Genomic DNA, 72,089 nt, shown 5'->3' with positions numbered 1-72,089 from the left:
AGGCACATGTATTTTGGTCCAACTGTCACTTGCAGCTGAACTCAATCCTAACCCTTTGAGTACAGCGATCCTGCTTGGTCTGCAGAAAATGCATTCCATATCAGATGGGAGGCCTGAGGCCCCTGAGAGCACCAAGCCTGTGTGTCCAGTGCTTTCTTACATACTTATATGCAGACTCATGAAAAAGTTTAATTTTAAGTTAAATACAGTAAGTGATCAATAACACTAATCAACTAGGGCAATGGTGGTGAACCTATGACACGTGTGCCACATCTGGCTATCTGCCATCATTGAGAGCTCTAAGAGGTTCACTGTCACAGAACAAGAGTAATATAACATGCTGTGCTGAAGTTGGGAAATGTGTGTGCACAGCACTCGCTCTTCTCATGGTGAGATGATACAAGGAACGTGAAGAAGCAAGGTGCAGGATGTGAGCAGCAAGATGTAGCGTTAGGTGACTGTCGGTGCTTCTGGAACACAAACATCTCTACCCACAGTCAGTTGTCACCAAGGTGGTTCCAAGGGGCTGACAGGCAACCGTGTCCCTAGGGTAGACAAAGGCATGGGTTCAGGTGCTGGCAGGACAGAGGAAGACACGTGATATTTCATCATGTGATGTAGAACAATGTACAATTAAAACCTGTAAATTCTTCATTTCTGGAATTTTCCATCTAATGTGTTCAGGCTGTGGTTCGCTGCAGGCAGTTAAAACCACAGGTAATGAGACCCTGAAGGAGAGCAGAGTCCTCTAAGTCGCACCCCAACCTTGGAGAAACATAGCAGGCATCACCCTGAGGAATTGGAAAACCCATCAGTGGCCTCAGTTTCAGCATGGAAATCTACCATGGAGTGTGGGTATGGGGCAAAGTGTAGTTTTTGTTATAACACTGGTAAAGCTGGTGTCATTTAGGTAGAAAGCCTAAAACCAGTATTCTGACAAATCCAAGAGGAGACTGTGAAACATCTTGAAGGAAAAGCATTGAAATCCATTGACTTGCCAGGTGTGGTGGTGCACGCCCATAATCCCTGCACTCCGGAGGCTGAGGCAGGAGGATCACAGGGAGTTCAAGGCCACCCTGGGCTACAAAGTGAGTTCAAGGCCAGCCTGAACTGCATAGTGAAACTCTGTCTCAAAAAAAAAAATCTCGTGACTGACTAGGTATGACTACTAGGAAGAGGTAAGTTGGGTACCAAGGGCATGGAAAGTGTCCATGAAAAGGCCCAGTGTTTTAGGTTGGTGTTCTGGAATATAAAGTAGCAAAACCATCCATAAAAATAGGGAAGCCAAAAGATGTGAATAGATGGAAGGAAAGAGAAAGCAGTATATAAGGAGAGTTACACAATTTAACTTCAAATGACCTTTAGGGAATCCTAGGAATTTCTAGAGGGTATGCTGGCAGTGGATGCAGGGGGTTATGGGAAGGGCCAGTGTCAAACACAGAAGGGGAAAATAGACAAAGGATGGTTAATGGGCAGGAGAGTACAGTTGGATAGGAGCACAGGGTAACTAGGGTTGACAATGATTAACTATAGAAAAGATAGTGAAGTTTCCTGACACACATAAAAATGATAGATGTTGAACTGATGGATATATGAATACTTAATCTGATCATTATGCATACATTTCAAAATATCACATTGTGCTTCATAAATATGTATAGTTACTACCACTCAGTGTTTTGTTTTGTTTCATTTTGTTTTGTTTTGTTTTGTTTTAGTGGGGAGGATATTGAGACAGCATCTTGCTTATGTAGCTCAGGCTGGGTTTGAACTCACTGTGTATCCATGTCTGGTCTTGAACTCATGGGGATCCTCCTGCCTCAGCCTCTGGAGTGCTGGGATTACAGGTGTGTGCCACCATGCCCAGGTCATCAATTTTCAAAAGTTTTAAGAAGATACATCCAACGAATACTCAGACTAAAAGGTGATTATGTTATTGCAGATGAGAACAGTAAGGAAAAAACCATATACAATACAAAGTTAAAACACAGCCAAAGAGATCCAGATGAAGTGAGATGCTGCAATGACATTAGAAAAGCCCCCATCTTTACACAAAACAACATGGCATTCTGACATGACTGTTGCTAGCCCTGGATGGTTAACACCACTTTGGTTTTCATCTGTATTAGGTTCCTCTGTTTACCAGGGCTAATGATATTGACACAGACTGTGAGGCTAAATCAGGTATTATCAAAGCTCTTCATTGTTGTGTGAACCATTTGTGCCCAATGCTACAAAACAAGGATAACTGACAAGAGCACATTGGGTAAATTCTGCCATGTATTAGTAAGGCTGCCTCATGCCAAGGGAGCACACCTGTAATTCCAGCACTCAGGAGGCTGAGGCAGGAGGATCACTGTGAGTCTGAAGCCAGCCTAAGCTGTATAGAGAGACCCTGTTTCAAAAAGCAAGAAAAACAACAGAAACAAAACCAAATAAAAAACCAAGGGAAGTACTGCAGAAAACACAATAGTTTTAGACATATGTCACACCCTCCACAGACTGAGCCCCAGGAAGAGCCAGATAAGAGGTATGGCTGTCACAGGTTTTATTAGAGCTCAGAACAGAGGCATGGGCTCCTCAGTCCTCTTGTGTGGATAGAAGTGGCTCAGAGGTGAGTCTACAGGTTTTGCCACATATTTAGACTTTCTCTGTGTGTGTGTGTGTGTGTGTGTGTGTGTGTGTGTTGGGGAAGGGGAAGGAGTTAGAAGTCATTTGTTCGCGCAGTGTAAGCAAGTGAAAGCTGATTATAGCTGTCTGTATGTCAGAAAATTGTCTTTTGAGATTTTGTAACTGAATGAGTTTCTTTGGTTTCCTACAGGACTCTCCCTGGGACTCGGGATTGTCAAGGGCCAGGTACGGGTGAGGGAATGATGCTGCACGCGGAAGTCGGTAGGGGCTCTCAGACCGAGGAGTGAGTGAGCAGCTCTAAGGTATCGGAGCCGTGACATTAAATGAGGTCAAGTGCTCTAGAATATTTCTGAATGTTTATTTACAGCATTCTCTGAGTCCTCTGTGGGCTTGCACCTCCCACTCCTTTCCCCCTTAAGACAAAATAGAGACTTGGGGAACATCCACGCAGATGAAAACCAGGTGCAGGCCCTCCAAGCTCTTTTCATAGCTTTGTGCTTTCGAATGAAACTTGTCTGTGAACACAACTTCATCAGCTTATGTCTATAGTATCCGTGATTTTCTGTCTCATGTAAATTCCAACTTGACAAATTTTAAGGAGTCAATGTCGTTCTATCTAGATGGACACTTTTCATTGTCCTCTGGTGTCCTGCTTTGTGAAGTAGTCATTAATTTCTTCAGTAAGCCTTCTCACCTGTTGAGTATCAGCAGGAAGCAGGGTGGACCTCTTCCTCCAATACTGGCCCAACAGCTACCGGTGACAGCTCTCTGCCCATCTATCATATTTCACCACAGGATAGGGAAATTTACATGCCAAGTGTCTTAGTTACTTTCTTACTGCTGAGACACAATACCAGACACCAACGAATGTGAGGAGGAAAGGTTTGTTTTGGCTCACAGTTTGTAGAGCTTTCAGTCTGTAGTCAGCTGGCTCCAAGACAGGGTGGCATGGCACAGGGACCTGGCAGAGGCAAAACAATCCAGGGTATGGCTGGACTGTGAGTCATCACTGAGGAGGAGGAAGGCCACGCCCACAGTGACCCCCCTCTTCCCACCAGTCTTCACCTCTCAACGGCACACTCAGCTGTAAGCCCATTGGTGGACTGACCCAGTATCTCACACCCATGGTCCACTATCACACACCTGTGGCCCAGTATTTCACACCTATAGTCCAGATCACATACTCCTGGTCCATTATCTTATACCTGTGGTCCACTACCACACACCTGTGGTCTAGTATCTCACACCTGTGATCCAGTGTCTCACACCTGTGGCCTAGTATCTCACACCTGTGGTCCGGTATCACACCAATGGTCAGTCACCTCCCAAAAGCCCCCACCCATCAGCACATGAGGCCTTGGAACATCTAGATATAAACCATAAAATTGGGTATCTGTTTAATTTTTTTATTTCCTGTTGTAAAGTTAAACCATTCTCAAACATTAAATAAGTAATATTGTCCCCAAACTAAGTTAAACCTTCAGGAATTTTACAAAACCTCTGGGAAAAGGGAAAAACCAGGCACATCAGTGCTAGTGTGTCTTTTAATGTAGAAATACTTGTTTTACATCATTAATTTTTTAATGTAGTCAAACTTTACTAAGTAGCAGAAAAGCCTTGTTCAAATTAATGTATATTATGAATGGTAGAGCACTTTAAGATAAGTATATACTATAAAAAATATACAAATGTACAGCAAATGCATACACTTTTACATATGAAGACCTAAAACTCCAAATGGTTGCTCACCAGTGTCACCAAAACAAATACTAGGAGATTTAAAAAGTAGTAAAAAAAGGATTATAGCCAAGCCTGGTGGCACACACTTGTGATCCTAGCCCTTGAGGCAGGAGGATCTCATGACTTTGAGACCCATCTGGGCTACATAGTGAGTTTAAGGCCAGCCTGGACTACATAGCAAGACCCTGTCTTAAAAAGGGGGAGGGGTAGGTAAATGAAAACTAATTAAAATTATTACGGTGAGAAGAAGGGTAGAGAAGATGAGTTGAAAACAAAGATTATTTCTTTCTTTCATTTTGGCTTTATTTGAGACAGGGTCTGACTATGTAGTTCAGGCTGACCTTGAACTCACTGTGTAGCCCAGGCTGTCCTTGAACTTGTGGCAGTTCTCTTGCCTCAGCCTCCCAAATGTTGGGTCTACAGGCATTCATTACCACTCCTGGCAAGAAGCAAAGTTTTTTTTAATAGTTTTACCTTGGAATGTTGTAAATTTTTATAAAATTAAAAAATTAATCATCAATCTGTAATATTGGAAGCAAACTGGATAACTCACTGGAAATTAAATTGATGATGCCCTATTTTAACAGAGAAGAAAGTTATTCCACATAAATTTAAAAACAGCATTACTCTCAATATCCAAAGAACATACTATAAAGACAGAAGCAAAAGAATGATGATTATAGCTGTGAGTCAAACATTGAGTTTAGGGAAAGAGCTCAAACCGAAGGGAGTAAAGAGCAAAGCAGAGAGGGTGGGGGATGATTGAACGGTAGGAAGAGTGAAGGAGACAGAAAATGAGATTCACCGGACACCTGTGGAGGCCCCCAGCACCCGCTCATTACTGTCAGATATTAAAAGTGAAGAAATGAAATTGTACTTTCTCTCTATGTAACAGACTGTTTCAGACTGTATTGAACTAACTGACAAAGAAAAATTCTTCTAAGGAATTCTACCTAACAAATACAGAAGAAATAATAAAATAGGGAAAAGTATCCATCTTTAGACTTTCAAGTAAATCATTTGAAGGTCATCAATCTATTATGAAATCATTAGGTGAAGAGTTGTTGGGGCATTTACAACACGGAAAAACAGCTCTCAGTAGGGACCAGGCTTAACATCTCTAAGTGAAAAAACATCACAAGGCAAGGAAAGCTTGTGCCGCACAGCCCACCTGCCAGGCAGTCTTGACAAACAAAGCGAACTGTGTCTACCTGAGCCTTTAACTGACCTCTTCACTGGCAGTAAAGAGACTGCCCAGAGACCACAGCAGTTGTCTGGGGCAGCATGGGATAGCGACCTGGTTTTCTCAGTGAGGCACAGTCTAGGGCAGGGGACAGGGAGAATTCAGTGGATGGTGAGGCACGCCTGGACGTGGGTGGTGAAGAATCTCTCCCCTTTGTTGGTTAGCTTTTAGACAACAAAAAATTTGAGGAGCTTGGGTATTGCCTAACATGCACAAGGCCCTCAGTTCAATTTCCTGCACCACAAAATAAATCAATAAAAAATTGAGTATGGATTTAGCATTCAGTAATATGAAAGGACTACTGTTAATGGTATTAGATAAAATAATAGTATGTGCTCATATAAGAAAATTTCCATTACTTGTTCTTGGTTTTGTTGTTGTTTTTTCTTGCTATGTAATTCAGGCTGGCCTTGAATTCACTATGTAGCCCAAGTTAGTCTCAAACTCACTGGGATCCTCCTGCCTTAGCTCCCAGAGTGCTGGGATTACAGGTGTGTGACACCGTGTCCAGCCTCTTTTACTGTTTTTAAAAGTAGACATGCTAAAATATTTAAGGATAAGATGAAATTATTTCTGGAGTTTGCTTTACTACATTCCAACAAAAAATGATTTTTAAAAAATTTGTTAAAATTTTATTTATTTATTTATTTGTGGTGCTAGGATAAAACAGCACTGCATGCTAGGCAAGTACTGTACCACTGAGCCACATCCCCGCCTCCCAGGAGAATTTTTCCAGATGAGGAAAGATAAACAGTATGGCACATTACTGATGATTGTTGAAGTTGTGTATGGTACTTATGACTGAAAATTTTCAGGAAAAGTTCAAAATGAAAAAAGGTGATGAAACAGCACTAGACACTGTCACAATGCACTGAAGAAAAACAGCCAGTTCTGCAATGGAATCGTGCAGGCTGCCCTTGCTTGGGACCGGTCTATTTGGATCAGGGTTTACCCTTATTTATTTAAAAAAAGGACAACCCAGTATCTGATTTCAACCAACCAGGCTGGCATCTCAGTAAAGAATACTTTGTTTGAGATCGTGCTTAGCTATTTGTAGTAGCTAAATTTATCCGTATAAACGATTCTGTTGTCATTTTGTTTTCTTTGGTTATGGTATAGCAGTACAAGAGGGCTGCACTGGCAGTCACAAGTACCAGTGCACCACCCAGGTAAGAGTCAGTGATAACCCGATGTGGCCGCTAAGGCTAACTGGGACGCGGCCCAACGTGTCAGCAGAGTAACCTGGACATGCAAGCGATCTGGGCAACCTTGCTCCGCTGCAGCCTGGTGCTTCTGCCTTGAAGTCGGCCAGCCACAGATGGCAGTCTCCGGAATTGAGCAAAAACACATCTTCCCTTCTGTGAGTTGTCAGCTATTTGGTCCCAGAGCTGCAAAGCTGATCCATGCAGAAGTCAAAAAAAGTAGGGAAACCAAGTCTAGACAGCTTGGATCCCATGCTGGTGCAGCTGGCCTGGGAGGCCTGGCTCTCATTAACCTCTATGACTTTAGGCTTGTCCTGAACAATATGGAATTGTGTGAGGGCCTTTTCAACTGTAATGCATAAAAATTACTAATATGAAGTATGTATTCTGGCAATATTTCATATGACCAATTTACATTTCATAAAAATGAAAAATTATACACTGACTTTTTTCAATAAATCAAATTATTAAATGCACTAAAACTTTCCACTAAAAAATAGCAGAGTAAAGAAGTAATTTCATAATGCAGAAAATTATCGCAGTTTTGCTGGCTTATGGCTTCTTTTTAACATATTGAGTTTGTTTCTGTTTGTTTTTAATTTCAGCACCTAATGTCATTTTGCCTCTTTAAAACCATATAGGTAAATTGAGTATCACACTGAGAAAGAACAGGCAACATTGGCTGTGACTTGGATTGCTTTGAGTAATGTATAATGCAATTTGCAGTCAATACTCCGTGTTGTTATGCACTTGAACTCGGCTTTTCATGAAATTGTTTGAGGCACTTAGACATCTTGCATTAATGAACAGTGGTTCTTACAGCATAATTGAGTCATGAAGATGGAACTGAAGAAACAACCTTTTCCCCTATCCTCTCTTTAGAAAAAGAGGTCACATGAAAGACTGGGTGTCTCTGTAAAGATATTTATTTAAGTCATGACTGAAGGGCTACATGATGCTTTGAAACCACAAGCTAGTTTTCCTCTAATAAACAGCAACAAGAAACACACTGTATCATCTCTAACATGTTTCACCAGCAGGAGGGTGGGGTCAGCTCCACAAGCAGCTTGTTGACACTGCTGTGACACTAGGTGTGTAAAGTGGTGCGGGAGTGCAGTGCAGCAATACCATTCACCTTCTTGCTGGGGCAGGAGGCAGAGACAGGAGGAGGAGGGCTGGGTTTCCACCAGCTCCTTCAGCTGCACCCCAGTGACCCAAAGGCTGCCATCAGCCTCCCAAGAGCACCCCTTTGAGAGCAAGACTGCACTAGGCTTCTGGAGATATTCCGAATCTGTGTCAGCAGGTCTTCTTTGGTGAAATGGTGCAGAAGAGGGTGGAGCCCTTCACCACCAGGCTGTTCAGCCACCTCTCCTCACTGCGCACTGTTCTTGATTATCTTCCCCTTGATTAGTCTTTTTTCATTTAAATGTTAATTAATTAAATTTGAAAAGGTTAAACTTTTACATCCTTCAACACTTTTTTGGTCTGTGTCCCCCCCCCACCCCCACCCCGTACCGGGAATCGAACTCATGACCTTGCACTTGCCAGGCAGGCACTGTGCCGCTGAGCTAAATCCCCATACATCCTTCAACACTTAATGGATTTCTAAAAAGTGGTATACTGTGTAGTGAAAATTCTTTCACTTGTGGCCTCAGTTACCCAGAAAGAAGTGTTTTCCCATAGTTTCCTCAAACACCTGCTTTTCTCATGGTTTCCACCATCTGAAATGTCCTTCAAACATCCAATTTTGCCCCTTGCTTCCTCAAAACAAACCTCAATGCTCTTCTTTAGTGACCTTTCCCACAGTACAAATTTGATCCCTTATTTCTCTTATTCTGCATAAGTGAGTATGTTTTGTACTCTGCCGTCTTTAATATCCTTAAAATGGCTAATGTTTCTAAATTATTTTCATAATTCCTCATCAGTTTTGGGTTTCTGAATAGCATTTAGGTCTCTTGAAATTAAAAAGAATAATGCATATATCCTTTGCTCTCCATAGAATAGTCTAGACCTATGCAAATAGTTGGTGCCTAATGCTTTCTCCATCTGCACAAAACTTTCCCTGGTGTGACTGTAATCAGCACTTTGGGGAATGTCTGTGCAGTAGTTCCTGAGATGACTGGCATGTGGGCCAGCAAATCAAGAGGGTGGACCTGCCATGATTGTGGGTGGCACCATCCAATAGGCTTGCAGCCTGTATGGAATGAGGGAGAGGAGGAGGCTGGCTTGCTAGTGAAAAGCTCCACTGTGCTCAGGCTGGTGTGTTTCTGCTGCTGCTACCTGTGGACCTCGGTCTCAGTCTCTTCAGCTTTCCAATGCCAACTTACTCCAGCAGCTCTCTAGGGAGCTTCCAGATTTCAACCTTCTACTGGTGCTGCAGCTGTGATCCCTCAGCAAAGTGTGATCATTGCCAGGTATATGAGTTACATCCTGTCTAGAGGAATAGAGTTGATGGAATGATACGCATATCATGCAAATACACTAATAATCAACATTTACTGTTCATTAGAGTCACTGGGGAGACTATGAAATTCAGAATCTCCAGGGGGAGAGATCTACGTATAAGTACTTCTTAAAATCCACTGGAAAATAAAATGAAATCCACTAGATCGGTGGTCCCTATCCTTTTGGAGCAGTTTCATAGAAGACAATTTTTCCACAGACCAGGAGAAGGAAGGAAAGTACTGGAATAACTTAAACACATTACGTTTATTATGCACTTTATGTCTATTAATATTACATTGTAATATATAATGAAATAATTATCAAACTCACCATTACACAGAACCTGTGGGAGTCTTGACCCTGCTTTTCTGCAGCTAGATGGTCCTGTCTGGAGTGATAGGAGATGGTGATACTGGAATGTCTTGCTGGTGTCCAGCCTACCCTGTACTCTTGTTTTGGTTACTGTTACCCGCTTCATAAAGATAGAGTGTTGGAAGTGGGAGCAGCTTTTCAGTGCTCTCGTGACAGTGTCAGGGTATCACTGCCTTGACTTTAATCCTGAACATATGGAGATGTGACATCGTCTCGACATACTCCTGAGGCAGCCGTCATCGTTCGTGATCTCAAGCGGCCTATCCTCCTCTAACACAGACAACGGTCTGTTAACCTGATGTATTCTCAGCTGACTCACAGATCTGTTTCTTTCCAGTTCAGGGTTCTATTGTGGTAGGAAAGTAATGCTAATGCTCTTTGGAAGGCTGAGATAGGTGATCTTGAGCCAGCTGTGAGAAAGAAGGCTATGACAGTCTTTCAAAATTTCTCTTATTTTCCCACACATTTCCATGTAAAGCATACTACATAGAGCTATCTTTGGATAGTAGATGGTCAAAAACTTTTATTATAATAAGTATTTTTATAATAACTAAGTAGTAGAAAAGACTACAACTTGTAAATGAAAGTCATTTTACTTATAAAGTGAAAAGGGATGAGTAATAATATGGCAAGCTTAATAAACCTCCATCACATCTCTTTTCTCTCCCTGAGAGTCTTCTCTACACCACAGCTACTGCCACTCTACAATGTCCTCCATCTCTGGCCAGCATCAGTTCTCCTGGCCTCCAGCCTGTCCCCCAAGCACACCCCAGCTTCCTGGCTCCTGTCTTCCCAATCCGCCTGTCATGAGAAGGAACAGATCATGCTGATGAATGTCCACACCACCTCCTGTGTTAAGAGGAGGATGGGTTTCCCTTAGCAGGGAAGTCTTCAAACACAGACCAAACTCCTCAAGAAAAAGCCATTGAAAACACTCTGGGTGCTGGAGTGGAACTCGTTGATGCAGAGCACTTGTCTAGCGGGCATGAGGCTTTGGGTTCCATCCTCAGAATCACACACGCATGTATGCATGCGCACATGCACACACACACACACACAATCGGTCTCACATATATTTTTATCTAAGAATCTGGAATAACACATATTTAGGAATTCAGTATACTTTGGGAGCAGGGATTCCCAAAAATACCTGAAGCAAGATCACCTTTATTACCAACTTAACTTCTCTTAGCATTGACATATATACTATATTAGACTCACATCTGTAAGATTTTAATATACTATATTAAAATAATAAGCTACTATATTCTAATAATTCTGTTAGAATTTTAAAAATTCTGACAGAATGAAATTTGACTGATAGACTCTTTCCAATGATTCTCATACACTTAATAATTCTATTAATAACCCTGGGTTGTATTTGTTAGGTTGTAATAAAGCTGCAAGATACACTGTATGCTGTTTTACTAGGGCAGGAAATAAAACAAGCCAATGTCAATGCCTTGATGAGTAGCTGGTTTCTACTATTAGCCTACTACTGCATCTTGGCTTTGTCTTCACAATCTCACAGGGGTTTAGGGTAGAAGCACTATCTTCTCTCAGGATTACAGGCTATATCACCTGACAAACTGCAAAGTAGCCAAGCAAGTAAGATACACATTCTTAGCTCCTCAAGGAAGGAACATCAGGAATGCTATATATGTATGTGATGACTTCAAACAAACCAGCCCTAGGATTCTTGCTTCCCATACTATCTTCCTAAATATTTACATAAAAGTTAAATTTTTGAATAAAATGTTTATCTCCCCTACATAGACAAAATATGTTTATTTAAAATGGCAAAACTTTTAAATGTGAAGAACTATGTTATTTTTATATAGCTGCAAATTAGAAAATGGAAAGGATGATTAATCTGGGGGCTAAGAATATAGCTCAGTAAAAAAGTGTTTGCTTAGCATGTGAGAGATTCTGGGCTCAATCCTTAGCACCACAAAATAAATGAATTTTTTAAATTGTCTTTTACAAAGATGATTAATTTTCATTATGATTGATACAGCTGGCATTCTTAGTGGACCAGTAATTTTTAGGTGGTGTAAAGAGATATGGAATTAATTATTATTATATACTTATTCTGTAAGAATTGTTTTTCTTACTTTGATTGTAGAAAAAAAATCACTAATTATGTTATGATCAGTTAATTTGTGACATATTATGTCTAATGACATTTACAGATTCATTAAAACTTTTAGATAGTTTTAAAATTAATTTTAATTGCCCAGAATTTCACTTTGATAAGGCAGTAACATCTGGAGTTTTTAATAAAATTCTAAAAGCAATACCCTGAATTAGTAGCAAATTTTAAATTTTTCTTATCATAATCATGCATTATAATGGGTGATTATTGTTATCAACCATATTGCAATTCATATTGTCATGTGTTAGTCAGTGTTCATAGCTGTGACAAAGTACCTGAAAATAGCAATGTAAAGGAGGAAAGAGTCATCTGAAATCATGGTTCCAGAGGCTGCAGTTCATAGCTGCTGATGCTATTGTCCTAGGCTGTGTCAAGGCAGAAGCATGGTAAGCCAACACCATGGAGGGAAACTGCCTGCCTTTTGGTGCAAGGAGTCAGGGCCAGGAGGATGGGAGGACAAGATTGACCCCAAGGCTCTCCTGCCCTCTCCCTTCAGCTCAGCCCCATCCTGTGTGTTTCTGTGACTCTCAATCATGTCATCAATCTGGGCACAATCAGTGGGTGAATCCCCAGGTGAAATCAAGGTATAGCCTCCTTCCAGAGGCCCCACCTCTGAGCATGAGTCTTATAGGGGATGATTTACATCCAAACCCTGCCAAGTCACTTGAAATAGCATAGAGATCAACTGCACACTTGGCTGATGTTCCATCTAGGTTCGTACTCAACTGTAATAGGAATGAAATGATACTGAGAATTGTTCCTCAGCCACTGTGTTTGAGTGTAGGGGTCATCATGCTAATTTGTTTCTAGAACCACAAATGGAACCCGCAGGAGCCATCAGTTTATACAACACAAACAGAATCTGTCTCTGAACAATCAAATACCTCATGTTCTGAACGGGTGGCTTGCAGCAGTCAACAAATAGTCTTGTCTTCAAGGAACTTACATGTAAGATGGTGTGAGGTATAAAGAATGTCATTCTACTCAGGGTGTCAGGTCCCGAGAACGAGGTGCCCACGGATGAAAAGAAAAAGTAAGAGAGACAAGAAAAACAAGAGAGGCAAAAGTCTGAGATCAGGGGGTTTACAGCCCCTTGAACTGCAGCCCGGATTACCAATCTCAATCACCTTTTATTGAGTGAGAACCAAGAGCATAGCCAGTACAAATGGGTGGATACTAAATGTTTTAGCAAGGATAATTAAAGGATTATACTTCTCCACATATAATCCAACACATGCCTGTAATACCACTCAAGAGGCTGAGACAGGAGGATTGTAAACTCAAGGCTAATCTGGGCTGTATAATGAAGCCTTAACTTAAGAAACTCTAACAAATAATAAACAAATCACTGTGTCCTCAATGCATTCTAATCAAAGAATGTTGTTCTCCACAAAAGAAGTAGTGAGTAAATTGCAGAGAATACACAAGGATAAAACCAGTGAAGAAAATGAGATAGGACAGGGGAAGGGGCAGTTGAAAGGGAAAAATCGGAGAGGTCCTTATCAAGAAGATGACACTACAATCATGAAAGGAATATGAATTTTTAGAAATGTTCTAAAATTTTTTTAAAAAATAATCTCAAACATGCAGAGATATAACCAGTCTGTACAATAAACAATCCACTTTTTTTCCCCCCCTAAACCATTAGATAGTAAGTGGCTAACCCACTACCATCACCTCCAAAGACTTTGGGGCATATTCTTTACACATAAAGACCTTCCCCCACCTAAGCCAAGTATAACCACACAAATCAGGAAATTATCATGTGCGCATTATCACCATCACACCCACATCGAGTCCACAGACTGCATCCAGGTCTCTCCATCTGTGCCAGTAAAGCCCACTGTTGCCAAGGGCCCAGCTCAGAATCATGGGCTGTGTTTAGTTCTGCCTTTCTCACCTCCTCAACTTGGAAATCACCCTCCGCCTTCACTTGAGCTCCATGGCTTTGACACCTGTTTAAGACCACAGGTCTCTAACCTTGTCTTTCAGTTGGCTTCCTCAGGATTATGTTCAGGCTGTGTGCCTTTGCAGGAACATCCCAGCGTGTCCTTCCTGTCTGTCAAGAGGCTTCCATCTCAATCTGTCACTGTTGCTTGACTGACGGTGCTAACCTGGTCACTGAATGGAGCCAGAGTCTGCTGGTTTCTTCCTGGAGAAGGTCTTCTTTTCTTCTTGTAACTGATAAGTGTTCTGTGGAGAAGTATTTTGCAGCTTTCTCCCTCATCCTAGTTTTCATCAAACTTTCTCTTTATTTGTATAAATTAAACTCACGATATCCTATTTTGCTCATTGCATCTTACTTCTTTACTGGTTTTACTCTCTGCCATGCCTTGGGGTGTCCTGGTTCAGTCACAGGAGCCCTACAGGCTGACACCTGTGTGTGTTAATGTGTCCCTGTAGTTCTGGGCACGTCTTGCTTTGGACACAAGATATTCCGGGCTCCTCTAGTACCGTGTTGATTCCTGAAGGCAGCTATTTCTTTAAAGAGAGCTTGTGCTTTCTAATGGAAGTGGATGTTTAAGGGGTGCTCTGGTGCTCTGGCGTTCCTGTGACAGGTGGGATGGTCACTGCTCCAAGAGGGAGGCTCTTGCAGATGTGTGCACACTGACAAACACACATGTATAAGCATACATGCACACATTTACAACTGCACTGCTTTTCATGTGTACCTGTAAGGAGTGAGACCTTTGAGTTACACACATCCCATTCCACGATCAATCTGCTGCTGCCCTCCCGATATGGGAGACCCCTCTCCTCCTCCAGCCTGAGATTCTGCATCCCTCACTGTGGGCATCTGCTCCTCAGGTTCATGTGCCTGCTCTGTGTGTGCAAGCTCTGTACAAGCTTGACCTTGCCTCACAGGGTTATGTGAGTGCCACTGAAGGAACTTGCTTCTTCTTGTGAGGTGTGGTTTATAACAGGACACTGATGTATGACTTCATGCACTTTAATTCTCGAAAAAGCACGGTAGGAGTCAGTGAGGATGTGTGTCCTGCAGAGGGTAGATTTTATGTCTTGCTTCCCTTGGATTTCGCTGAGTCCCATGCCCTGAATTCCTTGGCTGTGGCCTTTGGGGTGGGACCCTGGGGAGGTGATTAAGACCCAGTGAGGTCACCAGGGGCAGCCCCAGGATGGCGCTGGTGGCTCTGTCAGAACAGGTGGAGTCTCAGACTGTGCACCTGCTCTGTATCACCCTTCAGTGCCCTGTGTCACCATTCAAAGTCCTAGATGCAGCTCAGTGATCCTGGCATCCCAGCCTCTGGAACTGTGAACTGTGTAAACCTCTGTTTTCATCAATGTCCCAGCGTTGGGTATTTTGTTATAATAGAAAATGGACTATGATGATTATCTTTGAGCCACTGGTAATCCCTTGGTAAAGGAAAGGTTTCTTTGGGTTCTCGGTTCAAGAGGCTCTGGTCTAAGTGGGTACACATCCCACTCTGCAGGAGCTCCCTTCTCTCTGTGGGAGACGGCTCACCCCACAGAACTGGGGAGCAGGGACAGAGGAGCAGCGGGCCCCCTATCCCTTGAGGGCTAGCCTCCAGGACAACTTCCTCCCCTAGACCCTGCCTCCAAAGGGTGCCACCGCCTCCTAATGACACTTGGGTGGGCAGTACCTCCAATTTGAGGACCCTGGGGATAGTTCAGAGTCAAACTAGAGCACATCTCAAGACAGCGCCCCTTGCTCTTGTAATGAACAGAATGACTCTCTACTCTCATGGGTTCTTGGGCTCTGGGACTCATAGAGATTCTTCCTCTATGGTGGCATGCGCCACCATATCTGGCTTGTCCTAGATTCTTTTCCTGAACAAAGATTTGGACAAAGTAAGTGCAAAAGGTACGAGGTTTTACATTTATTAAAGGTGGGAAAGAAACATGCTCTACAGAGAGTGTGGGCCAATTAAAAGTAGGAAAAGAAGTGTGCACTCTTGAGGGTGAGAACAGAGTGCTGCGAAAGGGAGCGCAGGTGGCCAAGAGCTCAAAGGCAGCCATCTTTGGTGTCCCTCACCCCTCAGGCTGAGGTCAGATCCAGGCTGTCTCATCAGAAGCCTGCTGGAGCTCTCTGGAGAAGAGCTGAAGATCACACTGTCTGATTGGTCCCAGGTTCAGGACTTGGGCACGTGTCCTGGATCTCTGTGATTGATGAGTCATATCCATTTGCACAGCTGGCCAGCCATGCCCTAATCTCCTGTTTCACTATGACTGAGTTAAATTTCTTTACTCATTTAAAATTTTGAGTCAGGGTCTTGCCAAGCAGCCCAGGCTGGCCTCAGCTTGTGAGTGTTCTGCCTGGGTCTGACTTGGCATCCCCTCTGCTAATCCTGCTTACTTTACTGTGGCCTCCTAGGACAGGCCCTGACACCAGCCATGCTGTGGGGCTCTGCACCCAGGCTCTGTCCACTCCACTGTCCCTGGAAGGATCAGCAAGTGGTGCCCACTTCTGTCCTCTGCTATCACTGGAGGGGTTGGCGAATGGTGCCCACCTTGGTCCGGTGGCCTATGATGCCAGAGGAAGAGCCACTGTGGCTGTGGTCTCGGAGTCAGCAGGAAGGCCAGTGGGGCCTGAAGGAGTGGAGCTCATGGACATGCAGAGGTGCTGCTTGCCAGCAGACCTGCACCAGCAGCTGTCCCTTTGGCGGGGACAGAGGTCTTTCCTCCTAGCAGACCCAGAACTGGTTTCTGTGAAGCCACTGCTTGTTTTGTGACCAGGTTTGCTAGGTTGCAGTCTGCAACTGTGTCCAGGCTCCAGAGGCAGAGCTGAGCAGCAGTCACAGGCAGGTAGCCCAGAAAGCCTGATAGGCACCGCTGGGCCTTTGCAGACAGCTTCTGCTGCCTCTGGTTAGTGACAGATCTCATACCTCACCCGCTGAAAAACTTGAATCTGGCATGACAGATACAACACATTTTTCTGAATTATGTATTATTCACAGTAATTTTTGGAGCCAAGTGCTCTTTATGTAGTCCAGGTGGGCCTTGTACTCAGAATCCTCCTGCCTCAGCCTCCCAAGACCTGGGATTTCAAGACTTACCACTACTCACTCCAGCATGTTTACAATATGTTTTAAGGACGTTAAAATGACAGTAACATGTTGAGTGATTATTTTATTGTTATCCTTCTAAAAACACCACTTAGAGGGGCTGGGGATTTAGCTCAGTGGCACAGAGCCTGCCTGGCAAGCGCAATGTTGTGAGTTCAGTTCCAGGTGCTAGAACCGCCCCCCCCCAAAAAAAACCCCTAAAAACACCACTTAGAGATATTTCTGCAAGATGCAAATGAGAAGAAATATACTTCAATGCGAAGACAGAGCCTGGAGCCAAGGGCAGTGCACAGGTTTCAGAAGCTGAGCAATAGGTGGCTCAGATCATAGGGAGGAGCAGCAGGTGGCAGAGGGTCTCAGGCTTTGTATTACAGTTGCTAGGCAACAGCAGAGTGGGTGGGACATGGCCCCTCATCTGAGGTGACTGTGCTGCTGACCAGGGGCCATGTCTGACCAGTGGTGGAGAGAGAGCCCGATTTGTGACTGACAGATGACACAGGTGTGAGAAGCCCTGGCAGGTGTGGCTTTGTTCTTCTTCCTTTTCCTCTGTGGGTATAGTTTGCCCGAATACACCGACTTGAGGCCACGCCGGTGTGGTGCATGGGTGTGCAGCTGGGGCTGGGGCCACGCACCTCCTGGTGTGACACGTGGTCCTGCTCTGCGCCTGCCCCCCAACTCTTCCTGTGCAGAGCAGAACTCAGCTGTTAGAATGTGGAAGTTTTTGTAACCTTCCCGGTCCTTTTCAATTCTTCGAATGCTACAAAATAGCAATTCTTAACCTGCTTGGTCTATTCAATTCCTCATGAATTCTGAGACTCTACCTAATTATGAAAAATGTTACATGAATTAGCATCTATGTTTACATGGAGAATTTAATTTTTAATTATCGGAAAAGATCTCCATTTTCTTTATGCTTAACAATTGTCTTTCTATTTTTTGTTTCAGTAATAAATTATTTAAATTCAAGTGATTTTTTTAAAAGAAAAAATATTTTAAAACTAACGCTACATTGAATCTCAAAACCGTTGCCCTGGAGTGGGGGCCTGACATCTAACACCCTGGTACCAGAAGAAGATGACATTGTGTGTATGTGCTAATGTGCATGCATATGTGTGAAACTGAAGGTCACACACAGGGCCTTGTGCTCACTAGGTACTTCTGCCACTGAGCGGAACATTCAGCCCTTGAATATAACTTTTTGACTTTAAAAAGAACTATAATAATGTATGCTCCATGAAATTTACCATTTTATTCATTTTTAAGTTTACAGTCTGTTAAGTGTGACTGCAGTCCCCCTACCCACCTTTTCTTCTTCCCACAGGGAGCCCCTAACCTGAGTCCCGGCTCAAGAGACCCAGCAGACCCAGACTATGCTTTTCTCCCTGTACTGGGGCCATTTCTCCTCCCACAGGGGTTGTCCATGTAGTGCAGGTTCCAGAATTTCATTTCCCTTTTAGGCTGAATGACAGCCCCTTCCATTCAAGTCCCCATGGAGAAGTCATGTTCTTGTCCTGGGCTGTATTTTTTATTAGTATGTCTGAGGCTCATTTTAAAGGTTTAAGCTAAAATCTTGACTTTTTTTTTTTTACAAGAACTGATGGTTGAGCCATGTTTTATGCATCCTATTTTCCTATAATGGTTTTTGCACATTTAAGTGTAAGATTTTCATCGATTCCGTGTAGATTTTGTCCTGTCCAATATGACAGAGACAGATACAGAAACTGCTTTTGGTTCCTGTGACTGTCGGTCATGATTTTTGCCTGGCCTGGCCTGAGTGACCCCTGGAGGTGGCTAGGGCACGCCCTGCATGCCTCACGGTGTGTCTCAGGGTCACTGGTATGAGCTCTTGGCCACGTCTGGTCCCCGCCCCTTCCTTCCTGGCTCTTCCCCTTCTCCCTGCATCCTGGCCAGCAATGAGAGGAGCAGCTGTCTGCCAGTGGCCCTTCTGCCTGGAACCTGCCCTCATGGACTGAAGCCACTTTAAATTGTGCGTCAGACATTCTGTCCCAACCCACAATCCGCCAGCCTAAAGGCATCCGGTCTTGTTTCTTTGTGTGTAACTACTGGAGGGCTGGGTGGGTTTTATATGGTACTTCAAGTCCTTTTGGGTTGAAGGCCAGTGTGATGGGCCCCAGCCATGCCATCTTGTATGTTGGCTTTGGGTTTGAGACATTCCTCCTGGGGTCCTATATTCAGCTGTGGCCACATAAGGACTCTATTCTCCCTCTGGTCCTGTGTGTCCCTGTCTTTCTTTCCTGGACACCAGCAAGCCATCTTCCTCTCGGGTCTGCAGACTTGCGCAGGTCCACCCTGCTGTGCCAGGCCTGAGGTGAGATGGGACAGGAGGGTACTGTGCCCACTGTATCTGTAGTAACAGCATGTGGCTTACTCACCTGTAGCGAGGTTGTGGGTGCTTCCTGTAAGCATTCAGTTCCTAATGGATAACTTTTTTTACCCTAGAGCTGGGGATCAAACCTGGGCTTTGTGGGTGCTGGGAAGTGCTCTGTACTTGAGCTACAGCCCCGCTCAGGACTTATGTTTGGATTTGTGGTGGTTCCTCTCTCTTTGGACTCACAATAGCTAGTCTGGTCAGTGTGACCCATCTGGTTTTTGGTCTTGGACAGGTGTCTGTGTTGTACCCGGAAGGGAACATAAGGAAACCACAGGAGCATTGTTGGCTGGCTCAAGAGAGCCCATAGTTGTAAGGGTGCTTAGATCCTGGTTGGTCAAAAATGTTGTAAACCGGGCATTACAGTACACATTTATAATCCCACACTCAGGAGGCTGGGGCAGGAGGCTTGCACATTTGAGATCATCCTGGACTACATAGTAGATCCTGTCTTTAAAACCAAAAGAACAAACAAACAAAACAAATTGACAATAGTAGTTGGTAATTTTCAAGTGATTTTTATTTTCTCCTCTGGAGAGTGTTCTTTGAAAGACTACTACTTGAGAGTCACAAAACAAGTATTCTGTTTCTCCTCTTGGCCTGAAATATTGAGAGCTATTGAAGGAAAATAGCTGATTCTCTCTTCACAAGCCTGAGAAGAGCTGGCTGGGATGGGAACAGAGAAGGAGATAGTGAAGAGAAATAACTGCCAAAGCCAAAATTTGTGCCTGAAAGTTCCAACTGTTAATCCTCTGGGCTGGTTATGCAATTATATAGTTTCTTTCAACAAACTCTTTACTTAGTTTTTCCTCAAACATAGTTTAAGAAGAGTTCCTGGATGAAAATAATAATTTATTGTTTTTGTATTTGTTATAGCTTGTATCTAGATGTTCCCCAAAGATTCCTACGGTCATAGGTGGGGCTTTTCAGAGGTGGCTGGATCTAGAGTGTGTGATACTAGGATCAAGGGTGTGTGATTACTAAATCAAGTCCACTGATTGGTTTGGCACCACCCTAAACCTGGTAGCCTACATACAGTATACAAGGGGCAGAAAGATGTTGTTAAGGCCCCTTGCTTGCTTTTGGTGTCTTCTGCCTGCCATGAACTGTTTCTCCTCTGCGATGCCCCTCTGCCATGGGCCACTCTGCCTTGGGGCCAGTGGAGTATGGACTGAAACATCCGATAACTGAGAGCCAAATAAACTTTTCCTTCTTTAACTTTGGGTGTCAGGTATTTTGTCTCAGGAATGAGAAAAGTAACTAAGACAATATTTTCTAGAATTGGAGCAGGTAAACAGGGCTAGCCACAAATATATCAGAGGAAGTAGACATGACTCACTTTCCCCTTGTGACTTCCTACTTTGCCAGGAGGCTCCTGGGCCAGCGGCTGAAACCCTGAGAATTCCAGCCTGTGTCCAGACCAGCGTCCAGGTTCTCAGCCCCTGTCCTAAGCTTGTAGGCACTGCCTGTCCTGTCCTCAGCTCATCTTCCTTCTGGAAATGCCTATGTCCAGGTTTATCCTGTTGAGAGGCAGGGCTGTGACGAAGGGGGGCTGTCTTAAGACCTCATCCACACTTCACTGTAAGGCCACCTATGCTGTGAGGGGACTGGGGCTTCGACCAAGGAATTCAGGAGAGAGCAGCAAAACCAGTGCTGGGGATCTCAGTACAGTGTGAGTTTGGGGAGGAGGCTGGAGGCCTCGCAGACTGGGCTGGTATCTTTTTGAGAAGAGTGCCCAGAGCGGCACCAGGAGTTCGGTGCCCAAGCAGCAGCAGGCCAAGCAGATCCAGAGACCGGGAGGACAAAGCACATTAAATTAGTTCCCTACCAGGGCTTAGCAAAGGATTATTGACCAGATGGGGAGGGGCTGAGAGTCCAAGTCCCCTTTCGCAAGTTCCTTCCTTATATGGCTGATGATGATGGAAAAATGACCGGCTTCTGAAGTCGGATTGTTTTAGGACTTCTTCATACTGATTAAAACAGTATGAAGTTTTTCATACTTCATACTGATTAAAAGTTTTTGAGCTGGGCATGGCTGTGCACACCTCTCATCCCATGGAGGCTGAGGCAGGATGATCTCTGGGAGTTCAAGGCCAGCCTGGGCTACAGAGTGAGACTTTGTCTCAAAAAACAAAACAAAACAAAATGAAGAAAGCAGACTTGTTTTGGAAATTTGGCTGTTAGTTCTCTAATCCCGATCTCTCAGAAGTAGATAAACAGTTCAGTGCAGTTTAGAAAGTCAGCATGAGAAACCCCATTTGATTTTTTTTTAAATTAATCTTATTGGCACATTTGTTTGTAGGGAATTTGTACCTCTACATAATATATCTGGATTCTACCCTATTTCATTCTTAGCCTGGACTGTGAGGCCGACGGCGGTCTCTTGTGGTTCTTATTTAACAGTTTACAATCTCGGGTTATGATATTTGTATGGATGACTTGCAGACATGATCTAATTAGATATAAACAGAATTTGGTACGTGTTCTCTATATGGCTTTTTTTAAATTTAAAAAAACACATCTTTGCCCAGCACGATGACACACAATTATAATCTTAGCTACTTGGGGGCTGAGGCAGGAGGGTTGCAAGTTCAAGCCCAGGCTGGGCAATTTAGCAAGAATTGGTCTTACAAGTGAAATTTTATTTATTTATTTATTTTTGTCTTTTCTTCCGGATCCAGGAATTGAACTCATGACCTTGCGCTTGCCAGGAAGGAGCTTTGCCGCTGAGCTAAATCCCCAGCCCCACAAGTGAAATTTTAAAAAGGGCTGTCGATAAAGGTTGGTGGTAGAATGCTTGCTCAGAGTGCACAGGGCCTGCCTGGGCTCAGTCTCCAGTACCATAGAAAAGAAAGTGAAAAAAGAAAGAAAAAGAAAAATTCACCAATCCTATCTAGGTGGTAAAGCTTATTCTGCTAACAATTTGGCAATATTATAAGGGAAGATCTTACTAAATTTTCTGAATTTTTCCTTTCTTCTTCCTTCTTCTCCCCCTTACCCTCTTCTCCTCCTCCTCTTTCTTTTTCTCCTTCTTTTTCTTCTTCCTGGCCCTAGGCATTGCACTCAGGGCCTAGCACAGGGTAGGAAAATACTTCCCAACTAAGCTATACTCCAAGCCTTTTTAATTTTTTTTTTTTTTCTAATACTAAGAATTGAACCTTCATCAGTACAAGGCCATTGTACTGAGCTATATCCCAGCCCCTTTATTTTAAATTTTAAGACAGGGTCTCGCTAAGTTGCTACATTGTCTAGCCTGGGCTCAAACTTGCAAAATCCTCTTACTTCAGCCTCCCAGAGTGCTGGGATTACAGGCATTGCCAACACTCCTAGCTTAAAGTTTTATTTTGAGACTGGGTCTCCAGAAATTGCCTAGACTGGCCTTGCACTTGTGATCCTCCTGCTTCAGCTTTCTGAGAATTGGGATGACCAGGTACGCTGCATTTTTAAAGCATCTGTGTATAAAGCAAGATGCAGTAAACAAATAAACTGGAGTCAGACAATTTTTATGGAGCCATTAGCAATCCATCCACCTTATCCACCTCGCAGGACTCAAAAGCAGTTGTGTAAACTGTGTCAGGATTGTCAAGTCCTAGATATTTTTATCATATAATAGGTTTATTAGGTTCCTACATCATTCTATCTGGAATTTGGCAAATTATACATTTTTCACAAACTTAACAAGTTGCACTTATATTTCTACACTACCAGGTGTGATAAGAAATATGATGAATGTGTAAATGTAACAAATTTTAATTACAAGTGGCCATGAATCCTTCCCTTGCTTCCAATATACTCATCCTATCTTTCTTGCCACTTTTAAAAGCAGCTGTGATGTCTTTACTTGTGCTGTTCTGGCTGCCTTGATGTCCTAAATTGACTCAAAATGTTTCCCTTTCATGGTTATTTTGACTGCGGAAGAGCCAAGAGTTGCACGGTGCCAGATCTGGTGACTAAGGTGGATAAGGACGCAGGGTCATGTTTTTACAAGCTGCCTTTCTGATGATGGTTCTTGGCAGCAGCATTCACCAGATTTTTTACCACACTTCATAAAGGCACTCAGGGAAGAGGACTCCAGAGCTGCTTCAGAAAGTGGCAAGAATGATGCGATGAGTATGTTCAAAACAAAGGGACGATTGTGAGGGGGGTTAAGGGCCATGCGTCCTTTACTGTAATAAGTATTTTAAATGTAAACACTAAGATATATTCTACCCCTTGCTCTCTACCCCAGGAAGTCAGGAAGAGCACACTCTGCTCTGCTCAGCATCTGGGGCCTTGTTGCCCAGCTCCTGCAGAAAAGGTTGCTGCAGGTTTTGTGTCCAGACACCAAGTGTGAAGGAGCACAGTGGCCACAGGATGGCAGCACGTTAAAGAATGAAGGATCGCGCACTTGCTGTCCTCGGATTTTGAGAAATCTCTGTGAACGGAGAAGAAAACCTCCAATGGAAGCTCTGTGTCTCTCACTGGAGTCCAGAAGAGGGCAATGGAGGTAAGTAGCCGGTTCCAGACCTCAGGGATGGTGAGGAGTAAAAGCTGGGGCTCTGTGTCCTTAGATTTCAAACCAGCACCAGACATGATTCCTCCTCCTAACCAGTGTGTGGGAACATGTGGGGATTTTTCGAGGACTACAATGCCAAATGATAATTTATGCATGGCACCTAGTATCCATATGTAGCAGTGACACAATATACTTTGGGAAGCTTTGCCTACTGTATAAAAACCTCTCAGTTATGTACATGTGGGGGGTGTGTGTGTGTGGTACTGAAGACTGAAACCAGGGTGCTCTACTACTGAGTTACATCCCCAGTCCTTTTTAGTTTTTATTTTGAGACAGGGACCACTGTGTTGCTCAGACTGGCCTCAAACTTGTGATATTCCTGCTTCAGTCTCTCAGGTAGTGTGTTTATTTGTATTGACTGATTGATTGTGGTACCACTGAGTTCTTTCCCCAGTGCCCATGATTCGAATCTTTGGATGAATCATCAAAACACTGCAGTGATTAATTTCAGCACCCTCTTTGCCTTGTCATCTATGACTGGGGCTAGTTTCCGTTATCAAACAAGTGAGTCAATGTTTGTTGAAGACCTGCACTTGCATGACTGCCCTGGTTGAAGTGAGGGGAAGCAGAGGACCTGTTCCCAAGTGCAGAGGGCCCATCCCCAGCTGTAGGCTAGTGCTGCAGTCTGTGCCTGGGGTGCCCTAAAAGGCAAGATCCTAGTGTTACAGGCAGCTGAGTTAGAGAGAAATATTATAGGCAGTCAGACAGGGCCAGGTCCTCGAAGGAGCCAATATGAAAGGCAAGATAACATACCTGTGGGCCAGACCTCAAGACAAAGGACTAAACAAACATACCATCTTACCTCCCAAGGGATGGACATCTGGGATTGAAGAGTCTCTGACCCAGCCCCTTACAGGAAAAGGCCCTGTTCTGTATTCATGCCTGCTTGCTACATGACGTGCTTCCCCATTTGATCTCAATTTAATCACTTCTACCTGAACAATTCTTATTGGCTGACCATAGTTTTGTCCATTTTCCCCTATCTTGGGACCTCCTCACCTCGTGTTTTTGCTCTATAAAAGTCCTCAGGAAAGACAGATTTGAGGGGTAACACACTTGGGCCCCCCCTTCTGTCCCTGTCTTAGACAAAAACTTTCTTTCCCTCAATAAATATATTCTTCTCTTAACCTCTGTTGTTCCTAAAATTCATTCTTTGATTTTAGAGAACACGAACTCATCCCAGATATCATTCAGGTTGGGATTTTTCTTTTCCTGTATCACTAGGTCCTGTGTTATTACAGACAGCTAAGTAAGGTAGAAATATTATAGGCAGTCAGATAGGGCTAGGCACTTGAAGGAGTCAGTGCGGAAGAGAGAACACATTACAACTGTGCCTGGAGGCGCATTCGTTGAAGGCCAGGCTTCAAGACAAAAATGGAATGACCACACCTACATACTTCCCTGAGGGATAAACAGTATACTATAATTGATATGACCTGGTCCAACAAAGTCTAGATAGGCATCAATCAGTCAATCTGGTGGGTGACCAGGACATCCTGACCCATCTCTTCCAAAAAAATGTCCTTGTTCTTTCCATGTACACTTGCTTTGTGACTTGCTTCCCCATTGGGGAAGTGGCTAGACTTTTAGTCTTATTGGTTGATCATAGTTTTGTCCCACATTGTACCCATCTTGTGATTTTGTACTTACCTTTTGCTCTACAAAACTTCCTTTGAGAAGTGAGCTCACTGGCAGCCCATTTTCTGGATCCCCTCCTGTCTCTCTGAGGAGCTCTTTCTCCCTCAATTAAGTTTTCCTACTCTGAACCTCCACTGTTCTTTAGAATACATTCTTCAGTTTTGGGGAACATGAACGTGGCACATCTGACATCTCACAGGTTGGGGGTTAAAATACTCCTGTGTCATTTGGAGGTCCTGTATCACACTGTCTTCACTGTTCCTGTCCTGAGGCCAGGCTGTGCTTGTAACCCTTTTGGCAATGTCACATCTGCCCCTGCCCTCGCCATGGCTCCCCCAGGTCCCCAGGAGTCATGGCGTCCCATTTGGGTGAGTGCCCTTACCATGTTACACACATGTCACATGCATTTTATTACCTGATACCTAGTTGTACCCCATGTGTGCCTGTGTGTGAAGTTTTAAAAATATGTACTAAGTGTATATACTTATTTTGCTTCTCACCAGGAATCTATCTTAGGGGCAGAATGCCTGCCTGGCAAGCACAAGGTCGTGAGTTCGATTCCCAGTACCAAAAAAAAACCAAAAAGCAAAAAGCAAACAAACAAAAACAACTTATTTTGCTTCTCATTTTCTTTGGTGTTCATTTTCTTCCAATTCATCTTTTTATCCTATGCTTTGTTTTTGCTTCCAAAATGTTTCCTTTTTATGATACTTTGACTTTGGAATTCACCCAGAGAAGGTGCTGGGGCCCCTCCCACGCTGAACTGCTCCTGGGCACAGCCTGAGGGTTTCCTGGTCACCACAGGTTTCTCTGCAGGTGAAGTGGTTTCACTGACTGGATTCATTGAGACACAATGAGAAATGAATCTGGGTGTTTCCACATAAAGTGAGCTAACAAGGCAGCTGTTTTGAGGGAAAGGACCTTTTTTGTCTTTAGCTTCCCTTGTGTGGGTCTGGTATCTCCTTTCCTGGTGCTTATCTGTAAATGGCAGCTGCTTTGCCTCAGGCACAAATGCAGAAGAGAAGCTGAAACAGCCTGCAGGGAAAGGGAAAGGATAAGCAGAAGACAGGGCCTGACAGCCAGAAGGCCCTACGGGTGGGGGGTGCCCAGGAAAGCAGCCAGGGGTACCCGGAGCAGGAGCAGGGCTTGCTGGGGACCCTGGTCAGGGCCAGTGAGGTCCCCACTCAGGACACAAGAGCCGGCCCAACTTGGGGACAGTGCCATCTCCCACAAGGCTCCAAGGGAGGGGCTATACAGGGAGGGCTCCCCTTTCCTGGAGAACCTGTGAAGAAACGCGGAGGCCAGGTGAGAACACATGCAAATCCCACCAATCTCGCACATACACACACATTCTGACTTCCTGAGCTGGCCAGCCATTGTATTTAAAAGCAAACCTTAAAGTCAAGAAACAGTTGCTTGTGAAGGTGCACACGTGACCTCCACTGTCATTGGGAAGCTGAGTCCCACCACTTGGAGGACCTGGCCACTCACTTCCCTGGGCCTCAGCTCTTTATGACCTGATAAAGAATTCGGTCAGGACAGGGTGTGCAGAAGTCCAGGTGGAGTTCACTGTAGAGTGGATACAGGGAGGGTTACGCCTTCTAGTGAGATAGCGGGTGTGAGTTTGGGTGACTTTTTATGCACCCAGCAGTTACTTGTGGGGTCCAGTAGCCCTGTGATTAGGGAGCTTGTCGGTATTTTGCTCAGAAGTTACTTAGGAATTGCACAGTGTCCTCCGTCCTTTTTAGAGGGTCATATTCCCCAAGGGGTTTCATCACGTAAGGAACGCACAGAAGAAATCCAAGAGAGACAAGTGCTCCGTTTAAACCCCGGCCTGCCCAAGGCAAGAGTCCTTGCCTGGTGTCCTTGGGCTGCTGGTGGTGGCAGCCAGGAATATCATGGGCCTGTCTGGAGTTTGACAGCCAGGTGGCCAGGTGACCAGGTGTCAGGAAGGCTGTGCACAATGTGTGACCTCAGGGTGTCCCTCTGCTTGATGGGCTCACCCCAGCCCTGAGACCTAATAAATGATTGTAAATCCGGGTCTTTTTTCTTTCCTCAACTGGCAATGAACTCTGCTTTAGACCCCCCCCCCACATGTCCCTCCCTTGGGTGCCAACATCTACAGGTACCCACCCTTCCAGTGCCACCAGCAACTTGGGGAGTGGAGGCAGGAGGAGGGAAATTCGAGCCAGCTGGAGCAATGTAGTGGCTTAGAGAGACCCTTTCTCAAAATAAAAAAAAATAATTAAAGAGCTGGGGATGTAGCTCAGTGTGAAGGCCTGAGTTCAATCTCCAGTACTTTAAAAAAAATGTTCAGAAACAAAAAACTCATTAAAATTTAGCCTATTTAATTATTAATACCAGACAATTATCTTCCCATTTTTTAGCTGACTGGGAGAAGTCACATAAACAGACTGATATTTAAACTTGACTGGAAAGTCAGAGGACTATCTTTTGGAGAATTAGTAGTAGTTTGATATTGAACAGGTAAAGCTTTTCCTAAAACTTGCAGTTCTGTGTGAAAGGAAGAGAAATGCGATCATGCTCTTTTTAATCTCCTCTGCCGCGAGACAAGAATAGAGAATACTTCCTTGTTATTTGTTTTTTTTTTCTTTTTATTTTGTTGGTACATTTTATATATACATAATGATCACATTCATCATAGGGAGTTTGTACCTGTACATGATATATCTTGCTTCTTTTTTCTTCATACCCTTCTGCTCCCATCAGCCCCTCTTCCCTACTTTATTTACAAGAGCATTGTTTCCATTTTTTCTTCTATTCTTTTTTTTGTCCCTTCTTTTCTTCATTTGTTTATTTTGAGACAAGGTCTCTCTATGGAGTTCAGGCTGGCCTTGATATAGCTCAGGCTGGACTTGAACTCACAGGGATCTTCCTGCCTCAGCCTCTGAGTGCTGGGATTAGAGGTGTGTGCAGGGTCTAAATACAGATACAGGTCAGGGATGCATGGGGTGAAGACAGTGACTCACCCCGCAGGTGGACGTGCTTGCTCCTCCTCTGCTCAGACCCGTCGAAGGCCCTGTGAAGATCTGGGTTCTGGGACTGTCATCCTCATCTTGCCACCTGAACACCTTGCTCTCTGTATTTCTCTTCTTTTAGCTGATGGCTAAGGACTCAGAACACCTGGTCTCCCCCCAAATGAAGCCACACACATGACCACATGCACATGCATGCACACACCAGAAACCAAAGGAACCGGGGAGGATCCATGTCTGCCTGTTCATGGGAAGCCCAAGGGCAGAGCCTGCATCCATGGAGTGCTTTGGGGCAGAGGCTGCCTTGCAGCTGCTCAACAAGCAGTACTGGTGTCTACGTGAAAGTTATGGGATCACAGGTTCAGCCTCACAACAATTCTTGCATTCCTCCGATGTGGTAAGAGAGGCACAGCGAACACAATCCACAAATTGTGCGGTACTGGGAAAGCTCCCTATAGCTCCTGACCCTACCTGCTCGGTCCTTCTCATCAGAGGCAGCAAATGCAATCCTGTGTTACTGCTATCTTGTGGATTCTTCTAGAGACAGGACTCAAAGCATCTGAACTTTTCCTGTCTCTCTTAAGAGACTCCAATTTCTGTTGATTTAAAACAGCAAAATGGGAAAATACCAAGCAGGGGGATAGCTGGGTTGAATGGGACCTCTAGGCCTAGTTTTCGGAGGAATCTCCAAACTGATTTCCACAGTGGTTTCACCAGTCTGCATTCCCACCAGCAGTGGAGAAGGGTTCCTATTTCTCCACAGCCTCACCAGCATTTGTTATTGGTTGATTTCTTTTTTTTTTTTTTTTGGTTTTTCTCCGGTACCGGGAACCGAACTCACGACCTTGCGCTTGCCAGGCAGGCGCTTTGCCACTGAGCTAAATCCCCAGCCCTGGTTGATTTCTTAATGCTAGCCATTCTTACTGGGGTAAGGTGGAATCTCAGTGTTGTTTTAATTTGCATTTCTTGAATGACTAATGATGTTGAACATTTTCTCATATATTTATTTGCCATTTGTATCTCCTTGCCTGAGAAGTGTGTATTCATCTCCGCTGTCCATTTTTGGATTGGGTCTTTGAATTTGGAGGGGCTGAAATTTTTTAATTCTTTATATGTTCTAGATAGAAGGCTTTTGTCTGAAGGACAATCAGCTAAAATTTTTTCCAAGTTTGTGGGTTTTCTTTTTACTTTGCTGGTGATTTCTTTAGATGTGCAGAAACATCATATCACAGTGATGTATGTGCACCCATGTTCATAACAGCACAATTTGTAATTACTAAAATGTGGAAGCAACCCAAATGTCCATCCACTGAGGATTGGATAAGAAAATTGTGGTACTTTTATATAATGGAATATTACTCAGCTGTAAAGAAAGATAAACTCGAGGCTTTTATAGGCAAATGGTCACAACTAGAGGCCATACTCATAAGCGAAATAAATCAAACATACATGTGCAAGCACCGCATTGTTTCTCTAGTGTAAAGACTGAAAGAGTTAATTTAATCTAGGAGATATGATAGACATTGAGAATTGATAGGAAAGCACTCATAGGTAAAGGATAACTGGGATATGGGAAAAGAGAAGGGAAAGAAGGAGAAAGTTTGTATATATGTATATACAGGATAGTTAACACGGGTGTTCTACTGTCCTGTATTTCCTTGCTGAAAGAAACTGTCAGTGAGGCATTGGTTGATTAGCTTTGTATGTCTACATGTGTTTTCATGAGAAACTACATTGAAGATATCAATATGTAATACAATAAGCATTGTTCATTCCCTACCACTCTGTTTGTAACTCTGTAATGTCTGTACTGATCCTATGCTATTTTGTAAAATGTTGTCGGTCTGTTAGTATTTTCCTCCTTTAATTTCTAAAATAAAAAAAAATTTTTAAAAAAGAAGAAAAAAAAAAAAAAACAGCAAAATGGAACTCTGGACCTAGCTCATATCTGAAAATGCCTTCCTCCTGCAGTACAAAGAGTTGTGGACATGCTGGACCCCTGGGATGGCCAGAGCTCCCCTGCCAAGGGTGCTTCCTCTCCAGAAGGTGCCCAGCCTTTCTTCACCGCCTGGTAATTACAGCTGAATGCCAATAAATGGTAAGACAAGTGTGATTTCCTTTTATAGGCTGAAGGATATGGATGGCCCTGAATGTGAAGGGAAACTAATTTGGTTTTGTTTTTACGGCCAGAGTTTCTTATCTGCGTTGGGTGAATTACCACCAGCTTCACGGAAAAGCTGATAAGAAGGACAGGAAGAAGGGATGCTTCACTGTGCTGGGCAGTGTCCCAAGTAAACTTATATGACTAGGTCATGTTGATACAGGGGAAAGAAACTCCCAACCTGAAAGATATCTGGGATGAGTTCATGTTCTCTAAGGTTGAAGAATGAACTTTAGGAACAACAGAGGTTAAGAGAAGAATATATTTATTGAGGGACAGAAGGGGTCCCAAGTGGATTGCCAAGGACCCTGCCCTTCCTAGGGATTTTATAGAACAAATCCACGAGGTGAGGCGGGTCCAAGGTGGGGGAAAAGTGGGAAATCACAAGGTGAACATGAGATGGGACAAAACTATGGTCAGCCAATAAGATTACAAGTATAATTGTTCAGGTAAAATTGATTAAATTGGGATCAAATTGGTAAATGAGTCACGTAGCTAGTGGGCATAAATACAGTACAGGGGCTTTTCCTGTAGGGGGTTAGGTCAGTGGCTCTTCCTGGCTTTTCAAGGTGATTGCTTGAAATATCAATCCTTGATGTCCATCGCTACGGAGGTATATGGCTACATTTATTTAACCTTTTGTCTTGAGGTCTGCTCCACAATGGAGGTGCCTATCTCCCCTACACTCACAAGGTATCTTGTCTTCCATACTGGCTCCTTTGAGGGCCTAGTCCTATCTGACCATCTATAATATTTCTGTCTAACTCAGTTGCCTACAACAATCTTTATAAAATGCCATCTGTTAGTAACCCAACAGTAGATCTTTTGAGTTCTAGGAATTCATGCTCCCTGCTGGGAATGGGATACTACATCAGCATGACTGTAACAATCTTTCCATGATTACTGTGAAAGACAGAAACACCCAGGTTGGTCCATGCAGCCCTGTAGGTGGATTGTGGTGCTGAGGAGCTGTGGGCAGCCAGCAGCTCCACTGAATTTGGTGGAGCAGTGCAACGATGATAGCATTCCGGGTAGGGAGGCCACAGCCCGGAAGGCGCTGACTGTGCAGCTGGGTCTAAATTGTTAACATTAGTGTGTCCCTCAGGAAGGTCCTGTGTCCGGCCACATTTGATATGTGTTTGCCTAGGTCAGCTGTTGGAGAGTTGTGGTTGTTTTCAAATTAAACTTGAGTTTCTGAAGACAAAGCAGTCAGTAATTCTGCTACTTTTTAAATAAATTTTTTTTTCGAATTTATGTGCACACATAGCATAAAAGACCAGCACTTCACAAGGCTGGTCATTGAAAATAATCATCCCTTTCCCTTCTCTGTCCTGATTGTTAACAGCTTTTGACTCTTCTTAGTCCTTTCTGTCAGAGTTCACAGCCACATTCCTCAATCCCTGCGCTCAGTGCTGTTTTCTCCTTATAGACCACTGAGAAATTCCTGTTAAGGGCCCTGAAATATAGTTCTTTCCTCTCTTCCCATTACAGCGCAGCTTTGCTTTGGCTAAATCAGTCTTCAGTTTTCCTCGCTCTGACCCCTGAAATATTACAGATGACCTAGGTGTTGGAGCCTGGTTATCATTTATAATTGCATCTTTGGGATGCTTTCCTCCCTTCTCCACATGCCCAGGCTCTGTCAGCTGCATTTCCTGTCTTGCTGGACTCCAGTCCTGTGGGCATTGTGAGGAAGCTGCTCGCCCTGCTCAGCCTGGACTCTGGCCATTTGGCACCCCTCCCCCCACTTCCAAGACCATTGGCTTAGAAGTGCCCTCCCCTTCCTCCTGGCTGGTATCCTTCATTCTCCTTAATCACCATGCTCCGGGCCTGGCCCACACAAGCTGGGCTCACACCCAGGCTCCACCACCATACTCAGTTTAAGCTCACCCTTGGTCCTGGGTTTGAAATGCTGTGCTCTTCGTTACAGTAATAATTAATTTCTTTACGGTATAGAAATTCACAAGTGAGGGGTAACCAAGTCACTCGAAATAGAAGAGAAGCAGCACCTTGTCACGATCAGTTTCCTTTGTAAGCATCACAGTGAATATTGAAGAAAGCTTTCTAATTCTTTAAAATACAGCATTTATATGTGTATATATATATATGTATATATATATATATATATATTTCAGAAAGACAGTTTAGCCTATAAACCTGCAACATATTTCGTATTTACTTATAGGTAGACTTCCACCTTCTTTTTCTTTAAATCAAGGTAGGGTCTTGCTATGTAATTCAGGCTGGTCTCCAACTCACTGTGTAGCCCAGGCTGGCCTTGAACTCATGGCGATCCTCTCTCTCAGCTCCTGAGTGCAGGGATTGCAGGCGTGCACTACCACTCCTGGCTGACTCACTTTCTATAGTTCCACTTGTTTTCTGTGCAAAAGAAGTTTACAGTAAAGCCACACTTTGTAGGTGGCTGTTTGAAGATTGCTCTTGGGTTTATTAAAGGGAGTTTCTCTTGTGATACAGTAGCTGCCTTTCAGGAAAGGCTTCCTTTCACATCAAGTTCAAAATTTCTGAATTAGTCTGGTTTTCTCGTATTTGAAGTGTGTAAGAATACTTTTTTGTTGTTGTTGTTCATTTTTCTTACTGAGTAGCTGCTACTGTTTTGCAGAATTTTGGAAGGCAGCTATGCTCACCACTATACCACGAACGCAGGGTGTTTTGCAGAATTTTGAAAAATATTTAAAAATGACGTGCTTTCTCAGAAAGGAGCTCCACTATGGACCTTATTTCTTTTATTCCCCCTTAATGACATGACAGTCCGTCAGTCCAATAAGAGGGTAGATTTTAAGATCTGGGGTTTCAGCAATAGCGCATATACTAGAGGCCCTGGGTTCAACCCCGCAGCACTGAAAAACATAGATGTGTCCATGTGTGTGCACGCATGTGTGTGTGTGTGCTTTCTCTTGGTGTATTGCTTGGGCCCTGTATTCTCTCTTCTCATTATAAGTCTATCTTCACCCTCAGGTCACGTTTACCCATTAGACACCACCCAGGTGGTGAGCTAATTTGTGTTTGCACCAAGCACAGGTGAATGGCTTCTCCCGGTTGTTTACACCCCTCCTCCCACTGTGCTCAGAGAGACCTGTCAGTGCCTGCGTTGGAGGGGTTAAGGGGGACTGTGGGCTGGGAGGACGCAGGGACCCTGCGATGGCAGAGCCATGGGACTGTCACAACTAGAGGATGAGGGTCAGGGCCAGGCCTGGAGGGGCTGTTTGGAGGCCACAGTGGCATAAAGGGTCCTCGAGTGTCAGAGCGAGGGGGATGGAGACTGTGCATGCGCGCCCCTTGCGGCCACTGCTGGAACTTGCGTATTTGAGGGCTCAGGTTGTCACCAGCAGCCTCCTCCCCTGCTAGCTTGCCCTCGAGGGCTGGGGAAGGAGTTTGCCCCTGGAGAAGGAGTTCACCGAGTCTTTGCTTTTCCTTCCTCCTCAACAACCTAGAGCAGCTCTAAGTTCAAACCGGCTTTTGGTAAAATGCAAATGTCATTTCCCCATTCAGAAATAAAGTAATTCTGAAACTCTTTTAAAAACTCTCCTCTGGGGCCAGGGATATAGCTCAGTGGCATAGGTGCCTGCCTGGCAAGCGCAAGGTCCTGAGTTTGATTCCTGGTATCTAAAAAACAAAACAAAAGAAAACAAAAAACCAAAAGACTCTCCTCTGATTTGTTAAGTAATATCAACTGCAGGAGTTTTTTATGGTGGGAACTGGCATTTGGAGTTATGATTTTGTCAACTGTTACCTTATATGATAGCAATCACCATGGCCTGTTCGGAACTGGCTTTCTTCTGCCTCTGAGTCGAGGTGACTGGACACACCTCTGAGCACAGGCTTTGGGGTGTCCTGGCTGGGTTGTCCCAGGGTGGAACGCTGGCCTGGTGTGCACAAAGCTGGGGGAAGAAGACTGTGCCCAGTGGAACCACAGTGGAGCCCAGGAGAGCGAGTGTGGACCCCAAGTGGTTGTAGACCCCAAGCGAGCGAGTGTGGACCCCAAGTGGTTGCTCTGACCCAAACCTGTCCAGTCTGTCCAGTCTGTCCACCACATCTGCCTTCATGTATCCGAGCTCACTGCTCTCCTTGATCCTCCCTGGGCCTCACTGGGCAGAGGGGCCAGAGATCTCTGGTCCTTGGGATGTTTGGCAAAGGGCCTTGGGGCAGGTGTGTGACCCAACATAGGGAAAGTTGTGGACAGGCAAGGGAAATTAAAGGGCCTCAGTGAGGTTCCTGGTAAATAAAGAGTTAAACCCCTGCTAGAGAGACAGTAGCTAAGAAAAACAGAGCTGGTAAGTCCGCCTGGTTCACTTCTTGCCAAGCCTCCATCTCTCCTCCCTCATCTCCTATTAAGCACAAAAGAAGGAAGCAGGGAGGCCAGGGAGATAGTTCAGTGGCACAGCTCCTGCCTGGAAAGCATGAGGTTGTGAGTTTGATACCCGGCACCAAAAAAAAACAAAAAACAGAAAGAAAGAAGCGGGGGCTATGTTACAAAAAAAACCCTCACACCTATAAATACTCAAACACCTATACATAAGCACACACATATACATTATTCTCACCATTTTAGCACGCTAAAATGCACATGCATCCTTCTCACTAATTCAGCCTGGAATGTAGCTCTGCTGTAAATCTCACACAAGCCCCTGGACAGCACAAGAGACCACAGAAGTGCTTATGCAAGAATGTACATGTGGGCAGTGGAAGGTCAGTGGCTACATCAGGGGTCTCAAGCCCAAAATAGCCCATTGAGTTATAGCGACTCTCAAGGGGAGAGCCCCTTTCTGGCCACCTAATGAAAGGGGCTGAGAACAAGGAACCCTGAGTTCCAGCTCTAGGGACCCTACCTTACTCCAACAAGTTAGCTATCTAGCTCCTTATTTTCTCTCCTTTTCCCAGTAAAATGATTTTGTCTCCCCATTTCTTTTCCCTTTCCAATTGAGTGGTTTTGTTTCTCCTTCTGAACTTGTATTTCTAATTCTTTTATTGATGTAGGATTTTTTTACAGACCCTAGATAAAAATCTACCCTCAGGAGACATAACAGCAGGACCCAGTATGCCTTTCTGAGTCGCTAGTGTGGCCGAGAAACACTTCATCCTCACAGCTGGAGAGAGATACTTACTGTGCACCAAGTGCTGGTTGATGGGAGACTCGGTGCCTTCCTGGCCATTTGTTCCTGGGCTCGGGACCTGTGTCCCTCTCCAGCAGCCAGGAGAACTGCCCTCCTGCATTAGGGTCAGGGATAGCTGTAGGAATAGGGAAGCTCAGTTGGGGCTGGAGAGCAAGGTGAGTCTGGGGAAGCCGTGTGAAACCTGGGGTGTAGAGTGCCCATTACTTGGTTATGAAATTCTGAGATGACCAGGGGTATATCACATATGAGAAACCCAAATTATAGATAAAAGCAAAATAAAAGATAGATAATAGGAAATAAGGAGAGAGCTCTATCTCAAATGGGGAGAAGACCAAGAGATGGAGGGAGAAAGGGAGAAGGGGTTGAGAAAGAATTTGGGATGTGTTGTGTACATGTCCCAACCCCACTTGTGGAATGTAAACACTGTGAACTGCAAACGTGGATGTAGAGAAATAATAGAATGTTTCTCTTTTATTTGTTTTTTGAGATAGCATCTTGCTTAATGGTTCAGGCTGGGCTTGAACTCACAGCGATCCTCCTGTCTCAGCCTCTGAGGGTTGAGACAACGCCTGGCAGGACTGTTTCTTTGGGTGGCTGTGATTTGGTGATGATGACATTCATTGTGAAACCGGCTGAAGGGGCCTGTGTGCCCCTCAGTACTGCAAAATGAGTTCAGAGAAGTGTCAGCCTGGCTCCGTGGCCCAACACTTGGGTGCTGAGCTCCTCCCATGTACTCTTTCTTAGCTTCTAAGTGCTTCCCTCTCCTAGGGGCGCAGAGACACTGACAAGGTTGCTGTGAGGAGGGATCCACAAGCCCAGGGACTTCGGAGCAGAATTGTTTGGGGGAAAAAGGATGCTCCTGTCAACTACAGGAAAAGGTTCTGAGTGCTCCGAGATCAGGGGACCTTCGCTGCTGCTGGACACGGTGGTGTTGCAGTGCGGGGCAGCACTTCCAGAGGAGGCTGCTGTCATCATGGTTTTATTGGTGGCAGCACCTTCACTCCAATCCTGCAAGCAAGATGTGCTTCTGAGCTTTCCTGACCCCAAGTCTGACTCTGGGATAAAGGAGAATTTTACTTGGACTCCATCTCTGCTCCCATCAGGTGCTTGCTTCCTGGGGTCCAGGAGCTTTCTTTGAGAATGGGAGGAAAAGATGGACAAAGCCATCTCCTGAGATTGGCCACAAGAGGTCTGGTCAGCACGCACAGCCCCACTGCCCAAACTAAACTCCACCAACCTCAGCGGGGACAGGCGGGCAGGTAGTGTATTGTAATCACTTTTCCATTGCAAAAAGTCTTTTATGGGAGTAGAAATGTCTGTAATTGTCCTCATTGAAAGGGAAAAGAATAAAGTCCCAGGGCTAATGTCCACTGAATGAATACTTGCCCAGTGCAAGGGCTTTTCCTAAACGGCTTGTAGATGGCTCTCAGTGGGAGTAGGTGTGGGAAGTTAAGTGTCCTGCCTGGGGCCAGAGAGGCCTGAACTGTGGAGGTCTGATGAAGAGGTGACAGGCTTTAGTCCTCAACAGCCTCCGCAGCTTATTTCCTACGTCTAATTCCAAGTTTCATGCCTGGACACTGAGTGTAGGAAACTGGGTTGTCATCAATAACAGTAAACTTTCCTAGGTCAACAGTGCTTCCACATTTGCTTACTGTGTTTTGATCTTCTAGCACTGGTAGCACATTCCTATTCTTCAGAGGTGGTATTTTCTACCTTAAATGTGCTTGGGTGTATTTATTGCCATTAGACTGTGGCACAGTTATCTCCTGGGAGTATAAAGCCAGACTAGAACTCATTGTAGCAATTGAGCCGCATTTAAAGTGCTTATTCTCTTTTGAATGTCCTGTCAACACGGCATGCATGCAGAAGGAGGCGGTGAACAGTAGGCCCTCTCCTCTCTGCCCCGCTGGAGCACACAAGAACCAAGGCATCCAGAGGCGAGCAGAGTCCCTGACCTGGCTCTCTGTCATGCTGTCCTCATGTCTTGACCTGTTCCCCACAGGGTAGGAGGTCTCTCCTGGACACCAAGCCTGTCAATAGCTACATCCATTTCACGTGTGCAGCGTGTGTATCACTCAGATGGGAGGTGGATGTCAGCTCTCTGCCCAGGCCATGCCCCAGGGCCTTGCCACTCTGCTGCTGCTCCTGACAGGGTTGTTTTCTACTTGTGCTGGGGTCTGCCACATTCAGTGCCCATTTGGCTCTAGATGGTGTACTAGTGACTGTGGGTCTGGACCCCTTCTCTTGGGTTTGATTGTGAGTTTCCCTTGTTGCCCAAAGCAAGAGTGAGTGTGTTTTCATGCTGTGTCTCTGCCGTGCTGCTGTTAGGGTAGGAGACAGTGGGCAGCATCAGGATGTCCAGGCCTTGGTCAGATAAACGAGAGCTGAGGGCAAGTGCTGAGAGGGGCCAGGCAGACAGTGGAGTCTAGGGTGGAATGAATGAGGTGACAGCAAGGTGACATATGCTCAGTGTGACAGCTGTGCTCCTGGCTATCTGGAATATGCTTTTCCTTCTCATTTTGCCTCTTAATGAACCCCTTGGAGAGGAAAAGACTTCAAGGCCCTGCAGAAACACACTTGCTGTGTGCCGACTCCTCCTATACCCCTTCCTGGTTTAACCGCATCACAGTCTACCCCGAGCATCAGATGGTCAGTGCGTTTGTGTATGGACCAACTCTCCTGAGCACCATGTGGGTGGCTGTCATTTCAACCAGTCTATTCTTGTATTTAATAAACATGATAAAATTGGCATTTTTATATTTCCTGTTACTGTATAAGAATTAACAAAAATATGCAAGTTTTGGTTAACCTGTATTTAAATAATTACACCAGCAAGTGATTAAGTAAGCTTATTTATTTCAGTCCTACAGATTGATCTAGTTTGACTGGGAGTCCTCTGAACCCTGAACATTTTTTGGTATAAAAACTCCTAGACAAAGATTCCCCCTGGGAACCCATCTTCAGGTCCCCTCCCGACTATTGGAACTATTTCTCTCTTCTTCATAAATATTCCTCTTGTCTACCTCTGTGGTGGATTAACTGGTGGTCAATTTGTAACTCCCAGATGAACTGAATCAGCATGGTGCTGGATGTGGAAGGATCCGCTGAGAATTGTTGTCAACAGCATTAAAGGAGAACTGGAGGGGAGGATGGTGTGCTGTTGATTCTCCTGGAGAAGCTTGTCACGCTGGCTTTCTTAATATGAACTCAGCTGTTCTCATTGTCAGAGGAGCTCAGGTCTTCACTGTCACTGAGAATGGCTGTGTTCCTCTTGGCAGGAGCTCTGGTCCTTACCTTGAGCATCATTTCCTGGCATAAGTGCAGATCCTTCAGCCTGCTGGCACAGATCCTTCATCCCACTGGTGCAGACTTTCTAGCTTCCACCATAGACCTTTGGGCCTTCCCAGTGCAGATCCTTGATACAGACTTTCTGAGACATTGTTGTTGGCTCTAGGCCTCCAGCTGGACTTGTGAGGGGCATTGTTATGAGCTCTAGGCCTCTAGCTGGACTCATTGCCATGGGATCTAGGCCCTCAGCTGGGTTCTTTGGGTTTCTAGTGCATGGACAGATCTCCTGTAGTCTTCTGTATTTGACTGTTTAGGTGAATATTATAAAATAGTCCTATAAATTATATGTCCTGTAGTAAATCTTTTCCCTTGTAAACCCTGACAACAATAACCTCCTTTGTCCTCGACTTCAATTTTCAACTTCGTGAGACACTGACCTAGATTTTGCTGTTGTATCACAGTTTATCATTTTGAGGGGGCATTGAGGTTGTTTAACCTTCTGGCTATTAGGAAGGAAGTACCTGTGAATGCTCTCAACTATGTCTTTGATGTATACAAGCATCATTTCTTTTGTATTTATACTCAGGGATGGAATCGCTGAGTTACAGGGAATATATGTGTTTACCTGTAGTTCTGTGCTGCAGCACCACTGAGCTCCGAGTGATCGGAGGGAAGCGGGTACTGTCCCCTGTCTGTGTCTCTCCTGACATTTGGCACAGTGTCAATCACACAAGATAGCCTGGTGATGGACAGGTCATGTTTATCTGGTTTTAAGAAAGACTGCCTATTTTCTCTCAGGTACAGCTTAATTCTTCTCATCTTAATTATGATATGGGAGAGCCTCTCGTACACATTTGTAAGGAGCACTTGTATCTCACCTCAGTGCAGACAATGGGGTATCATACGATGCTTGCTTAGCATTGGGAGGCCTGGGCTCCCCACAGCCCAGTAAGAAAATTAGAGGTTATTTTGCATGTACAAATCTGCCAAGACGAAGCCCACTGACCTGAATAACAATGTGCACCAGTAAAATGAGGGGAAAAACAAGTCCAAGTGGACCCATCATTGTGAAAAAATGAGGATTGGGAAACACTTAAAATGCTTGCTTCCCGTGGGGACCTGCCCTTTCCAAGGCTGTCCCTGTTGTCAGCTGTCATTTCCATCCCTGGTCATGGAGCTGATCTTTTTGGTTGGAGCCTACCTGAGGGACACTGTATCCATGGTGATGAGATGTCCTACTTTAACTTTCCACAGAAACTAGCACTTCTGTGGCTGTGCTACCTAGTGGGATTTCAGGAGCCAGTCAAGCATTTAAACTGTTGGATCAGGCCTTGAATAGATAATGACTTTCTCTCTCATCCTGGTGTCTTTTAAATCAGGAGTGGCAAATGAAGGCACAGACGGCCCATAGCAAGTGAATGTGAGGTCCAGGCAAACCAAGGAGGCTGGTCTCATGGATGGATGGTGCTATGGCTTGCATCTAGATGTTCCCGGAAGCCTCATGGGGTCATTTTCAGAGGTGGTTAGATCTAGACTGTGTGATCCTGGGAGTGAGAGTGGGTGATTACTATGTTGGTCCACTGAGTGGTTTGGCACTGCTGTAATCCCGGTAGCCTGGATAAGGTAAAAGGGGTAGAAAGTGATGTTAAAATCCCTTACTTGTTTTGTGGTCTTCTGCCCACCACAAACTGTTTCTCCTCTGCCACCCTGCCTTGGAGCCAGCTGATTATGGACTGAAACCTCTAAAAACTGTGAGCTAAATAAATCTTTCCTTTTTAATTTTGGGTGTTGAGTATTTTGTCTCAGCAATGAGAAAAGTAACCAAGACAGATGAAGAAGGATTCTCTCAAGCCAAGGGTCTCACTGACCAAACTTAGTGACCATTAAAAGGTGTGATGAAGGAAAGCTACTAACACGGTAAACTCTTCCTTTTTAGGGTGGTTTTCCTGCAGCTGCTTTCGCACAGCAGAAGCAAGTGGAGGGCCATAGTGGCCTATTGGGTGTCACCTTGGGAGGGTTGGTGGGGCACATCTCACTGACAGGTGGACACAGGTCATATGTAGGATGTGAGGCCACCCATCCTCCCTGGCTGCCCCACCACTGACTTGGGTTAGGCTTGGGTTTGGTGGGGAAGTGGTCAGCTGAGGCTTCTGAGAACTGTGTTGCTCATCAGCCTTTCCTGGGCCTCTTTCTCGCCCCCAAGCAGACCAGGGACAGGGTCACCCAGGGCTCCCAGTCTCTTGTCTCTGTCAAGGCACAGGCTGTAGCCTGGACCTTGTCTGCCAGTCCCATTTGGTGCCTGCTTGCCTGAGGCCCAAGCTGACACCTATGAATGCCTCAGCCTCACTGGTGAGTGTGGAGGGCTTCCCAGAGCACCACACTGAAGGGCGGTGGACACAGACATCAGAGAGGCTTCCTGCCATCACCATGGTGCTGGGTCTCTGGATCATGTAGTGATCTGAATGGAATCTGAAGTGGATGCTGTGTGGTTGTCCTCAGGGGTGGTGCAGACCAGGCAGAGGCTCCCTGAGAGCCAAATGGAAACATTAAATCCCATCCACAGAGGAGGCCATCCACGTACCAGACCTCAGATGAATCACCAAGCATTATGGTCAGGGAGTGCTTCAAGTTTAGAAAGGGCACAGAGAGACGGTGTGGAACTTCGGAAGGTTTAGGAAACATTTTTGGGACAAATCTTTGTACTGAAATCTGGACATCACAAGCAAGTAAAGATTGGTCCCTTCACTATTGGAGAAGTGATCACAGATGACAGTATTTGAGAGCCATGTTTATGGGATGGGTCTTGAGACATCTGAGGAATCCTAAATCATCTGCACAAGATTTAAAAGTAGGGAGCCGGAGGTATAGCTCAGTAGAACAGCACCTGCCTGGCAAGCTTAAGGTCCTGAATTTGATTCCTGGTACCCCACTCCCCACAAAAAAAAGAAAAGAAAAAGAAAATAAAAGTAGGAGGTGTAGCAAGTCAGTGGCTATGACCCTCCACCGACCTTGACCCTGTAGACAGCAGCTGAGCAGCTCCTCACATGACAGGTGACCTTCATAAGAGCTAAAAGCCAGGGGAAAGTTCCTAGGGCCCAGATTGGTACAGTGACTAGAAGATGCATGGAAGAAGGCAGGGAGGACAGCATGGTCTGCTCACCTTCATAGCCAAAGCAGGCTGGAGTGAGGTATCTCCTGATGGAGGAAGAAGAGGGAATTTAACCAGGCCTCTGTCCTTGTGCTGGGCTGACCTGGGGCTCCAACTCCTGGACCAGTACACGCAGGCCAAACTTCTGGAGCCACACCAGGCAGGAGATCCCTCCACCACCCCTCAGAGGTGGGAAGCCAGAAGATCCAGTACTTTGGAAAGATAAACAAAATTGGCAGAATCTTAGCTAACTAAGAGAGAGAAATGAGACTTGGATAAAAGCGGAGTTTAAAAAGAAGACAATTGATACCAGAAAAATACAAAAATTAAGGAGTATTATTGTTATGATTTGTGTTTGGATATCTCCCCAAAGCCCTATGCAGTCATGGGGCAGGCTTCTAGAGTTTATGATTGATTCATGCTCCAATGCTGGGATTATGGGTATGACAGCTACACTTGCCCTGGGGCAGGTAGTTTGCATACAATGTAAGAGGGGTAGAAATGACTTGCAGCTGCTCCTCCCTTTCGCTCTTGGTGCTTTTGCTATCTTCCACTACCATGAACTGTTGCCCTCTACCATGTGCCACTCTGCCTTGGAGCCAGCTGAGTATGGACTGAAATCTTCACAAACTGTGAGCTAAGTAAATCTTTCCTTCCTTAACTTAATCTTTCCTTTCCTTAACTTCCTTAACTAAGTAAATCTTTCCTTCCTTAACTTTGGGCATTAGGTATTTTGTTTCAGGAACGAGAGATAAGTAACCAACACAGAATTTGGTACCAGAGGAGTGTAGTTGTTGCTATGACTATACATGGCCATATGGCTCATGAGCCTTTGAAAATGACTTGTGGGAAGTGTTTGGAAAGGTTCAGCGATTTCACTTGAAAGAGAAGAGCTAGAATGCCATTGGCTGTTCTGTATGGGAGATTCTGGTTAGAGCTCAGAAGATCAGAAAGCTGATAGAAATCCTACCAGTAAAGACCAGGTTGGGAGGTTTCTGCTGGGAAGAAGGACTGTATTGGCTGTTGGACTCTAGATGATGTGTGTTATGGCTTGGCAGAAAGTTTGTCTGCATTTTGCTTGTGTCCAGAGACTTTGCCTGTGACTGAGATTAAGGGCAGCAGACTGATTAATCTGGCAAAAGATATTTCAAGGCAGGTGAATGTTGGGGTAGTGGCATGGCTATTGTTGGGGGGTTTTAGCTAGATTTATGTTGAGAATCAAGAGCAAAGAGCCCAGAAGAATGATTTAAAATGTGAGTTTGGCCAGAAAGGAAGCTCTAATAAAGATGTGGACTGCAAAGATAGAGCAGAGGAAATCTTGAGTGCTGAGAAGCAATAGAGGAATAGAAAAGATGGTCAGAGGGCATCACAAGAAGCAGCAAGTCTCAACCCTTTGCAGCCTCAAACCTGCAAAAGTGAAAGACTTTGCTTTGAGGAGAAAGCCACACAGTGCCATGTTCCAGAATGGCAACTGTGGCTGCACCAGATTCCAGAATGGTGGCAGCACAGAGAATTTGTTCCTCAGAACTGGATTCAGAGTGCCCAGTGATCCGGGCACTCGACTCCTATGGACAAGAGAAAGGAAAGCTTGACTACTGCTCCAGGTGGCAGCAGACCTTGGAATCATCCACGTGGCACTGATTTTAGGTGCATGGAGAGTGTAAGAGTTCTGAGGTTAAAGAGACTTCCACCCAGATTTTAGAAGAATGCCAGGCAGTATGCCCTTGAGAGGGCAGTGTGTGAAGCTGTGAATGAGAAACATAAAGTGCAGTGGAGACCTCAGAAGGTTGAAAAAGCCAGGAACATGGATTGTCTGAGGGAAGCTTCAAGGGGGGGGCGGGCAAAGTGGACCCGAAAGAGAAGCCATGGGAGCTACAACCACCAGAAGTGCCATAGGGGTGGAGTCATGCAAGACCTTTGGAGCTCACTCACAACTTACCACAGATTGCTTCAGATATTCCACATGGAACTACAGGGTTTAACATTTGCCCTGCTAGATGTAGGACTTGCTTTTATCCCAATGCTTTGTATTCCTCTGTTTGTATATTTTGGAATGCTGTTGTGCCACTGAATGTTGAACATATTTAACTTTTTATTTGTACAGGGGCTCACAGCTAAGAGTCTGCCTTAAATCTCAGAGGAGACTTGGGACTTGAACTTTTCAGCAATCCTGAAACTGTTAGGACTTTGGCAACTCTTAGAGATGGACTAAACTGCCTTTCTCATAAAGGATGTGCATGAGTCTTTGGGGGGGGCAGGGGCAGAATGTTATGGTTTGTGTCTAGATGTTCCCCCAAAGCCTCATGCAATCTTGGGGTGGGCCTCTGAGTTTGTGATTGATTCATTGTCCAACGTTGGGGTTATGGGTGTGAGTGCTACACCTGCCCTGGGGCAGGTAGTTTGCACACAATGTAAGTGGTGGGGGGGGGAGGAGGGGGGGAAGGAAGAGACTTGCAGAGGCTCCTCCCTTTTGCTATTGTTGCTTTTGCTGTCTTCCACTGCTGCCATGAACTGTTGCCCTCTGCCATGTGCCACCCTGCCTTCGAGCTAATTGAGTATGGACTGAAACCTCCACAAACTGTGAGCTAAATAAACCTTTTCTCTCTTTAATTCTGGATATCAGCTATTTTGTCTCAGCAACAAGAGAAAAGTAACTAAGAAAATTATGAATAACTGTATACCAATGAATTTGAAAACCTAGAAGAAATGAACAAATCCCTGGAGACACATACCTCACCCAGCTGGAATCATGAAGCAAGAGAAAATCTGAATAGATTGATAACAAATAAAGAGATGGAATCAGTAATGAAGTTTCCCACCAAAGGAAAATCTGGACCACAAAGCTTTACTGCTGATTTCTATCAAATGTTTAAAGAACTAATCCCAGATTTTCTTAAATTATTCCAAAAAACTGAACAGAAAAAAGTTTTATTAAGCACATTCTACAAGGCTAATGTTACCCTGATACCCAAACCAGACAAAGACATTAGAAAGAAAGAAAGAAAATTTCAGGCCAAAAAGAGATGAAAAGAGATGCAAAAATCCTCGGCACAATTCTAGCAATCTAAATTGAACAGTACAGGGGCTGGGAATTTAGCTCAGCGGCAAAGCACCTGCCTGGCAAGTGCAAGGTCGTGAGTTCAGTTCCCGGTACCGGAGAAAAACAAACAAACAAAAAAAAACCAAAACAAATTGAACAGTACATTAATAAGATCATTTGGGATCTTAATTAATAAGGTTGGGATCTTAATGATAAGATCTTATTGATTAATAAGATCAAGTGGGATTCATCCCAGAGATGCAAGAATGGTTCAATGTATGCAAATCTATGAATGCAGTATACCACAAAACAGAATGAAGAAGAAAAAACATGATCAACAGCTACAGAAAAGGCATTTGATGACGTTCAGTATCCTTTTATAATAAACAAATTAGGTTAGAGGGCATGTACCTTAACATAACAAAAGCCACATGTAACAAGCTAATAGCCACCATTATGCTGCATGTAGAAAGCTGGGTGCATTCTCTACAAGATCTGGGAGAAGATAAGGGTGCCTGCTTTCATCACTTTTATTCAATCTGGCTAGAGAAGTCAGCTAAGAGAAAGGAAGAAAGGGCATCCAAGTTGGGAAAGAAGTTAAATTGTCACTGCTGATCATGTCACAGGTGACATAATCTTGAATGTAGAAAACCTCAAGACTCTTTCCAAAAAAAATTAGAACTAAGAATTGAGTGTAGGATTCTATATGCCAAAAGTGTATATTTTGAAATAGAAATCAAAAGAGTGATGCCATTTACAATAGATACAAAAAATAAAATGCCTAGGAATAAATTTAACCAAAAAGGCAAAAGATCTCAACAATGAAAACTAGAAAACACAGATGAAAGAAATTGAAGGGGACACACGCACACCCATGCACACGAGCATGGGAAGGTGTCCTCTGTGCGTGGGCTGGGGGAATTACCTGTTGAAATGTCCAGACTGCCTGTTGTAGTATGGATCCTCATGCTGGTCACAGCAAAGTCGTGTGCTGAGGGCTTTGTCATGGTGTTCCTGGGAGATGATGGTAGAAATTTTAGGAGTTGGAGCCTGGCTGGAGGAAACAGGCAATGGGAAGTATGCCCTGGAGAGTATGTGGGACCCAGCCTTTCCTCGTACTCTGTCTTTTTGCTTCCTGGCCACCATATGGTGAGCACCTTGCTCTGTGTATTGCCTGCTATGATATCTGCTTCATTAAGGCCCAAAATGATGGGGTCAAGGGGCCATTGTGGGCTGGGGATTTAGCTCAGTGGCACAGGGCCTGCCTGGCAAGCATGAGGTTGTGAGTTCGATTCCTGGTACTGGAAAAAAAAAAAGGGGCCATGGTCTGAAATCTCTGAAAATCTGAGCCCAGAGAAACCCTTCCTCCTATTCACTTGTTTATCTCAGATATTTTGAGATAGAAAGCTAACATAATTACCCCAAACAATCCACAGATATTTTATCATAGTAACAAAAATCTAACATACTTCCCTTGTCCCTGAGTCATAATACCCAACACCCACAGGTTAAAGAAGGAGAGATTTATATTGGCCCACACTTTAGAAGGTTCAGTCCCTGAGGGCCATCGGCATGGTGGAAGGGCGTCGTGTAGGGGAGCTGTTCCCATCATGGTGGCTGGGAAGCAGAGAGAAGCCAGAACAGAAGAGGGAGAATAACATTCTAGGTTATACTCCATGACCTGCCCCTTCCAGCCAGGCTCCACCTCCTAACTGTACATTTAGTTATTGTGACTCCCAAATTTGGTCACCTGCCTGAAGCCCTGCTCTCTCAGCACAAGAGGCTTTGGGGAATACCCAGATACAACACTACCCGAAATAATCTACAGATTCAATGCAATTTCTGTTAAGATCCCAAGGACATTCTTCACAGAACTAGGAAAACTAATCTTAACTTTTGTATGGACTCATAAAAAACCCTAATAGGCAAAGTCATCTTGAGAAAAAAAACCAAGCAGGTGGCATTGCACATGACCAGATTGTAGTACTGGAATATCCTGCAGGACTGAAATGGTCCAGACAGCTTAACACTGTCATGAAAACAGATGCATAGGCTAATGGAAGAGAGAGAGCTGGAACTAAACCCACAGATCTGCAGCCAACAGAATTCCAACAGAGGTGGAAATGCTCATGACAAGTGGAGAAAGGACGGTTGTTTCAGTAAATGGTGCTGGGAAGACCCAACATCCCCATGAGGAAGAATGACCCTAGACCCCATCTCTCCTCAGCTACAACTGTCAGCCCTAAATGGGTCAAAGACTTAGAGGTAATACCTGAAACAATGAAACTATTAGATGAAAACCTAAGAGAAGTGCTTCAGGACATTGGAACAGGCAAAGATTATTTTGGATAAGATCTAAAAGTTCAGGAAACAAAATCAAACAGACAAATGAGATTACATCATCAAACTAGAAAGCGGCACAGTGAAAGAAACAATCAGAGTGAAAAGGCAACTACAGAATGGGAGGAAGTATTTTCAAGTCATACACATGACAAAGGGTTAATGTGAAAATTAACACATAAACTTCAAATCTCAACAGCAAAACCTTGAATAACAATTTAAAAATGAGCAGTATACCTAGAGATTTCTCAAAAGAAGAAATACAAAAGCCAACAGGCATGTGAAAAAATCACTCAGCAGTGATCATCAGAGAAATGTAAATCAAAACCACAGTGACATCGCCTCATTCCAGAAAGAATGACTACTGCCAAGAGACAGAAGATAACAAGTACTGATGCAGATGTGGAGAGGAGAGGGTTGCACATGGCTGGGGCATCTCAGCACAGCCTCTGTGGGAAACAGGGCACACATTTCTAACAAAAGTCAAAGCAGAGCTGCCTGGGAGTGACCTGGTGGTCCAACCCTGGGTGCCGCTATAAAGGGAAAGGAATAGGTGTGTTGGGCAGATGTCACTTATGTCAGTGCAGCCCTGTTCAGGAGAATGAAAAAGTAGAAGCAGCAGAGTGTCTGCCAGCTCTGGATGGAGGAAGAAACTGTGGCCCACACTCACCATGGAACATCATGCAGACAGAAGAAAGTGAAGCCCGGTCTGTGATGGTGTGGGCAGAACTGGAGATGGTTGTGTTACGTGCAATGGGCCAGGCGGAAGTGGAGGAGCAGGACATGAGTTCCCCGGCCTGTGGTGCAAAGAGTGAAAGAAAAGCAGGGCCACAGGGAGGCAGGTAGGGTACCAGCCAGTGGGGTCAGGGGGCCCAGGTGCCGCTGAGCAGCAGATGATTGTAGATGGTGAGCACAGCATGTGGTACAAAGCTAGGTTTTGAGTGTCTCTGCAATAAAGCAGGGAAAAACATTGTCGGGTAGACAGGTTAGGCCTGGTTATGTCACTGCAGCAAGCCTGGGCTTCCCATCCCTGAAATTCCAAGTTTATTCATAGCCATCCAGGTGTGCAGACAGCGAAGTCTCTGCCTGCCTCTGGAGGCACAGAGCTTGGGGATCCAGAGGAGAAGGAGCGAGGTTCCTCCAGGAAGGTGGCTTCTCTTGGACCCTATGCTTAGAAGACGGTGGCCTCAGCTGGCCAGTGGGCAGTCTAGGTTGTCTGACATCAAAGTTGCCCCTGTACCCCTGCCAGGCCCTTGAAGCCACCTCCAGGGCTCTGGACAGCAGTGTGGGCTGCTGTTGCCAGGGCAACCCAGGAGTTGGAGATGCTGTCCACACAGCTGGTAGAGCCCATGCATCAGCTGACCTCTGAACTCAGGGACCAAAGCCAGCAACTAAAAGCAAACAGAGCTAAAGGCTTTGTGCAGCCTTTCGAGTTTTGTTACCCAACATATCAGCAATCAAAATGAGACAGAGGCCACCAGGGGCACTTAGCCAGGTACTCCTGAAAAGCATGGGCTGTGTTTTCCTCTGAGCCAGTCAGAGACCTGAAATATGCTGTTGTTTAAAAACAAACAAAACCCACGCAACAACAGAATAAGCAGTGAATCTTCACTTGGGCTTCCGATGCCCAGTGTGACAGAAGCAGAACAAGGTGTGGTCTTCTCCATATGTCTCCATTTCCTCAGAGCCCTGGGTGTGTCCTGCTGTTCACCCAGGGCTTCTTGGTCGCTCAAGGAGGGTCTGTCTGAAAACTGGCAGCCCAAGGTGGATTGGTCCTGGATCACAGAACCTACCTCGGCCCCTTCAAGACTGGAGACACCAAGATAAAGGATTTACAGGGACACAGGGACACCAGTCTGGTCACTGCCCTAAACCTGCAGTGATCTTGGGTGCCCAAAGAGCCTTTGAACTCAGAGGTGCCCCATGCAGAGAGTCCTCAGAGAAAGGACCATCCAGAGCTGTCTGCAAATCTAGAACCCAGGCTGCGCTCAGCTGGACCTGGCCTAGCTCTGTGCAGTGAGATGTCTTTTAGCCTGTGCAACTGCCAGGCCCTCTGCCAGAGCCTCTGCCGCTTTCTCCTGCTTCCTGCTCGGCCTGGTGAGCCTGCCGTGCCTCTTGCCTAGCTGACGCCTCAGCTAGGATGTCTGGAGCCTGCCCAGGCTCGTGGAGATCTCCACGAACCTGGTCAGTGACAGAAACATCATGAAGCACCCCATTCGTAGGCATGCTTTTAAAGTTTTTTGTGTGAATTAAAAATTAATTTAAATAAAAAATTTAAAAATAAATTAAAACAACTATGTTTTCGTATTATCCTAATTTTAAAGTAATTACTATGAGCATGTTTGATAGGTCTCAGGTCCTCTTCTCGATTTCTTTGCCTGTTTTTCTGTTATGGTTTTTATTAATTATTTCGGCATCAGTCAGCACGGTCACAGCCTCCAGGAAAGCACCGGACTGACTCACAAAGGAAGGCTCCCTTCAAGGGAAGGCAGTGGCGGCAGCGCTTGTCATCGCAGAGGTCAGCGTTTGGAAGCAGGAGTTGGGGGTCCAAGCCAGGCTGAGCCTCGTAGCACAGGATGTTTGCTCCCCCTGAGGCCCAGCACGCGCACGGGTAGGAGGGGTGCGGTGACCGGCCACTTCCATCCCAAAGAACAGTTCTGATTTTCACATTCAATTAATGTGTGTTTGAGTTATACTGGTTTTTGTTTAAAATAGGATTTAGCTTCAATTTTGTGTACAGCGCTGGGATTGAAGCCAGGCCTTTCCCGTGCCAGGTGAGCACTGCCCACTGAGCTGCCCTGTCCCGCACTCGATTTCTTGCTCAGCCGTGCAGGTGCGTCTCCTGTGTCCTCTCACTGTGCCCCCTTCCCGCGGCCTGCACCGGAGGAGGGTGCTGCGGAGCGGGTGGACCCGAGCAGGTGCCGCGGGAGCCGGGTAGACAGAGCTGTGGGGCTCACTCAGCCTCGGCTGCCTTCCCCGCACCCGCACCCCGCGCTCGCGCCCTGCAGCAGCGAATCCACGCCGGGAAGAGCGGGGAGAAGCGCGGCAGCGAGGGTCTGTGGGGGCCGGTGGGGCTCTGGTGAGGGCGCCGCGGATCGCGGGCCCGGGACTGCAGATGAGCGAGCATCACCTTGGCCTCGGTGCGCGCAGGGAGCGACTTCGTTCCCCTGCGACTGAGCTCCGCTCCGTGGGGTCACTCGCGGAGCCTCGCGGCGAGACGCGGCGGGAGGACGGCGGATCTGCGTGAGCTGGGACGCCCTGCTGCGTCCGCGGAGCGCCGGCCTGGCCGGGCCTAGCTGGTGCGAGTTTCCGAGTTTCCCTGCCTCAGGATGAGCGTTTGACTCCTGGCTTTGTCTTCTCTCCTTTGTTGGAGGATTTGTCGCAGAGAAGAGGAGTAGCCTTTCGGGACACCACCCTCCCACTGCGTTAGCCAAGCAGAGCTTGATGTGTTTGTTTATTCCTACTTTCCAGGTGCTGGGTTCACGTGTGTCTGAGTGGAGCCTGTGCCCGTGCTGTCCCTGGAGGAACTCAGGCCACGGAGGAGCCGCCCGTGGGTGACACGCCTCCCTTTGCGTGGGCCACTGCAGCCGGCTCCTGGCCCCCCACCCCCCAGTGCTCCGTGCTCTGTGCACTGCGAGGAGGGGAGCGTCTCTGCCTGGTGCCCAGGGAGGGGCCCTGTGGGGTCTCCCTGAGGTGAGCAGGCTCCTGTGGTTCCTGTCCCAGTAGGCAGGGCTGTGAGAAGTGGGGTCCAGGACTTGGTGCAGTGTGGAGCTCAGATCAAAGCCCCCGAAGACCCTAGGGGTCGCAGCCTGAGGACAGCAAGCCATAGAAATCAGAGAGCTGCGTCTGCTCAGGAGAATGGGGAGCGCTTCAGGAGGCCTTTGGCCTCAGCTCTGGCCACCTGGGAAAGGCTGGAATCCCCTTCCCTCTCTTCCTTCTTTCCTCCCCTTTTCTCTCCCTCCTCCTTTTTCCTTCTGTTCTCTCTCTTTCCTTCTGCCACAAGATCTGACCTGGCTGGCCTTGAGCTCTCTATGCAGCCCAGGCTGGCCTTGAGGTTGCAATCCGCCCACTTTAACCTCCCAAGTGCTGGAATTACAGGCATGTGCCCACACCCAATGGAAAGCTTGTCTCATGCTTTAAAATATAATTTAGCCACTCTAGAATTTATTTGAAATAACATGGGTTCAAACTTAAATACAGAGTTATAGGATGACATCAATGTCTAATTCATCAGTTGGACATTATTTTACCTGAGAAACCAATTTTGGCCAAAGACCTGCAGTGTTTACAATTTTTTATTTATTTCTGTGTGTTTTTAAGAATGGTGTTCAGGTAATGTTCAGATCCTTGAAATTTTGGCGCACTTTACACTTTACACTTAGGTGTTGAGATGGTAGGAGGCCTCTCTTCATCTCTTAGCTTTTACTGCCATCGTGTGGCCATTTTATTCTCTGGTTAAAATACATCTGCAAAACCAGGTTTCTATTTTTATCACAGATCACAAGTCCACAGTTTCTCCTCAATTAAAACAGCTGTGCTACAGTGTACACACTTAGTAGTATTCCCTTTGTCACAACGTTTCCCTACATGATAACATACAATTCCCACAGAATTTTAACTCAGATTTCGCGTGCTTTTCCAAAGCATCTCCTCAGCACCTCCCATTCTCCCTGCCCCTCTGACCATGCTGGCTTTCCAGTTAATGTGCTGGCCTCTGCAGCTGACTCCCTCGGTTACCTACTTTCCTCTGGTGCCTAGGCCTGGACTTCCCTTCCTGTATCATCCTCTCCTCAGCTCCTAGACTGCTGCAGGGTTCCCCCGCTTCACTGGAGAAATGTAGGGCTGAGCAGGACACTGAGGCATGGTGAGTGCCTGTCACTCCTAGCTGTGGCCACCCCTGCTCAGCTTCTCTGGAGAAGTGGGGTGCGGGAAGTCCTGGGGGTGGTGTGTTCATTACTTTCCCAACACTGGAGCAAAACACTCAAACCTTCAACTTAGGGAGAAGAGCTTTAATTGGTACATAGTTTTGGGGATCCAGTCTGTGGTCAGGGGCTCCTAGGCAGGAGCATCATGGCCGAAGGGTGTAGTGGAGCCATCTGCTCAGTTCTTGGTGGCCAGGATGCAGGGCAGGGGAGAGCTCTAGAAAGGAGAAAGTGAGGGAACCATACATAGTCCCCAAGTTTACCCTCCATGACCACCCAGGAGTATAGCAGCCCGTCTGCTACTCTGCTAGGGATTTCTCAATCCAATGACCCTGACACATCAGGATGAACTGTCACAGAAGCTAAATACAGAATTTATCTTGATGTACATTTCTCTCCTTTGTTTTGTGAGAAATTCCAATGTTTAATTTCCTACCAGCTGGCTCAGACACAGGACAAGCCAGGCTGGTCATGTTACCGTTGCGCACACGGCGAGCATTGCTACGAGCATTGCCTGGGCTCTGTGGTGTCCACATGCCATCCTGCCACTCTGAGTTGGGTTGGCTTCTCTCCTCTGACATGGAGATCTTGTGGTCTCATTAACTGGTCTTGATTTTCCAGGGACCTTTGATGGTATTTCAAAATAGTGGATTTTTGTTTGTTGAAAATTTAGCTATGTTTTTTTCCTGAATTTTTATGATGCTGCTTTAACTACTTTCCTATAGACTTAGTCTTCATCAAACGTTTTTCTTATTCCTGATCCAGTGTACTACATCATGATGGGGGCCTATACATGTGTAGTAAAAGATGAAGCAACCTGTATTTCTGTGATGCATGATCTTAATTGTTCAGTAATAAGAGTAGACATCATGGTACGGTTACTGTATGCCAGCCACTATTCCAGAGGCTGGCATCTATTCCATGCCCATCTCTACAACTCTAAAGGTTCAAACTCTCACTGTCCCCAGAGATAAACAGCACACACTCTTTAAAGAGCAGGTGTGGAAAGTTGATGAATTTGCCCCAAACCAGTGGAACCAATATATACATAATAAATATCACCTTGCTTTTGAACTTCTACATTGTAAATCAAAGCTATTAAGGCCCATGGGGCTTTATTAGATGGCTTTACAAGACCTGGGTAGGACAGCCCACAAGGCCATACGTATGCTGATGAGCCGGGCACTGCTCAGTCTGAGAAGCCAGAAGCCTCACAAATAAGAATAACCAAGGATGCAACTCTAGTCCAAAGCTGAAGGTGGAGATGCTCCCTGGAGAGTCGCTGATATGAGTCTGTATGGAAGGCTGAAGAAGCTGAGGCTGATATGCACGGTAAGCCACTGCAGAAGACTTGCCCAAGCAGAGCTGACCTTGCAAGTACTGGCTGACTTCCTCCTTCTTCCCCTTCTGTCTCAGCCTATCAGATGACATGGCCCTCCGTGAGGCCGGGTCTTCCCCTCTGTTTGCTGGGTGACATGCCAATCATCTCTGGAAACACCCAGACACACCCAGAGCTGTGGTGAGAGTCCAGTATGGTGACAGTGTGGAACACTTGTGGTGCTGACAGCTGGAGAGCACAAGCATCCTCTACTTACCCTACAAGTGTCCACGGAGAGCTCTGGAAGTGTGTGCAGTGTTCCTTGTCAGGACTGTTGTGGTGATCCAGACACGAATTTCTGTCTTCTTGGCGCTTGTATTGGTGTGTGTGCATGTGTGCATGCATGTGTCTATGTGTAATATCAGAAAATGGGTTAAGCAACAATTTCCATTGGTGAAGAATGAAACATGAAAGGAAGAGGAAACCCTGGAGCTGGCTGGTAGAGTCTGGTGGGCAGATCAAGAGGACTCATTAAGAGATGTTTGTGTAGATGCAGTGTGGTGAGGAGCAGCCAGGTGGTCCTCCAGGACAGGGTCCCAGGCTGCAGGGGCAGTCAGTGCAAAGCCCTGGGCCAGAGATAATGGGAGGACTGGAAGAGCAAAGCAGCTGAGCAGTGATCAGTTTGCTGAGGGGGCAGATGCAGGACACTAGAGGGCTTGGCAAATACATATGCTCATTGCCTCGGCCACAGGCGCTGTGCACCTGTCCTCCTGTAGCTCAGGATGCCATGAGAGGAGCAGGTTGGTGTCTACAGTTAGTGGAGCAAGTGATGTGGGTATGGTCAGAATCCCAGTTTTGGACTCGTGATGCCAATGCAGCACCTCACAGAGATGCCCCGGAGCATCTGCAGCTCAGGGAAGACCCTGGACTGAAAGGGAAATCAGAGCTGTGGGTGTTCCGGGGCCAAGCCTGAGCTGGATTGTCAGGGAAGCGAGGCCTGGCAGAAAGCAAAGACCTGCATCCAGAGCCAGCGAGTAGAAGTGGAATCTCCTTAGCCTCACCGTGCACCTGGATCCCTCATGTCTCCTCTGAAGAATCTGTCCATGGTGGGCCTCAGTCTCCCTGCAGGGCAGGCAGCTCTGAGCTGTACTGTGAGGCACCGATCCCTGCTGATTTCCCACCTCGGTTATACGGCTCCTCGATCCACACTCCCTGGTGCCAGCATTGACCATGCAGAAACTGGCCACTGCTTTACTCCCACCTCCAGGGGCTGCTCACGTTCCTCCTTGCTAAATCTCTGTGGGAGCTGCTGGGGCCACGGGCGTGGGGTGGCACTGTCTGAGTCTGGCCCATCAGCTGCCTGGGGTTGCGAGTGGGCCCTCAAGAGCAGGCTGTTTGGTTCAGGCTGTACTTTGTCATAGTAATCATGCAATGTATTTTTCTGCCCCTTACTTTTTTTATCTTTTTATTGTTATTAATGCAATGTTTTGAGATTTTTTCCTGTTAATTTATTTACCTTTAACAATTATATATAATGTCCCGAAGTATGAAGATATTATTTATCGTGACTAGGTACAGTATCTGTTCCCCATTTGGCTCTTAAAAACAATACTTATATTTATCTGAACACTATGTCTATCTTCTCAACATGTGTGTAAGAAGTTTTCCAGCATGTAATACATCCAGGAGAGAAATTGTTGGGGTACAGGGCAGGCAGCATGCTTTATTATATGTACAGCATTGTACATTATATATTTATTTATTATTATACTCTGCCATGCTGCTTTTGAGGAGACTATAAAATCCTCCCACTGGCTGTATATAAGTGTTTACCTTGCTAAAATCCTTCATTATTATGACATTTGGCACCCGACCTTTCAATATCTATAAAATTAGGGATGTATAAAATACCTAATTACTAATAAGACTGGACACCTTTAAGAATAGCTTTATGCATCACAAGTATGTCCTTTATAATGAAATTCTTATTTATGTCTTTGTCCTTGTTTTTTCTTTATAAGAGCTGCTAAATTCTAGATGATGATTTCTTGTTTTTCTGAGACAGGGTCTTGCTGTGTAGCCCCAGCTGGTCTGCCCAAGTTGTGTTCCTCTGTCTCAGCCTCCCGAGTGCTGGGATTACAGGCGTGCACTACCAGTAGATAGTGATTTTCCATCTATTGTTTCTATTGCAGATATTATCTCCCACTTTAGAACTTGTGGCCAGTTTGAGCCATCACTGCCTTGCTATTCCATCTGCTTACGTATTCCCATCCAGTTTCCACTCTGGTTTGATTATCATGCTTTATGTAAGTGCCTGTGATGAATAGAAGGCCCACATTTTAGGGTCATCGAAAGTGCCTATTTTCTCTCCTTATGGTAGTGCTAGATATTATGTAAGGGATTTTCATTTTCTTCTGGATCATAAAGATATTCAATATCACTTCTAACATTGCTCTGGCTTTGCCTTTTACATTGACATTTCAGTCCTTGCTATGGCTTGAACTTCTGATCCCTGCCACTCCTGCTGGTCCCTCGCCATTGAGACAGCACTAAGCAGTGGGCTGTAAGGTGGCTTCCCCTGCGTGGGTGGGCTTGGTGTCCCTCTGTGGGCAGCCTGTGGGGAGCTGGGGCTCCTCTCACCTTCTCTCCTCTCATTCGGCTGGCAGGTTGCCTCTGCCACAGCGGGTGCAACAAGATGGCTCTCGCTCTGGGCTGTCACCTTGCTGTGACAGAACTGTAAGCCGAGAAAGTCCTGCCTACTGCAGAGTGCCCAGGCTCTCACATCTCATTGCAGTGGTGCAGGAGGGACTGAGTAGTTCTTAGTTTCCAAGATCCATGACACAAAGCCGCTTGCAATCGAGTTTCCGTGTATGCTCATTTTCTTTCTGGCCCCTGATGTGCTCCTTTGGTCTTCATCTTTGCAAAGACCAAATGCGTCCATCTGATTCTTCCTCAGCATTGTCCTGACTCTTATGTGTAAGAACTTTTGTAGCTTTGCATATACTTTAGAATTAAATTGTCAAGTTCCCCAGAAAACTTCATTGTGGTCCCAGGACAACTGGGGTCTTTGCAGACAGCTAACTTTTTCTCACAAAATCTGTTTTTACTACTCATGAGCTGTGACTGCCATTTGACAACACTACCATTCCCTAGGCAGCAGATTTGGGCCATGTGTGATAGAGTCCTGGCTGTAACTCTTAACCTCCCTGTATCCTGGTTCCCTTGAAGTGCAGTTCCCTTATCTGAGCATGTGCTGACTTGAGTTCACTCCCAGGATGCAGCGGGAATGACCTTTTCATCTTGGCCTCAGTCCTCTTGGGATGTGGCTGCTATGTGAATAAGGCTGGGTTAGTATGCTGGATGGTGATGGACCTCTGGTTAGTCATCCTGTATCCCCCACTGGGAGTTGGTGAATCCCCATAAACAAGGCTATCTGGATGATTTGCAGCCAACCAAAAGTCTAGGAGGGAGCTGAACAGACACCGGAACCGAGTCTGGTCTGCACTTCAACGCACGGGATGATGAGCTGCATATAACAGCTGCTGCTTTAAGGTACCAGGTTTTGGTGGTAAGTGTTAGAAATGGCTAACTAATACCCAGTGACCAAATTCTCACAGGTGACGCACACCTTGTTCTCACAGGTGACACACACTTGCTCTGCTTTAACAGCTGTACCCTTCTCCAGGCTGGTCTGGACCATTCAGACACACAAGAGCTCTGGACAGTAGATCTCAATGCCTGGTCTGCATACTCTTCAGGGCTCCAGGAGAGCTCTGAGGGTTTGAGAGATCAGCACTATCATCACCATAATATTAGACTTATATTTGCCTTTTCCACTGCATTGACATTTGTGTTGATGGTGGGTGTATTAGTCAGCTTTCCTGTCACAGGGACAAAATATCTAACACCTACAGCCTAAAGGGGGAGAGGGTTACTTTGGCTCATGGGTTCAGTCCATGCACCGTCAGCTGCAAGGCAGAAAGGGCACAGTGGAAGGGCCTGGGGGAGGACAGCTGCTCACTTCATGGCAGTAGGGAAGCAGGTGCAAGAATGTACTCTTCCAGGTCAGGCCCATCACCTGACAGCCGTGGACTCAATGATGGATGGGTCCTTAGTGAGGACAGTATCCTCACGATGGAATTGCCTCCCACACACAGGAGACTTTCAGGATGCTTTGATCTATACCCTGGCAGCTTCTACTTTAGCACAGTTTGGGCATTTCACTACATTCTAGAAGTCTTTCAATTCGTTCCCACACACTAATTGGGGAAAGTATCAACTTAATTTAAGGATGCCTTTAATGAAGCAGCAAAATTGTTAATTTTACTAAATCTTGGTTGTTGGGTGTTTTTTCTTTTTTTTAGATTTTTTTTTTTTTTTTTCTTTTTGGTGAAACAAGGTCTTGCTGTGTAATTCAGGCTGGCCTTAAGTTCACTATGTAGTCCAGGTTGGTCTTGAACTTGTGGTGATTCTCCTGCCTCAGCTTCCCCAGTGCTGGGATTAGAGGCATGTCCCATCATATCCAGCATATGTTTTTCATATCTTGTGACAGAAGGTTAGGTATGTATCAGCACCCTTTGCTGCACACCTAATGCGACATCTGCCTCACGACACACTGGGCAGCTGTTCAGGGGCAGAACGTGCTCTTTCGCCCTTTTTTTTTGATGGATCACTGTTTCTATTTAAATGAGTGGACAGAAAAATTATGGTTATCTAGACTTGGGCATTTGGACTTGACTTTTCTGTTTTAATGAGCAAAGTCAGCCAATGTGAAAATTTGAGCAGTCAAGCAAAAATGAATATTCTAGAGAACTTGCTACAGTGGCCTTGACAGCTTCTCCAGAAGATCTTTTCCTGATGATATTGGCAGTAAATTAATTAATACATGTTTAAGATACTGCATAAAGAAGTGCATCAACATTTGGAAAACCTGCCTAAACCCAGCGAACCAGTTTTTTCACAGAAGATTCATTCAAGTCCAAGATAGGCTGATGGATTTTACTCTGTTCTGAATCCCAGAAGTCATTAATGTCTCATTTCAGATTCTACCCTGCAGTTATCCTGTAAGAAACTACCACTTGTCATGTTTTGGTACAGCATCAGAAAAGAATTTTCAGTTATCTGAAAAGATGACTAAAATAGCCCTCTCTTTTCTAACTGCAGTTCTGTGCAAGGCTGGACTCCATCAATTTATTTCAATGAAAACAGCGTAGTGTAGCAGACTGAATATAAAGGAGAGATCAGGTCCAGTGAACTTCTGTCAATCCAAGTGTTAAGGAGATTTTGCAAATTAGAGCATTCTACTGTTCTGATGATGTTTGTGTCTTAGTGTGTTTATTTTCCTAGAATTATCTTACAGATATCTCCGTACAGTGGGTTGGTTGTGTGACTCATTTACCATGGACTGTGGAGCAGCTCAGGGGAAGTTTGCCCTTCTGGCCCGTTTCCTTCTCACCCACCCCTGAGCCAGTACCTGAGGGCCTGTGTTCCCATGGGGAAAACACCATGAACACAATGGGAGAAGAATCACCATTGTCTAGTTCAGAGCTTTAATTTTTACATGGGACTGGACATTTAATTTTGGACTTGAGACTTTTGCTTCAACTTTTAAAAGTATACCAAAATACATAGGACATAGAATTAAGCACTGAGCCATTTTAAGTACACAGCTCAATGGCAAAAACACTCACAGTTTCAAATGTCACCACTGCCCATCTTCCTCACTCTTTCCACCTCGTGGAATGGCCCTCTGTGCCCCTCACACATTGGTCCTTATCCTCCTTTCCTCCAGCGCTTGCATCCAACCTCCCACTCTTTGGAACTGAGACATTATTGTGATTTAAACTCATCACATGGTGCTTTCCAGTGAATAAAATCCTTGAACTGTAATTTTTATCCTAGCGCAGGCAATTACTCAATTGAATGTGTGTATTTTTGAAAACCAGTCATCAAATTATTGAAACAGTTGACCTTGGCATCTATCATAGGGAACTCAGCCTCTGCTCCAGACTGGTACAGATGGAAGTGATGCACTTAGTAGCCTCAGAAAGATTGTGCAGGACCATGCATGAGTCAGTTGTGAATTCTCATTCGGGAATATCCCACATCTTAGAAAGTTCTCCCCCAGCAGTTTGTTTATTTGTAGTGATTCTCAGAGTCTTTGTGGGGCTCCAGGGTTTTAATTGCTTTTCCTTTGTGTTTCTGATCAAGTCTGCACATTCCTTTAGCCCAGGGATTTTTTGTGGCAGCAGTTAGGGTGATGGCACCTGGAGAATTGCCACTTCTGCGTCCTCAGGGGCCTCTCTGGTGTCTCCCGGAGCTATTATGGCTGGAGAGTGACCTGCAGGGAGTCAGGAGGAGAAGCAGAGGGAGCTCACGGACTCAGCAAGCTGACTATACTGAACTCTGAAGAGAGAATGGAGAACCAAAGAAAAGTTGGGTTTTACCTATGTATTGCATCAAACATTGCCGAGCACTACATGTGTCATTTGGTAGGTATTTTAAACATACCAACTTCAAAAGAATCTGTTTCATATCTATATTTTTATTTTTCAGAGTGCATTTTAAGAAAAGACCTCAATGGATTTGTAAGTCTGTGTTAAAGTAAACAAGTAGGAGGACATTAGCCAGAGGCTGTCTTTGTACTTTGAATTCCTACATAACAAACTGCAGTGTAACTTAGAACGTAAACACATCGAACCCTAAACAAAAGTATATTATGGTGTCAGATATCTGGGTTTCACCTAACGCAAACAACTGCATTTCAGTTTCTAAAGTCACAGGCAGCCACCAATCAGAACCTGCATAGGGCAGGCAATGCTTCACTCCACACCGCACTGGACAGAGGCCTGGCCCAGCCACAAGAGACATCACCAATCTGCATCCATGCTGGGCTTTGAAAGCTTGATGCTCCTCTACCGGGCAGATTTCTCTGAACCTTTTCTGATTCTGCCCTATTTATGATCAGTTCTTCACTCAAAGCAACTCTGTCAATGTATTATCTCAAGTTTTCCTTTAAATGGGAAGGCAATGAGTTTAGTGTAGAAACGTTGCTTTGAATACATAAGGAATAGAAGCCTAGTCTCAGAACAGTGTTGAACGCAGTAATCATGTGTTGGCTGTTAGAATAATTGTTTTGGATTTAAATGTTTGATGCAAATTTATTTATTTCCCTGTCCTAGACCTGATGGTTGTACCCAGTGATACATAGAGCAGCAAAAAACAAACAAAAAACACCCTGCTTTTTTTGTGACGTGCAGTGAACTTGCTAATTTCTTCTTTCCCATCTGGAGTGGATGCATTCCATCAGGGAGACTTTGGACTGCCGAGTACTACATGTGTCAGTCATAGCACAAACACCCCTTTGGCAATTAGTAGGGCTTTGTTCTCAGTAAACTGCAATCTAGTTCAGTTTATCCTAAGTATACTTTGGTATACTGAACTGCAATCTAGTTCAGTTTATCCTAAGTATACTTTGGTGGCGATGTCACCAAATTATGTAAATGTTAACTTTATTAACTTAACATATTCTGACTATGATGGTTCTTCAAATTAGAAATAATTTAAATGCTTTCGAATACTTTATTATATGTTATTTTTGTTGAGTGCTAAAGCATGCAAAATTCATTTGAAGCACATCATTGAATAAAAATGTAGTTATCTCCGTCTCATTTATGTTAATTGAGCTTTATTTTCTGGAAAACATTTTGCATTTTGATTGAATTCTTTACAAACAGGTTTGGAAAACAATAAAAGTCAATTAATTTTGACAGAATATCATTTTATTGGCAACTTTTATGTACAGTAATTTAACTGACTCACTAATTTTAAAGTAATTATATAATAAAACAGCCCAGAGAGTTAAAGTTCCAAATCTTGAAAAAAACATGGCATCTGATTTCAGCTCAATTGGATCACACTACTTTCTAAAATCACTCTGTATTTTTTTTTGTTGTTGTTGTTTTGGTTTTTGTTTTTCTCCGGTACCAGGAACCGAACTCACGACCTTGGACTTGCCAGACAGGCGCTTTGCCGCTGAGCTAAATCCCCAGCCCCAATCACTCTGTATTTATTCATTGCTAATGGCTCACTGTGTGGGGTCTTCTCTGTTGTAGGAGAAGTTTCAGCCAGGTTGCAGACACGCTGGTGGACCTGCTAAGTCCCTGGGCTACTCGGGCTGCTCACAGCACACCCACCCCAGTGCAGTCTTGGCAGGAGCCCAGTCTATCGAAAAGAACAAAACCACGTTGATGAACTTCGTTTTTTTACAGCATAGACAGATAAAAGCCAGGTAAATGAACAAATCACTAATCCCATCTCTAGTGAGTGGGAGTGCTACGAAGAAAATAAATCTGGCAATGGGATAGAGAATATCTTTTTCCTTACAAAACAAGCATTTTTCCTTTATTTCAGTTAAGAAAACTTGTAACTCCTGTTGCCACCATCCACCTCTAAGTTCAGTGATGACCAGGTGCACTACGGAGCACGCTGCACTGGGTCTGGCCAGCACTCATAGGCCCCAGTGCTCACAGGGGTGTACTGTGGAGCATTGTCTCAGTACCCGGGGAGAGCGAGCGCATCTGTCCCTCCTGCCTCAAGCTCAGTGCCCCCAAGCACCTCCTTGGCCTTTGTCCCTGAGGCCTTTGAAGATGTGTTGGGCTGGGGGTCACAGTGGAGGACAACACAAAGGGGACGTGCTGTGGGAAATTTATTCTCCCCTCATGTCCAGTGTTGCTGCTGTTTGGGTTGCTGGAAGTGGAACCCCAGCCTGTGTGTGCCCTGCACACAGCCTGCACTGAGCCACACCCCCAGGGCTCCCCTTGGCCCCGGGGAACCTCAGAGCTTCCCAACTCCACCTCTTCTTTCTGTTCTCTTATTGCCCTTGGTGACAAGGGAGGCTGACTTCCCCTTGGCTCTTTCCAGCTCCCACATCCAGGAGGCCACCGCAGCGCAGGCTCTGCTGTGCCCTGCTATGATTGCTGAGACTGCCGTGCTGTGTGAGGCTTCTCACTCGCGCCCAATCCCTCTGCACGCACTTGACTCAAGTGTGGACAGACAGACGCCCTGCTGCTGGAGCAGTCTCTGAGGTGCCTTTCTGGCGGCTGAGCAGAACTATTTTTCAGAGTGCACATCACTCTGTCACCTCCTGCATGGGCCACAGAGCAAAGTGCACGGCTGGGGAGACAGGAAAGGAGCTGTCTCTTCCTGCTGTGAAGTCCATGCAGGGGACTGTACTCTGGTTGCCATTGGTCATGGCCTACCCTAATGGTGGCCCTGACGGCCTCTCCTGCCCCTGCTCTACCATCTGCTCCAGCCTTCTGTGTCCCGGCTTCTGAGTGCTGGTTGCTCCTGCAGGTCCCTTGCGCTGGTGAGGACAGTGGTGAGGATAAGTGCAGGTCCCCCTGCACTTCCTCCCTGGCGGTTCTCAGCTACAGCTCCTGCTTTCCTGTGGCCCCCTGGCTCCAGGTTGAGTCCAGAGCAAACTCCCAGCCCCTCTGCCTTCAGCACCACAGCAGTTCTGCCCCTGCTGACCTGAGACCCACATAGTCTACACGTGTCAGGCCCTGCGCTGGGCTCTGGGGATGGAGACGGGGAGGCAGTGGCACTATGCTCTTTGCAGACTTCAGGTCCGGTTTGCGGTGTTACTGCAATGCCAGAGAGGTGACACATGGCGATTTTACCTTTTAAACTGAGGGCTTCAGTAGTACCTTTACTTTCACAGCACTTTTACTTTTTAAGGTGCTTTCTCATCATTTCACAACAGTTTCCCAGAAGCCTATTGGGGACTCCCTCCCTGGCGGGCTGAGCCAAGCTTAAGGTGGCTATTGTAGGAGGCCAACAGCATGGGAGCGGCCGATTTTGGTTGAATATCCAGTTCTTGCTTTAGCACTTGTTTTATGGCAAGGATTATGAAAACATCAAATTTCTCAGGTGCATGGAGTCAATATTACTATCAGTTGCATTACATAGCACCAAAATATTTAGCAATCCAAAAATAAAAAGCACAAGTCCAAGGGGAGACTTGGTACCCTGCAGAAAACACACTGGATCCTTCAGTTTTTGAGTAAGTGTCCTGATGTCGGGCAGACATGACCACAGACTTGTGAGCAGCAACAACAGCAGTTGCCGTGGTGACCTTTCCTTTGCTGTCCCCTCCCTTGTGACGGGCACTGCAACTTCTGTGCTGAGGTTGCTCCGCCTGCAGTGACCATTGCCACGCAGAGGTTGGTGAATCTTCCCTCCATTCATACCAGGCGGAGCAGAGCCAGGTGACAGACTTCCTGTCAGTTACACCACAGATGGGCTTGACAGGAGCAAGGGACAGCCTCTACCTTTGTCGTTGCCACAGATCAGCCAGGTGACAGAACTTTTCCACAGCTGTGGGCAGATGTGTACCCTCCACGAAGACAGGGAATAAAAGGCTTCCTGAGCTCATCCCCCCAGGAGATGGTGGAGTGGAGACTGGTAGGGTGTTCAGGGTAGGGAGCAGATGCAGACTTCTCTCTATGAATGATGCCCCCAGCAGAATACGGGCACGGGCGACACCAGCAGTCCTCACGTCATCTCACCATAGGAATTTCAGTGCTGGCGTGGGGGCCTCATGGTGAAACGCCTTCCTGCAGACCCGACTGCCTTGCTGTTCCCTGGGCCTTGCCACTCTGCTCTCTACTCCAGGCTCTGAAAAATAAAATCTAATACAGAGAAATGAAAACAAGGAATAAGAATGCTGTGTGTTTTCCTAGATTTTTTTCCTTTGGACTGAATAGATGGTCGATATAAACTATATTATATTTTTAAACCTGTGATAATTCTTTGCTTGATATTGTCCTAAACAGTTTGGCAGCTGTTAGGGCTTAAATGGAGACAGTCCCCCAAAGGCCTTTTGTGCTTTTGGAAGGTGAATTATATGGGCACCATATCTGATGATGCTTTCAGGAGGTGGGGCCTGGCTGGAGGAGACGGGGACTTGGCGATGACCTGGAATAACAAGTTCCCCTCCACAGCTCCTCCTTTCTCTCTGCTTGCTGCCACCAGGAGTGAGTAGCTCTCTTCCTGGGCCCCTTCTGCCTTGTGGCCACCAACCATGGACTAAAAACTGTTCTTGAGGCTGGGAATTTTGCTCAGTGGCATAGCCCCTGCCCGGCAAGCATGACGTCATGAGTTCAATTCCCGGTACTGGAAAAAACAACAACAACAAAAAAACTGTCCTTCACGCTGTGGGTGTCTGGTCTTGAGTCTCTGTGATGAGAAAGTGGCTAAGGCACTGAGTGAAGGCAAGTTTTAAGAAAACAAATGCCACTATATTTATTCTTTCATATGGAGGTGGAAAAGAATAATTGGTTTAAATAATGGACATAATTATGTTGACCATTACCCCTGCATTCATGATTGGAATTTCATTAAGCTTTCTGTGAATATTGTGAAAATAACTGGAGTACTTAGCAAAATATTCATGAATTTATAGTATTTTTCTCTTTAAAAATAAAGCTAAAGTTCATTATGCAGATTTATATTCTGACCTACTTTTGTTGAGTCAGAATAAAGACGATATAAAACAAAAAAGAGTCACAAATTAGATACTATTTCTTCTTCCCAGTGGAAGATTGTATTTCCGCACTGGTGGAAATGTAAGGCTGGGATTGCTGCCACGAAATATTCAAATAATCAACAATAAAAATACCACTTAGCCAATTGCACAAGTTTGTCAAAATAAACACTCAGCTAATCCTCACTGTTAAGTAAGAGTTCAAGTTATGTTCACCCATCATTTGCAGAATAAGTAATCCTCCAAGCAAGAATATTTGTTATAAAAGTGGTAATGGGCTCCTTTTAACTTAGGGGGATGTGTTCTGTTCAGTTTTGAGCTATCAGTACTTGTTCAGATACCAAACAAATAAATAAAAACCCCAAGAAAAATACCATGGAGTCTTTTGTGTTAGTCACCTACTTTCTCCATTGTCATTATTATTATTATTATCATTATTATTTGTCTTTTTGAGATAGAGTCTCATTATGCAGTTCAGGCTGGTTTTGAACTCACTTTGTAGCCCAGGCTGGCCCTCAGACTTGCACTGATCCTCCTGTCTCAGCCTCCTTAGTGCTGGGATTGCAGGAATGTGCTGCCATCATTTTACTCACCATCATTTTTCTCACCATCATCAATATCATGACTACTGACTAATTCTCCCAGAAAGCCGGTATTTTAAGATTTAAAGGAAGAGTCACTTTTCTTTTGTGTTACATTAATTAGTTCTAAATCACTTAGAATGAAGTATATTTATCAATGATTCTTTTTTTACATTTATTGTCTTATTTTAAAAGAATTGATGATTAAGGTGTCTTTGGACATAAGAGCAATGTTCTTTGGGTATGGAGGGAAAGCAGTATTAACCAGAGAAAAGTCTTCTTCAGACTCTGTTCAGGGTCTGGTGCAGTCCAGGTTCCAGGTGTCTTAGGATTTTAGGAAACACCAGTAGAAGAGGGATCTATCAATCTATTGGTAGTTGATATCTATCTATCTGTCCATCTATCTATCTCTCTAATCTAATCTAATCTAATCTAATCTAATCTAATCTAATCTAATCTATCTCTATCAGAAGATTACTACGAGGAGCTGCCCTGTGTGATTACAGTCCAATGTCTCCAGAGTTGATGGGGAACCTGGTGGAGCTGCTTTCTATGTTGGGAGGTCACCATCAGGGGAACCCTGTCCTACCTGAGCAAGGCTGGGTCAGCATTTTATTTTATTCAAGTCTTTGGCTGACTGAATGGGGGCTTCCAGCACAAGGGCAAGCTGTCTGCTTTACTCTGTTGACTGATTTCAATGTAAATCTCAACCGAAAACACCTTACAGAGAAATCCAAAGTAATGTTTGCTCAGATATCTGGGCACACTGTGGCTTAGTCAAGGTGACACTCATAGTAGCTGTCATATTAGGTATGCAGAGGATCTGAGGCTGGCTAGGGGGAAACTGAGGCTGGGTTCAGGATAAGGAATGAGCAGAGTGGTGCATGACTGTCTACCAGGAGACTCACTTACTCATATATGTTCAGAAGATTAAGGGATGTGGGTCTCGGTGATGCATGGCTTATTATCATAATCATTAAAATTTTTTTAATATCAGCTGCTCTTCTGACTTTCACACACACACATACACACAGGAAACACCCTTTGGTAGAGGATGAACCTCATGGTATGGCAATGATGGGGAAAAAGCAGTTACAAGTTCTTTCTCTCTGGAAACATTTTCTTTAGACTGAATTTATAGCATAAGCTATTGAAGCTCAGAGTGATGGTTTTTAAGAGTCCATGATAAAGGTCAACCACTACTCAGTAATTTATAATTAATTCACTTTCACTCTTAGAAGATACTCCCACTGGATATGGAATTTCCTGGGAGCAGTATTGCATTCCTTGGAGTCCTGTAAAAATATCATTCTTCACGCTTGCTTCACTTCTGCCATAATTTTAATCTTACCTTTTCTGTGTGTAGTGCACCTTTTCACACTATCTGCCCTTGTGATTTTCTATTTCTGTTTTCCAGCAGTCTGAATATGATGTGTCTGGGTTTTTTTTTTAAATTTTTTTTTGCTGCTGTTTTAATCGATCTTCGTAACTGTTTTGTGAACTTCTAAAATATGAGGTCTTTTATGTTTTATAAACTTTGTAAAAAATTTTTGCCATTATCTTTGAAAATATTTCTTTTGCCTTGTGTTTCCTCCCTCAGAGTAGGGAAATTTATTGGAGAATAAGAATGGGGAATAGGATTAGGAACTAGGAATGAGGAATAGGAATGGGGAACTAGGGATAGGGAATAGGAATGGGGAATAAGAATAGCTACTATTTCTGAAGACAGGAGGAGTCCCAAATGGGTTGACCTCACTCTCTCCTTTTCCTGGAATTTAATTACATATTTATTCACCTTTGGGACCATTCCTCTCTTAGCTCTAGGATTCTATGTTTCATTTTGTTTTTGGTTCAATTCTTCTCTTTGTGTTTTGTTTGGGGATTTCTTTTTTATTTTAAAGAGAATAAAAAAACACTAACAACAACAACAGCAACATAGACTAAAACAAAACAAAGCAAAAACAATAAAAATGATACAAGGTTTTCAAAACAAAATGATAGGGATTAACAGTATGTATTATATTATGTTTGTTATCTTCAATGAAGTTGCTCAGATTACTAGATATAAGAATGCAAGATTGATCAAACCATTAAAGACAAAGAATCATAAAAAATTAGAAATGATACAGGTATTCACTAGACAAGATGGTGGGAATTCACCAACGGTTGTTATGTTGCATATTGTTGTCTTCAAATTAGTTGTTCAGGGCTGGGGATATAGCTCAGCGGCACAAGTGCCTGCCTAGCAAGCACAAGGTCCTGAGTTCAATTCTCAGTATCAAAAAGCAAACAATAACAACAACAACAAAAAAAAACAAAATTAGTTGTTCAGATTACCAGATATAAGCAGAGTTGGTCAAAAGAAATTTAAGCATTAATTGTTCCTTTCAATAAACTGTTGGACATCAGCAGTATAGTGATCTGGTTTGGGGATTTCTATGGGCATGCTTTGAAGGTCACTGATACTTTTTCTTAGCCATGTGGCATTTATTCCTACATTTCTGACACTTTCTTCTGTGTCCACCTTTATGCTGAATTTCTCCTTATGATCATACATGTTATCCTTGTTCTTCACTGGCACATTCATTGTGATGCTCACAGATATTTTGGGTTCTTATAATTCTTACATCATGTGTCCCAGTGTATGTCTGGTTCTTCTGTGTTCTTTGGCTCCATTCCCTTTACTTACTTGGTCTGTTACATGTTTTGGCTGAAAGCTGACATCTTACACAGAGCAGTGCAGTTGGAGGTAAGCGGTGCTTGCTCTTGGAAATGGACACATCACGTCTTTCGTGAGGCATTTAATGTGGCGGGTCTGGTCCATCCAGTTGGGAGTCTAAGAGGCTTGATGTTTTGTTGTTGCTTTGGTTCCTTATCATGCTGCGTTGGCTTCAAAGTCCTCCAGCATAGAGTTTAGGGTAGAGGTTACTGTGTCAAAAGTTTCTTTTCTTCTCAATGTCTGCTCCTTCCTCAGCTTAAGTCTGCTCTTATACTTCTCCCTCAGAAAAGCTCTCTCCATGGACTGCTGCTACCGATGACAGCCTGGTGCTGGCCAAAAAGCACCCTATGGTTTTACATGCTCAATCTTTGGTCTTCTCTGAGTCCTGCACATCCTGGGCTTGAAGATAGCTGATGGCATTTGTATTCTTTACCAGACAGCTGAAAGGTTGTCACTACTGTTATTTTTCCTTCCGTTGAATAATGGTGTTGACCTGAGCCATCGTGTCAATGACAACAGGAAGGCTCATTTCCCTTCCCCCATACCTTCAGACTTTTGCTTGGTAGGTGAGAAAAAGGAGAGGACCTCAGCTGGCTCCCTTCCTGGAGTGACACTTTCCTGCTCCCCTGGCAAGCATCTGGGGGAGGAGATCTCAGACGTCTCAATCTGACTCAGTCCTGCTGGCAAATACCTGGTCAGCTCACAGAAGAGCCTGCTGCTCCCAGGGCTAGAATCCTCTGATGCCAGCTTATGCTTGGTGTCGAGTAGTTAATTCTGAAATCCTGTTGATGGTCTTTTCCTTTCTTTCATGTGCCTTTTCTTCCTCCCATACTCTGCACAGTGACTCTGTGTTAAGGTCTTGTCTGTCCTTGCAGTGAGTTGTCTTACCTGAAGTCTTGCGTTATTTGATAGCTCCATGATCTCAGTTCTTTGATAATTTCAAGAAAAGCTGTGATTTTGAAAATTAGAAGGCAGTTTTAAAATAAATATAAGTTTGGGACTAAAGTTCCTTTGTTTATTTTTTTTTAATTTTAAAGAGAAAAGAGCAAAAACAAAATAACAAAGACAAAACCAAAACAACACAAAAAATTATACAGAATTTCAAAACAAGATAGAAAATCAACAGTGGTTTTTGTATTATGTATTGTTATCTTCAAAGTAGTTGCTCAGGCTGGGCGTGGTGGCATATGCCTGTAATCCCAGCAGTTGGGAGGCTGAAGGAGGAGGATCATTGTGAGTTTGAGACCTGCCTGTGCTACAATGTGAGGTCAAGGCCAGCCTGAACTGCATAGTAAGACCCTGTCTCAAAAAGACAAAGTAGTTGCTCAGACTACCAGATAAAGTTATGCAAGATTGATTGAACAATTGAACATTAATTGTTCCTCTCAATAAATCAATAGAAATTAGTAGCGCAATTATCTTAGCAATCTTGTGTGTGTGTGTACATATATGTATTTTCCTTTCTTTTTTCTTTCTTTCTTTTTCTTCTTTCCAGCATCCCAGTAGCTTTTTCCAGTTGAGCAGTTTCTTTCCCTTTCACAATATCTATTGTATCTTTCAGTTTTATTTACATTTTCAGGTTTTTAGTTTTTTTTTTTTTTTTTCCAGTACTGGGAACCGAACTCACGACCTTGCGCTTGCCAGGCAGGCGCTGTGCCGCTGAGCTAAATCCCCAGCCCCTATTTTCAGGTTTTTATACTAGGGAGATAATATGGTGTTTATATATGTGGGTCTGATTTATTTCACTTATGAGTATGGTCTCTATTTGCATCCATTTACCTATAAAAGCCTCGAATTTATCTTTCTTTATAGCTGGGTAATACTCCATTGTATAAAAATACACATTTTTCTTATCCACTACTCAGATGATGAGCATTTAGGTTGTTTCCAAGATTTTGTTATGACAAATTGTGCTGCTATAAACATAGGTGCACATATGCTGTTGTAGTCTGATGTTTTTAATTCTTCTGGGAATATACCCAGAAGGGGAATGGCTCAGTTAAATGGGACTTCTAATCCTACCTTTTAGAGTAATCTCCATACTGGTTGCACCAGTCTACATAGAGAGAAGAGTTCCTTCTTCCCCACAGACCCTCCAGCATTTGTTTTTGGTGGATTTCTTGATGAAAAGCCATTCTTACTGAGGTGAGATGAAATCTCAGTGTTATTTTAATTTGCATCTCTAAATGACCAGTGATGTTGAACATTTTTCATATATTTATTTGCCATTCATATTTTTTCATCTGAGAAATGTGTATTCATCTCAGATGCCCATTTTTGGATTGGGTCTTTGAATTTTGGTGGTCTGAGTTTTTTTCAATTCTTTATATGTTCTAGATATAAGTCCTTTGTCTGAGGGACAGTTAGCTAGAATGTTTTCCCACTCTGTGGGTTGTCTTTTCACTCTATTGGTGATTTTTTTGAACTACAACAGCTTTTTAATAGGGTGAGCTCCCAGTTGTTGATTCTTTGAAGTGTTTGCTATGCAGCTTGGGTTTTGTTCATAAAGACTGTGCCTACTGCTATGTGTTCAAGATTTTGATCTACTTTCTCTTCCAGTAGATTTAGTGTTTTGGCTTTAATATTTAAATCTTCAATCCGTTTTGACTTCAGTTTAGTGAATAATAATAGACATGGGTCTAGTTTTATTCTTTGGCATGTAGAGAGCCAAGTTTTCTAGCGCCATTTATTAAAGAGGCTATCTTTCTTCCAGTGAACTTGTTTCACCCTTTTGTCAAAGATAAGGTGGCTGAGTGTGTTTGTCGTTGTGTCTGCATCTTCTACTCTGTTCCAGTGGTGTTCAGGTCTACTTTTTTGCTAGTATCATGTTGATTGTATTGCAGTAGCTTTGTAGTATAATTTCAAGTCAGGAATTGTGATGCCTCCTGACTTGTCTTTGTTGCCCAGGATTGCCTTTGCTATTCTAGGTCTCTTCTGGTCCCAGATGAATTTTAGGAGTGTCTTCTCTAGTTCTGTGTGGTATGCTAATGGTATTTTGATTGGGATTGCATTGAACCTGTATAACAATTTGGGAAGTATGGCCATTTTCACAACGTTGGTTTTTCCTGTCCATGAGCAAGGGATATCTTTCCATTTTCTGATATTACCTTCAATCTCTTTTTTCAGAGTACTGTAATTTTCAATATATAGATCTTTTACTTCTTTTGTTAGATTGACTCCTCAATATTTCATTTTTTTTGGGATGCTATTGTGAAGGGTGTGGTTTCCCTATTTTCTCTCTCAATAAGTTTGTTGTTTGTTTACAAGAATGATATTGATTTTTGAGTTTTGACTTCGTATTCAGTCACACAACTGAATTTGGTTATTAAATCCATGAGCCTTTTGGTGGGGTTTTTGGGGTCTTCTGTATAGAATATCATGTCATCTGCAAATAATGACAATTTCACTTCTTCCTTTCCTATCCTTATTTCTTTTATTTCTCTCTTGTCTAACTGTTCTGGCTAATGTTTCCAGAACTATGTTGAAAAGG

General features: G+C 44.7%; 1 long non-coding RNA gene across 5 annotated transcripts; it reads left to right on the top strand.

Moving 5' to 3' along the window:
* The first annotated feature begins 20,593 nt into the window (after positions 1-20,593).
* On the top strand, positions 20,594-51,470 carry LOC102021144. 5 transcript variants are annotated; one of them, XR_001231394.1, is made up of 4 exons: positions 20,594-20,674; positions 23,448-23,705; positions 30,380-30,506; positions 50,986-51,470. It is a non-coding gene; the product is annotated as an uncharacterized LOC102021144 (long non-coding RNA). The 5 variants fall into 5 exon arrangements; XR_264182.2 differs by lacking the exon at positions 20,594-20,674 and adding an exon at positions 21,962-22,000; XR_001231395.1 differs by lacking the exons at positions 20,594-20,674; positions 50,986-51,470 and adding exons at positions 21,962-22,000; positions 40,366-40,733.
* The last annotated feature ends 20,619 nt before the right edge of the window (positions 51,471-72,089 follow it).

The sequence above is a fragment of the Chinchilla lanigera genome, unplaced genomic scaffold, assembly GCF_000276665.1.
Source record: "Chinchilla lanigera isolate Chin_1 unplaced genomic scaffold, ChiLan1.0 scaffold00095, whole genome shotgun sequence".
NCBI classification, from domain to species: domain Eukaryota; kingdom Metazoa; phylum Chordata; class Mammalia; order Rodentia; family Chinchillidae; genus Chinchilla; species Chinchilla lanigera.
This window is presented reverse-complemented; position numbering and strand designations above follow the sequence as displayed.